The sequence below is a fragment of the Phaseolus vulgaris genome, chromosome 1, assembly GCF_000499845.2.
Source record: "Phaseolus vulgaris cultivar G19833 chromosome 1, P. vulgaris v2.0, whole genome shotgun sequence".
NCBI lineage: Eukaryota > Viridiplantae > Streptophyta > Magnoliopsida > Fabales > Fabaceae > Phaseolus > Phaseolus vulgaris.
In genome coordinates, this window is record NC_023759.2 from 5,750,334 (window position 1) to 5,821,825 (window position 71,492).

At 34.5% G+C, this 71,492-nt stretch overlaps 4 protein-coding genes, 1 long non-coding RNA gene and 2 pseudogenes across 31 annotated transcripts in view; 3 read left to right on the forward strand and 4 right to left on the reverse strand.

Moving 5' to 3' along the window:
- Positions 1-778: 778 nt before the first annotated feature.
- Positions 779-2,130, forward strand: LOC137813332 (uncharacterized). The gene is made up of 3 exons (XR_011081414.1): positions 779-1,373; positions 1,465-1,590; positions 1,671-2,130. It is a non-coding gene; the product is annotated as an uncharacterized lncRNA (long non-coding RNA).
- Positions 2,131-10,745: 8,615 nt separating this feature from the next.
- LOC137815371 (protein tesmin/TSO1-like CXC 2) lies at positions 10,746-15,337 on the forward strand (annotated as a pseudogene).
- A 3,362-nt stretch (positions 15,338-18,699) lies between these two features.
- Positions 18,700-19,080, reverse strand: LOC137815372 (uncharacterized). Its single transcript, XM_068618515.1, has one exon. It carries the CDS (start codon positions 19,078-19,080, stop codon positions 18,700-18,702), a length of 381 nt encoding a protein of 126 aa, XP_068474616.1.
- Positions 19,081-20,572: 1,492 nt separating this feature from the next.
- Positions 20,573-50,104, forward strand: LOC137813333 (kinesin-like protein KIN-7O). 12 transcript variants are annotated; one of them, XR_011081416.1, is made up of 34 exons: positions 20,573-20,767; positions 20,842-20,931; positions 21,017-21,135; positions 23,015-23,128; positions 23,228-23,309; positions 23,619-23,686; positions 23,768-23,842; positions 23,997-24,142; positions 24,222-24,324; positions 24,636-24,716; positions 25,014-25,082; positions 25,200-25,259; positions 25,336-25,497; positions 28,106-28,162; positions 33,140-33,382; positions 33,464-33,532; positions 33,614-33,796; positions 34,467-34,571; positions 38,765-38,851; positions 38,978-39,127; positions 39,305-39,418; positions 39,487-39,573; positions 39,673-39,876; positions 39,969-40,142; positions 40,542-40,748; positions 41,563-41,652; positions 41,758-41,898; positions 42,712-42,765; positions 44,990-45,087; positions 46,488-46,569; positions 46,649-46,789; positions 46,930-47,040; positions 47,500-47,571; positions 49,706-50,104. XR_011081416.1 is itself a non-coding variant. In XM_068615492.1 (33 exons), exons 1-33 carry the CDS (start codon positions 20,647-20,649, stop codon positions 49,910-49,912), a joined length of 3,912 nt encoding a protein of 1,303 aa, XP_068471593.1. In that variant the 5' UTR covers positions 20,573-20,646; the 3' UTR covers positions 49,913-50,104. The 12 variants fall into 12 exon arrangements, 8 of the variants coding, with proteins under 8 accessions (XP_068471593.1, XP_068471598.1, XP_068471597.1 ...); XR_011081418.1 differs by having other exon boundaries at positions 38,765-38,836; XR_011081417.1 differs by having other exon boundaries at positions 33,467-33,532; positions 46,649-46,765.
- LOC137813334 (large ribosomal subunit protein uL16-like) lies at positions 37,030-37,790 on the reverse strand (annotated as a pseudogene).
- A 2,843-nt stretch (positions 50,105-52,947) lies between the features above and the next one.
- On the reverse strand, positions 52,948-59,931 carry LOC137813335 (peptidyl-prolyl cis-trans isomerase CYP95-like). 10 transcript variants are annotated; one of them, XM_068615503.1, is made up of 16 exons: positions 59,777-59,917; positions 59,026-59,143; positions 58,896-58,950; positions 58,567-58,655; positions 58,389-58,437; positions 58,240-58,264; positions 58,072-58,120; positions 57,544-57,582; positions 57,308-57,425; positions 56,550-56,677; positions 56,006-56,360; positions 55,569-55,687; positions 55,142-55,346; positions 53,830-55,050; positions 53,663-53,734; positions 52,948-53,498 (listed from the first exon to the last, which is right to left on the reverse strand). In XM_068615503.1, exons 3-16 carry the CDS (start codon positions 58,901-58,903, stop codon positions 53,201-53,203), a joined length of 2,775 nt encoding a protein of 924 aa, XP_068471604.1. In that variant the 5' UTR covers positions 58,904-58,950; positions 59,026-59,143; positions 59,777-59,917; the 3' UTR covers positions 52,948-53,200. The 10 variants fall into 10 exon arrangements, with proteins under 10 accessions (XP_068471604.1, XP_068471607.1, XP_068471605.1 ...); XM_068615506.1 differs by having other exon boundaries at positions 58,229-58,264; positions 59,777-59,911; XM_068615504.1 differs by having other exon boundaries at positions 59,692-59,826.
- Positions 59,932-63,610: 3,679 nt separating this feature from the next.
- LOC137813337 (peptidyl-prolyl cis-trans isomerase CYP95-like) overlaps positions 63,611-71,492 on the reverse strand; it is an 8,253-nt gene continuing 371 nt past the window's right edge. The window contains exons 1-15 of one of the 7 annotated variants that reach the window (XM_068615514.1): positions 71,418-71,492; positions 71,072-71,199; positions 70,924-70,978; positions 70,636-70,724; positions 70,317-70,341; positions 70,152-70,200; positions 68,544-68,582; positions 68,309-68,426; positions 67,620-67,747; positions 67,028-67,382; positions 66,593-66,711; positions 65,692-65,893; positions 64,429-65,604; positions 64,260-64,331; positions 63,611-64,139 (exon numbers count right to left, since the gene is read on the reverse strand). The exon at positions 71,418-71,492 is cut by the window's right edge and continues 351 nt beyond it. In XM_068615514.1, the coding sequence (XP_068471615.1) occupies positions 63,848-64,139; positions 64,260-64,331; positions 64,429-65,604; positions 65,692-65,893; positions 66,593-66,711; positions 67,028-67,382; positions 67,620-67,747; positions 68,309-68,426; positions 68,544-68,582; positions 70,152-70,200; positions 70,317-70,319 (2,553 nt within the window). In that variant the 5' untranslated portion in view covers positions 70,320-70,341; positions 70,636-70,724; positions 70,924-70,978; positions 71,072-71,199; positions 71,418-71,492 and the 3' untranslated portion in view covers positions 63,611-63,847. Of the gene's footprint in view, positions 64,140-64,255; positions 64,332-64,428; positions 65,605-65,691; positions 65,894-66,592; positions 66,712-67,027; positions 67,386-67,619; positions 67,748-68,308; positions 68,427-68,543; positions 68,583-69,436; positions 69,587-70,151; positions 70,201-70,316; positions 70,342-70,635; positions 70,725-70,923; positions 70,979-71,071; positions 71,200-71,417 lie in introns of those variants that run through there. The other 6 variants (XM_068615513.1, XM_068615512.1, XM_068615510.1 and 3 more) reach the window with 6 other exon arrangements.

The following is a 71,492-nucleotide window of genomic DNA, read 5'->3' on the forward strand; positions in this document are numbered from 1 at the left end:
TCATTGGAACCCTTATAGTGTAAGTGGGGACCCATGTGTTAATAAGTGGAGACCCATGAATAACTTTCTGCATGGTCCCATTGTCTTAAATTTTCTTTTTGGATTCCTGGAACTAGAAGTGATTGTTGTATGTAGTTTGAACATAGTTGGATGGTATCAATGTTAATTAGGTGGGTTTTAGCATGATGTGGTGGTCATTGGAACCCTTATAATGTAAGTGGGGACCCATGTGTTAATAAGTGGAGACCCATGAATAACTTTCTGCATGGTTATTGTCTTCAATTTTGCTTTTGCATTCCTGTAAGTGGAACTGAATGTTGTGTGTAAGTGACACATAGTTGGACTGTATTAATGTTAATTGGATGGGTTTTAACATGATGTGGTGGTTATTGGAACCCTTATACTTTAAGCGGGGACCCAAGAATAACTTTTTGCATGGTCATTGTTTTCAAAAAAAAAATTGGATTTCTGTAAGTGGAACTGAATGTTGTGTGTAAGTGACACATAGTTGGACTGTATTAATGTTAATTGGGTGGGTTTTAACATGATGTGGTGGTCATTGGTTTTTTGAAGGTTTAGAAAATGGAAACTTCACAGTCCAAGAATTATGTCCCTCATGCAAAAGCTGATATGAAGGTACTAATTTTACATTTTGTTCATAATAGTTGAATATTTTGTGAATTGACATGGTTGAATAAATAAAGTTGTTGTTATTAGTTTATGTTCTGATGCTGCAGGTACAAGTTAGGCACAATGTGTTGACTCAATATATTGTTGATGTCATCCATAAACTTAGTAGGTTTCAACAAGAAAGGATTAAACAAACTCCATTTAAGTGGATGCTTGAAATGGACAAAGTGTTGGAGATTTCTAACAGCCTCATGAGAGAACTATTAAGTAGATGGGCAGCCGATAAGGAAACATTTAGGATTAGAAAAAGTATGGTTCCATTTTCAACTCTTGATGTGTGTTTTGCATTAGGATTGCCAGTTGTGGGGGAGGAGGTGAAAATTGAGAATGACGGGGTGGTGTTGTGAATACATTGTTTGATGAAGGGGAGGAAATGAATTTATCAACAATTTTTAAAAAGTTGGAGGATAAAAATTTGAACAGAAAAAAAAATGTTGATGATTTTGTTAGGTTATACATATTGCTAGGGTTATATGTATTTTATGTTCCTAGAACTTCTAAAACATTTACTTCTTTTGCTTTTAAGTGTTTAGACAATTTAGATGCATTACAATTATATAATTGGGGGGGGGGGTGCAGTGTATAATGTCTTAGTTACAAGTTTGACGAGGGCATCCCAAGTTTACTATGAAGAGAAGAATGCTAGTGAAATATATTTGGCAGGTTGTGTTGCTGTTTTGCAGGTTAGTTAAAATTTGTAAAATTATGTTGTCTTAAATTATTAGTGATTTTGTTTAATTGTTAATTAGTTGTGTATTATGTTTTTGGAAATAGGTGTGGGCGGTCCACCATGTGGGTGTTGGCGACCGTGCCCAGTGTATTGGTTTTCCACGATTTTTGCATTGGTCGAGTGTTAATAATCGTGGAAGAAGGTTACATGAAGTTTTTTTATCTGTTGAGGTATATTTGCGAATTGTTTAGTTTTTTGTGCATGTTATTGCAGAAAATTTATATTAACTCAAAAGTAATTGTTTTTTCAGATTGTATGGGATTGACCAGTAAGTGCTGAAGAGGAAGGAATCCAAATTTTGAAAGAAGCCTTAGTAGATTCTGATGAGGGTGTTGGGGAAGGTAGTGGTGGTAAAAGTGAGTGGGACGACTTACTTTACCAACACAAACTTTCTGAGAAGAAAGTTGCAGATAACGAATTAAAAATTGATCGTTTGGATAAGCAAATTAAAGAGGTCCGACAAATGCTTGTTAAAGAAAACGAGTGGTCAGTTGGATTTGTGCGTGGAACCAACCCAACCTCTCATGGAGCAACCAGTGCTGGTCCAAGCTCATGCAGTTTGGATATTTCAAAAATTTATAAAACATTTTTTGCATTCAAGTTTGACATGAAACGATAATTACATATAATTGTAGCCATTACTTCATTTGTTGTTATTGCTTGATTATTGAGTTGGTGTTAAATGTTGATGTAGTGTCATTGTGGATATACAAAACAACATGTTGACGAAGCTGGTTTGAAATCATTAAGGCCGCGGTCAAGAGTTGACAATATGGTAAAAATGTACATATTGTAGTAGTTGTTCTATTTACTTGTAATATTTACTTAGTTATGTTGAATGTGTTTGTAGGTTATGCTATTTGTAACCGGCTTCTTAAATATGAATCAAATTGTTCATTTTGGAGTGGTGAATCGCTTTTCATTCAATCCGTTTTTTGCGGTTAGTGTTGATTTAAATTGATTTTGATTTCTTTTAAGTTTTTGTTATTACTAATAATAGAGTTTGTTGTTGCAGACTCGTGTAATTGAGGAGATGATCAACAATGGAGGACAAAATTCATGGTCCAGGTTGGATTACATGTCATTTTATGAGAATGTTTTATTCCCATATCATGGAATATCTTATTGTGATTATGTAGGTTAATATTATTGATGTTTTCTATGAAATTTGTCAGTGTTTGTAACTTTGCAACGTTTTGTAGGTGTTTGTCCCAACCGTGTTCAAGGAGCACTGGTGGTTGTACGCACTCAATTGTCGAACCAGGCAATTGCATGTATTGGACTCCATTGGTCATGGAATTGAAGATCGATTCAAGATTGATAAAGCAATGGTAAATACCTAGATGTTCTTGAATACTTATGAATATATTTGGTTTGGATTTCTTTATCATTGTTGTTAAATTGCATGTTGTTGGTTGATCGTGTACAACACCTTTTTGAAATTCTTGACGAATTTTCTAAAAAGAGTGGGGCTCAAATTTCATTGGTAAAAGAAAATGTTCCCCTACAACCGAATAGGTTGGTATTGACAGTAATATTCATATTTATTTTGATTTGATATTTTCTCTAATTTGGTTTGGAGTTAATATTTTGAATTGTTCTTTAGTGTTAAATTTATTTTGGTTGATGCAGTTATGACTGTGGTATTTTAGTTGTGATATATATGGAGTTGTGGGATGGTTCACAGCACTTGGAAGGTCTTTGTTAATAAATTAATTGGAACCCTTATAGTGTAAGTGGGGACCCAAAAACAACTTTCTGCATAGTCATTGTTTTAAAATATTTTTTTGGATTCCTGTTAATGGAAGTGAATGTTGTGTGTAAGTGACACATAGTTGGACAGTATTAATGTTAATTGAGTGGGTTTTACCATGATGTGGTGGTCATTGGAACCCTTATACTGTAAGTGGGGACCCAAGAACAACTTTCTGCATGGTCATTGTTTTAAAATATTTTTTTGGATTTCTGTTAATGGAAGTGAATGTTGTGTGTAAGTGACACATAGTTGGACTCTATTAATGTTAATTGGGTGGGTTTTACCATGATGTGGTGGTCATTGGAACCCTTATACTGTAAGTGGGGACCCATGTGTTAATAAGTGGGGACTCAAGAATAACTTTCTGCATGGTCATTGTTTCCAAATATTTTTTTGGATTACTGTAAATGAAAGTTAATGTTGTGTGTAAGTGAGACATAGTTGCAGTGTATGAATGTTAATTGGGTGGGTTTTACCATGATGTGGTGGTCATAAAAACCCTTATACTGTAAGTGGGGACTCATTTGTTAATAAGTGGGGACCCAAGAACAACTTTGTGCATGGTCATTGTTTTGAAATATTTTTTTTGGATTCCTGTAAATGGAAGTGAATGTTGTGTGTAAGTGAGACATAGTTGCAGTGTATGAATGTTAATTGGGTGGGTTTTACCATGATGTGGTGGTCATAGAAACCCTTATACTGTAAGTGGGGACCCATGTGTTAATAAATGGGGACCCAAGAACAACTTTTGGTGTTTTTATGTAAGTGGGGACCCCTTTCCTTTTAACTGAGGACCTATGTTGTACTTTTTGCACAGTCATTTAATCTTGCAACTCAGTGATTAGTTTTGGGTTTTTTGGCTGCAAAGAGGGTTCAGATGGGAGTCCAGAGACCTCATTGGAGGTTCAGGTCATTCATTGGTGAAACACTACCTCAAATTCTGGTGTTTTAATGTAAGTGGGGACCCCTTTGATTTTAATTGGGGACCTATGTTCAACTTTTTGCACACTCATTTCGTCCTCAAAGTGAGTGATTAGTTTTGGGTTTTTTGGATCCAAACATGCTTCACATGGGAGTCTAGGGACCTCATTCGAGGTTCAGACTATTCATTCGTGAAAGACTACCTCAAATTCTGGTGTTTTAATGTAAGTGGTGACCCCTTTGATTTTAGCTGGGGACCTATGTTCAACTTCTTGCACTATCATTTGGTCCTGCAAGTGACAGATTACTATTGGGTTTTTTGGATGCAAAGAGGGTTCACATGGGAGTCCAAGGACCTCATTGGAGGTTCAGCCCATTCATTGGTGAAAGACTATATAATTTTTGGGTTTTTTGGATGCAAACAGGGTTGACAATATAATTGTCACCATTCAGTACAAAGTTGAATAATAAAAACAATACGACATAATTAATCAATAACAATACTATTAATGAATAACAAAATTAATCCACTTACACATTCAGAGTTTCCACAATAATTACTCCTGAACAAAACTATTGGTGCAATACTACAAATTACAATGGTTTCAACAATGTCAATAAAGCATAAATCCACTAACTTAAAAACAGAAAGCACCTAAAAACATATCCATTAATGAAGCATCAGTTTTTGGGTTTTTTTGGCTTCCTCCTTGAATATGTGGTCCAATGTGTTTTCAAAACAACACTCTTGAAACGTTTTTAATCTTTTTTTGTGGCAGTGGTGGTGCCTCAAAGAAAGGCCCTTGAGGATTGGGTAGTGAAGCATAATTCTACAAATGATTTTAAATCTTTATTTCAAAATCTGAAGGCACCAAAATACATTTTGGATGACCTCAAAAAGTCATTCACTTTTGTTAAGCTCTGTTTTCATTGTTGTTTTGCACTCAACAAGGACTAAAAAGTAGAATGTCTAATAATAGAAGGTTTTCCAAATCATAGGGATTAAATTTCTCAACCCAAATAATGTCAAGGACTGCCAACACCTTACTCCTAGTTAGTTTCAGTCGTGGTCTTATACTATATTTTGATCTTCCTGGGTAAATATGAACATTGTAAAATAGACACAGTTGAAGTCCCAATGTTAAAAAAATTAAAACAATAATATAAACATATATATATATATACATATGATACCCCAAACAAAACAATTCCTCCTTTAGGACTTTGCAAACAACACACAAAAATGACTATCATAATCCTAACTTTGGTTGATTTAAAATTAAGAAAAAATAATTTGTGTGAATGTTTCGTGTTCAGAACCAAACCAACATACACTTCTTCTAATAAAGTTTTCTCCATACAAAGAGGAATCATGTCTCTATTTCAATGTCGCTAGTAACAAATAATTTGTAAAAGATTGTTAGGAGGTTATTACAGAATGAATGTTATCAATTTTAAATCTTGGAAGAAGAGTTAAGGATCACAATTACTATACACTACAATTTAATTCCAAGCAATTAGTAAGCAGTATCATCAGAAAAAGTGACATCAATTGGCACTTGTCTTCAGCTCATCAAAGAGGGCAACATACACTTACAAATGGGAGCAATCAAGCCAATAAAAAAATTCCAATAGACAAGGTTTTGAGACACATATTATTGACACAGTTCATCTCTCAAAATAGAAATATTTTCTTAGGTTTTAATCTATCCTTTTAACCAGACTACCTTTCATTTTAGATGATGATATCTTAACACCAGATACACAACAAAACATATACTTCACACTCCAATAAACTAATATTTTAATCTTAATCATATTTAATTTTTTTTAATTTAAAATATTATTATATTATTATAATAATTTGTCAATGTATGGGTGTTTTAATTTTTTTTGTTAAAGAAATCTTTTCCTTATTGCAGACACAAATCATGGTTTGATAGCACTTTCTCATATCTTTCAAGACTAAACCATGCAACTTCTGAATTCTTATAAGCTGTAATCCTCATTTTTCACCTTGAAAACAATGTCAACTCGTTTTTCATTAAAATTATACTCATATACTCTGTGTTTACTCTTAACTAAATATACCTTTGACTCCAAAGCATATGTCGTTCACAAAGCATCTAGTTGCTTACTTAATCTTAGATGTACTAAATAAAGTATGTCCGACACTAAGGGCATGACTCAAACTTGGACTTTGATACAAACCAGTTATTGCTCTCATTGTGTTTTGCCATTAATTTATCATAACGGTACAATTTGGCGTGTGTTTTGTCCACACTCTACCATTTTACAAATGAAACATAAACTTCTAAACCAATCCCAAATTCTCATACCACAAAACAATGAAATCCAAATGCATTCAAACTTCAAAACTCAAAAACCACACACCAAACAAACAAACGAAATTACACTGCACTCAATGCTAAAAAACGGAAAGCAAAGCAATAAACAAATAACCCCGTACCAAAGCCCTAAGCGAAAAGCAAAATACATACCTCAAAATGGAAATCACACTCTTAAACGAAAGCCCTAAACACCTCAACATGGCAACACACCTCTCTTATGCTTCCTTCTCCCTTCAAAAACCGCCGCAATCGAAAATGCCCCAATCGAAAACCCTAATCCTTCCAAATCTCGCTTTTGCTTTCGTTAAACGGCACACATAAAATCGCACGTCTTTGTTCGCAACCAACAACCCTCAAACGCAAATGGTCTCCCTTTAAAATGCACCTTCCGAATCCTCCTTTTGAAATGCACCTTTCAAAGGTTCTTCATTTACGAAATGCACTCTTCAAATGGCGGCCTCTCGTCCGCAGACGCCACAATCCACCGCGTCAAGCATTATTCCGCTGCTGCACCAATCCCAGTTTCTCCACGATCAAGCTTTCCTCCAACGCCGATTACAGATGATATTTGAAGGTGCCAGAGAGAGGTGGATGTATGCAATTTACTGGGTGTACTCCCCTGCCGATTCCCTTCTCTGTTGGGGTGACGGCTATTACAACGGCAATGGCAAACCCCAAAAAACGACGTGGCCCACAGAGCAGGCCCAGCGCAAGAGCGTTCTTAAGTTACTTAATAGCTTAATTTCAGGCCCCTCGGCCACCCATGACGACTGCGACGAAGACGTCACTGATCCAGAGTGGTTATTTTTGCTCTCCACGACTTACACCTTTGTCAACGGCAGCGGCGTACTGGGCCAGGCTTTCTTGAATTAGAACCCGGTTTGGCTCACCGGGTCAGCCCAGTTATCTGAATCGGCCTGCCAACGGGCCTGGCAGTTGCAGCAGTTTGGGCTTCAGACGATGGTTTGCATACCGTGTCCAAACGGCGTCGTTGAACTGGCCTCCTCTGAAGTGCTTCTGCCCAACCCTGTTCTCGTGATTAAAGTCCTAGCATTGATCAACCTCAACGGCCCAGTCGCGGACCTCACCTCTGCCGAAATCATACGACCACGGTAACTCCAGATCTTATACTATAACGCTGATTTTAAAATGCTAATTTAATCACTAAAATTATTAAAACATTTTTTTATAAATACTACGTTGCACAAATAATCGTTATATTTTATTAAAAGTTCTACGAAAAAACTGATAAAAATACATAACTATTTCTTTAAAATTACGATAGTGAACCTTGAAATATTAAATGCATATAGTAACTGAGCACATGAATTAATAAAAATCCATAAATATATATCCATATTTAAACAAATTTAGTTAAATAAATGCATTAAAGTTTAAGCTTAAATTTAGAATGACATGATTGAAAAAGAGGAGACCTTTGTTTAATGAAGAGCTTGAGTTAAATATATAGCGTGATGGGTCCAGAACCATTTTTGGTTTTATATTTAATCTACGAACACATGATGACAGGGAAGATAAAAGGTTGTATGAAAGAGGAAGTATGGAGATGCAACAAAATCATGAAAACGGGAACTTGTCTAAGCAATCTCGAGGGAAAGAAAAGGAAAGTGATTCAAAATGCTCATGGTCCTTGTTATCAGGAACTTCCGATGGAGGCTCTGAAAGCACATATTCACATTCGAACGACTATTCTGGCCCCTCGCGAATTTACCATGTATTATTTTCATTGATGAAAGCTTTTAACTTCATCAATGAGGAAGCACAAAATTATCTTAATATTGTTGGGAATATGAAGACAAGAAACTCAGTAAACTAGAGTCTACTCTATGTTTCATTGACACAATATCTTCTATGTTCTAGAATTGTTTATGTTTTCGAACGAGTGTTGGAATCTAGAGAACGATTGTTCTTCTACTCTCTTCGGTCGGTCACAGTCACTGTATATGTAGAAGGGACTTCAACACTCAAGTCAGTCAGCGTGTTGACACTAGGGTGTTAGAGTACTGCGTACCTGATTCTTGGAATCTGCACTATTTATATTATCTTAATGGACATTCGTAGATGGACCAGATTAGGAGGTTGGTTCATGTTTAGGGTTGTGTTAAACAACCTTTAATTGTGGATTAACTCTGCGACTTGGTCAACTCATGACTCAGTTGGTCGCGTGTCATCACGTGACCTTCTCATTGTGGTCGATTAGTTGAGTGGTCGAGTTCCTGAATGAATCACTGAATGAATCGGTCGTCCCATTACCATGTATGCTTATTCAAAAAAAATTACTCATCTGTCTAATTTTTTTAATGAGATAGAAAATTTCATTCAAATAGTGGAACTGGACTTTAGGTTAGACAAATTCCTAACCAACATCAAAGCTTAAACAAAGACAGCAAGACCCATGTTCCTCCAAAGGACAACACTCTCCAACAAATAAAGAATAAGAGCACACTTTTTGTTAAAATCAAACATAACTTCGAAATCTCATACTTGATGGACTCCAAATCTCAAAGCGCCTCAAAAATAATCCAAAAGCATTGCCTCCTAAGTTGTTGAAATAGTTGTTAGAACAGTTTGGGAGAGACATGGCCTCCTTAAAAATTTCATCACTTCTCCAAGTGACACCTAACTCAATTAATTGTAGATGTTGGTTCTCTCTTATGCATTCTCACGCTTTCTTTCTTGTACAACCCAATTAGGCACATTAATCCACACATCGCCTTCCAGGAATACCAATATTGCACCACCTTCAGTTTTATTGACTTCTTTTATTCTTTATATTTGCCTTGCCTCATCATCATTGTTCATGTATAATTTCTTTTGAACCCTATAGAACTAACTATATTAGAGAAAATACAACACACTAAATATTTTAAATATTTTGATTATGTGTTAAAACAAACCTAAAGTTATTGTCAAGTCCTTCACTCAATTTATAATAACTTAAATTTAAATTTAAAAATAATAAATTTTTTAAAAATTGTATCAATATTATATGTGGAAATCAGAATGTAATGAACAAGGAACAAAGTACAAATAAATTAATTACAATATTAGAAAGAGGAAAAATCCCACCTTCTAAAATGAATTCTAAAATAGTTTCTAAACAAACAAATAGTCAAATTTATAAACACATACATAATTTTTTGTTTTGTAAGAAATTAACTGAAATAGATCATTCCGAAAATATTTCAAAACTGATACGATATTAATCTGTTTTTTTACTGATTAACTCAAATTCAAACTGAAAACATTCTGTCTAGAATTAAAACCATAAAAAAGATTACATTTCCACAAAATATTGAACCTTCTCACAACACAAATCACAATCCTATCATTCAGAGAATAAATACTATCTGTTTTAGTCATTATATCATTTTAATCTATTTTAGTTCTTATTCATTTTATTTTTAATCTCGCTTCTGATAAGATTACAAGAAATTAAAAACAACAATGATAAATTTTAAGTAAAAAAAAAAACCCTTATATATTGTCTTTAGTCCTAGTAAAATAAATGGTTTTGATTTTACTTCCTGAATTTGTTTCCTTTAAAATAAAAAATTACTACTTTTTATTTTTAGTATTGTGTAATACTGGTTAAAGATTATTTTTATTATGTGATTATAAAAACACTAAACAAATTGACCCGAATAAATGAGAAACCCGACCCGACCCGACCCGAAAAAACAAGATAGCGATTTCCCGCTCCCATTTAAAACCTCGCCGTGGCAACCACCTCATCTGCTTGCCGCTTTTCTCTCCTATCATTCGCTTCACTCAACCGATAACAGCCTTGTATATTTATTATTAATTATTAAAAACATAAAAAATTAAGAAATTAAGCAAAATCTTTATATAGTGTAGGGTTAATCCCACTCTGCAGAACAGAAGAAGAAGAAGAAGAAGTAGAAATTTAATTGTTTTCATAAAGATGGATTCTCCAGAACCTTTCAAGAACAACAACAATTCACCGGATTCCCCTCAAGAAGTAGACTCACTTAGTTCAACATTCACACCCACACACACAAACACCATTGATTAAAAAAATTCGCTTTTCCTTTTCTTTTTTCGGTGGTCAATTTTGTTAGGGCTTTGGAAGCCTTAAGAATTTTGGCTGTTTAGTGTTTGTTTATTTTTCTTGGTTATGTTGAGAGGATAACTGAATGGAAGAGGGTTTGAGAGAATTTCGAATTGTTTTGGGTTTAGGAGTTGTTTTACTGCTTACTATTATGAATGAAACCTTGTTTGGTTTTGTCTTTCTTTCGTTTCTTGTTTGCTGATCATGGCATTGGATGCTAACGTTGGGTTTGGAAATCTTGGAATACGTGAATTACTCAAAGAAGCTTGCTTGGGAAGGTGTTTGTTTTAGAATTTGGATGGACCTCACTCGTTTACAAGTTTAAGGCTTTGTGAATCATACAAGTTTAAGGTCACAGCGACTAAAATTCAATGGCTTTGACTCGGTTTCCTAAATTTGCTTTAGTGTTGGTGTTCTACCATCTAAAAGTTTTGAAGCCACATGACATATTAATGTGTAAAGTGAATTATGCAGAGAAAGAAAAGAGCACCTATTATGTGTATATATATGTGTGTGTATATATATATATATAGAGAGAGAGAGAGAACCTTGAGGATTTTTGAATGTGTGTTGTATGGATTGTGTTTTACATGTTGAAAAAATATGATTTTTTAATTTTAACCCTCTTTGATGTGCAGAGAGATGTTTAGAGCATTGGCTCACTTTAGTAGTTTCAGACTGTTTTATCTGATTTCAATTGCAGTATCAAATAATGAATAATAAATAAATGAACACGTGTGAACCTTTTAATTTCAGGAATCCCCTTTTTGTAGATATGTAAGCTCTTTATCTCCAATAAACATCAAGGCTTCTCATAGCACACGAAGTTTTGTAGGGCTCAGTTCTCCACCCCTTGTATTCAAGTCTCCACGTATTAGTCACCGTGCAACACAGTTCATGCAAAGGTTTGTTTGTGACTTCAATTGTGTGTGTCTGTTTGGTTATTGACAATGCACTGGCTGTTTGCTTCCTAAATTTGTCCATACCAGGTCACAAGGTAATGAGTCAGTCTCGGAAGTGCGATCTCAAAGTGAAAATGGAGGCAACATTCTTGGTGAAGCTTTTGGGTATTACTTGAAATCAGATTCTCATCAGCCACTGCCAGAGAGGTTTATAACTGACACTCAAAAGGTTTTTGACCCCAAGAATGATGCAAATATGCAACACTACGGTGGACATTTCTCTATTTATAAATATTTGGCTGATCCCGGGGATATTGATCAAATGTATTCAGCTGACCAAGATGTGGAACAACAATCTACAGATGCAGCTGAAACATCACTTAGTTACCCAACTCAGTCAAATATATTAAATATTGGCAGGAAAGAGGGTCTTGGTGATAAAGCAGAAGAATCTTTGCCTCTGTCAGAGGATTCTAACAAGGTTCATCAACAGATGCCAGTATCCGGTGAAGAACCTAAAAGGATGGAACGGGAGCAAAGTGATGTTAAGAATCGATACAGTCATGATCCACTTCTTCCCCAGGTAAACTGTAGGTTTCTGCTGTCGGTATATATAATTTTAATGTAGGCCAGTCAGTATTGATACAATCACATCACTTGATGATCAGTGTGAGACATAGATGTTTCTCATTCCTTTGAATTTATATACTTTTTAAGGCTATAGCTTGTGGAAAATTATTGATTGGATCATGAAAATTGCACACCTCGGTGGATGCCTGATCCTCTGCAGGATGTGAAGTCTTTTACAATGAGATGCTGCTAACCTCAAATATAACTGCAGAGCATATATTTCTTTGTAGTCCTTTGGAGTTGGGTTAACATTTACTTGGATTTTGTTGTGCATTCATACTTTTATTCCTTTGCAAGTGTTTCATTGTGTTTGTCTGGGTTTTTCCCTATACTTTTTAGCAGAACAATTTCTTTCTAGGTCAGTGATTATATTCTTAAATGTCCTTCTATTGTTTTTACTTGGCACCTATTATCGTTGTCTGTCCGTGTGTTTCCTATACTTTTAATCTGAATAGATTCTTTCAAGGTCAATGATTATAGACGTAAATAAAATATACTTTACTGTTTGTCACCTATTGTCACCAACTAGGATTTAAGAGAAGATGACAGTATTATGTACTTTATTGACAGAGTCGATACTTATAATCTAATGCTTTTGATGATATAGTTTAAAGAAATTAGCAGCAATGTGTATACTCCCTCCTTATCTCTGGTGCAGATGGGTAATTGTAATTGGACATCTCTAGTTAAAATGTTTCCTCCACTTTTCTGCTTATTAAATTTTCTTCGGTTGTGGATTTAATGCTTTATAAGGCATCTCCTTGTGTAAGGAAATTTTCATTTATGAGTATCTTTGGCCTCTAAACTGAGGCTGTGGGCTATAACTTGCTCGCTAAAAGGTTTTAGTCCCGTGGGATGAAACTAGGGTGTTTCTAGTAGCTTAATCTGCTTGGCAAATGACTAATCTACCAGATATTTTTCGTAGGAGAAAGAGTTGTTGTCAGATTGTCTTGTCTGGAATTTACATTTTCTTCGAGTCTATGAAGATTTTCCAGCGATATATAATAATTACTACAATCCCTGTAGGCTACTCTAAAGTCCAATGATGTTGGAAGACGCCGCCTACAGTTTGAGGAAGGAGCTTCCAGTGCTCTTGAAAGTAACAAGTCTCGTGAGAAACTGAATGCAACTTCCTCCTTGTATCCTCAGCAAGGTTGTGGAAACTTACCTTTGCCAGGTTCCAAGCCATCAGGTATTGGGTTGCATTTAAATAGCATCGTAAATGCTATGCCAACTAATGAGGCTGCAACTACGGGTGTGAGATTACCAGATACTTCACCAAGGATGAAATCCACATCCTCAGAAAGGTTGCAAAGAAGGGAGATAATAAAGGGATCCATGCTTTCGTGCAATGTCAATGCGGAATCATCAGTTGATACTAGAACTGAGAGCCATGAAATTGATGCTACAGATGCTGGAAACTCCGAGGAATTCAACAAATCTCCTAGCCCCTGCAAGAAAAAGTCAGTTTGTTTGATCTTATCATTCATGATTTCTACTCTTTATATGCTAAGTTGCATTACCAAATATTGCATTGCTCTTCAGGAAGAAAACATCAGTCGCTGGTAGTCAAGATGGCTGTAAAGGGTGCCGCTGTAAGAAGAGTAAATGTATAAAACTGTAAGTGAATCTATGTATGTTTTGGTATCTCACTTCATATGATATACACAGTATCTGTCTTTTTGATTTGAGCTCTTTGCAGTTACTGTGAGTGTTTTAATGCCGGAGTCTACTGCAATGGCCCTTGTGGTTGCCAAGACTGCTTAAACAGACCAGAATATAAAGACACGGTTATGGAGTCTAGACAACAAATTGAATCCCGCAATACGGTATCTCAATCATATTTTCTTTAATTTTTTCTTTACCAAAGATGAACTGATAGATTTATCCTATATATCAGGAAAATTCGGCAAGGCTCAAAAGAGGTTGCAATTGCAAAAGATCTACATGTCTGAAAAAATATTGCGAATGTTATCAGGTTGTGTGCATATCTCAATTTCCTCATGCTCTAAACATTTCACCCGTTTAACCTCCTGAACTAATAGCACCATTTTCTTTCTAATATTTGAAAAAGGCTAAAGTTGGATGCTCTAGTGGATGTGGATGTCAGGGATGCAAGAATTCATATGGCAAGATAGAAGGCAAGAGTTTATATTATGGATGGCTATTGTAAATTCTTGCAACAAAATTTTATTTACTTTTCTGATGAGAGTGATATGAAATAATGTTGGAAGGTTTTGCTGCTACTCATCCTTGTAAGGGAAAATGTTGACACATTTTTTTGAATTCAGATTATGTGGCGGTTCAACATACCTGGAATATAGAAACGATGAGTGGAAATAATCAGGAAATGGTGGCAAGCGAGACAGATTATGATCTACGGCGACTCTCACCTATAACACCATCATTGCAATGCTATGAGTAAGATTGTTTTCACTGTAAATTCTCCAACATCAATATCTCTATACTAATATATACTCATGTACTAATATATAGAGATAGCTCTTACAGAAATGCGAACAAACGGTCGTTTCCAATGGTTTGATATAAAGAAATTATGGCAATGGCAATTTACCTATCTCCATTTGTGCAGCCAAGGCAAGGAGGCTGCAAAATCCAGAGTTGTTAACATGTTTGCATCTTGTTCAAACAACACTCAATCTTCTGAAGGTGACGAGACTGTGGTAACAGAGATGCTACGAAATGATCCTTATGATTCGGGAATTGAATGCAACAATGATATGTTACTTCAGGACACTCTTCCATCCAATCCTCCATTTTCATATGCAGCTAATCGGTGGAAAACTGTTTCTCCATCCCCATTCTCACGCGAACCTATTCGATCAGATTGCACGGTCTTTAACATGATAGTACATGAAATGCATGAAGCTTCAACTCTCATGACGTCTGTGGAAGTAAATTCCCCAAGTCAAAAACGAGTTTCTCCTCCCCAGAGTGGTCTTGTCTCTGGAGGATTGAGAGGAGGCAGGAGAATTATATTGCAATCTGTTCCTTCTTTCCCTCCATTGTCTTCTTGCGTTGATTCCAAAAGCAATAACAACGAAGATCTGGGTAACAGTCAGAGCAAGGATCCACATTCTCCGAGCAGATGAATGCCCTCAACGTCAGTGTTTATACAAACAATGTTTTAGAATATTACTATTTTAGCGGCACTTTCTTCATTGTGCTAACAGGTTCCGAAATGGCTTATTTTGCGAACAATTAATGCTAATTGAAGTTATGGCCGCCATATTTTCGTTCTCTTGTATATCATTCGTCTTCTCCTCTTCAGTTCTATTTCTTATTTCTCTCTCTCTCTTTTATCTCTCCGTATCTTGTTTTTCATCTCTCGCATGATTCTCTTATCCATCTTTCTTTCCTCGTAAAAAGTGCTAGATTTTTGAATTATCGAATATCATATAATGTTTTATGATTATGGAATAGTTAAAAATGAACAAATCATTCAGTTTTATAAAATAAATTTATAGACATGGTAAAATAAAATTTTAAACATGGGCGATAACGGTCCAGTTTAGTTTTTTAAACAAAAATACTAACTTTTTTTTCTTAATATAATATATAGTTAAGTTGAATCCAAATAAAACGTAATATATTCATTGTTTAATATTGCGTTCTTCACATGTTAAAAGGGATAAATTTTGATTTAGTTACAGAATATAATGGAAAGTAAAATGTAATATTAAAAGGGATAAATTTTGATTTAAATATAATGGAAAGTAAAATGTAAGATAAACTGAGTGTTCTCGATCTATCCTTCCCAAAACATAATTTTTATTCATTTTTAATTTTCTTTTACTCAAAACAGAATGTAAGATAAAGTATATCGTCTAATATTCTGTTTAACACCAAGAATAGAGTTGTAAAGCCATGAATAAAATAGAAAGGAAACTTGCTTTTAAACGAAAAATGCAACACAAAATAAAATTTGTAAACGAAACAACTAAGTACAATTGTTAAACACTTTGGTTAGTAATCACTAAGTATAATGTCTAACCGTTCAAGATAGAACGAAAAATTGCGAGAATTATTACGAAGTGGACTTTAAGCCTAATTCAACCCCATAAAACCGGCTCAATGGGGTGAGGTTTGCACCCACTTATATACAATGAAAGGCTCTAATCTCTAGTCGATGGAGCGGCCTGATAGTGGGTGGCCTGATAAGGCCAACAAATACTTCGTAACATGGTACTAGAGCCACTTCAAGCCTATCCTAGCGAGTATTTATTGGGCTTATCAGGCCACCCGCTATCGGGCCGCTATCGGACCACCCATAATATATAGTCCAACGCACGAGCTTCTATCTATCACTCTCGGCGTGGGGGGGTGTGTTGGAGATCCCACATCGACTAGAGATTAGAGCCTTTCATTGTATATAAGTGGGTGCAAACCTCAATCCTATGAGCCAGTTTTATGGGGTTGAGTTAGGCTTAAAGTCCACTTCGTAATAAGAATGATAAATGGTTGTAAAATAAATTATAGAAACACATAAAACATGACGTCGTGAAAATATATGTAAATGACATTGAATTAAAAGGTAATTGAAAAAAAATAACTTCTAAACTAAAATTATAAAGTGAAGAAATGTAAACAAGCAAGAATTAAAATAATTCAAACAAGAAAAATGAAATTCATAATTTGAACGAAAAACAAAGAACAAAAACCATGGTTAGTTTCATCTTTAATTCGCTAGAGACCAAAATCAAAATTTTAATCCTAAATCTTAAACTCTAAACCCTAATATATTTAAAAACGATTTAATTTAATAAAATTAAAGTTTGTGTTTGTTAAATTACAATTTAAACAAAAGAAAAATATATAAGTAAAGTAGTAATAAGAAAGAAATTACTTTAAAAATCATAATAAACTTTATAATCATTAAATGTGAATGAGTAGTTATTTAATAAATAAAAAATTAAAAGAGAGATGAGTATGGAACTCATCCTTATTTATATACCTAATATAAAATTTTAAATATTATTCACATTCATATCTTTATTCATTAAGTACGAGATTATAGAAAAAAAATAATAATATTTTAAATATTTTTATCAATGTATTAGTTTATTTGATGTGACTATTACCTATTACATGTATACTAATATACATTTTTTATCAGCAATGAATTAATTAAATTTAAAAGGGACACTTCAGCGATGTCACAACCCTTATACAAAAGAACTAGTTTAGAAAAACATCAGACAATACCATCATCTTGAGCTAAAAAACATGAAAAGATAAATGTGAATTTTCCAACCAACACTAAACCAGATCTGCTGGAGCTAGGCCTTCCAGTTTTTCACTCCAAATTCCTCCTATGCCCCAATATCTGTATGGAGCACTCACATGGCTACTGCCACATTTGAGTTACCATATAAATACTCAAACCCTAATACCAAACCATACATTTCCATGTGGTTGCCATTACTAATCTCACACCTGCAAAGACCAGAGGCTGTACTAAATGCCTATCACCCCCTATTGTACCAGGACAACAACCCCATATTGAAGCAAGAATCAACCGAATACAAAACAAACATATTCAGAACATGCCAACTCTCCTCCAATTACCATCATGACAAGGCTATGCAAACAGAATCTGTTAAGCCTAACTAAACTTTGGAACATCCATTTCTTCAGAGTGAGACACAGGTGCACCATAACTTCCACGCATACCTATTGGGAACCTACTAGACTTCATAACTTCTTAGCTTCAAGTTACGTGAAGGAACCTGCACCAAGATAGCCACAAACTAGCACCTTTCAAACTAGCCACAAACCAGCGCATTTCCCTTCTGCACAAATACAACTATATACTGCCCAACCTTCGTGACAAAATTCCAGCATATCCAAGAAGACAAAAATAAACCTATTACCCTGCATACTGGACGTCAAGCTTTCCCATAAGCACCAGGATATTCTCAGCGCACACATAAAATACACTGGATAGGATTTAAAAGCCAATCCGTGAAAGAGTAAGAGAAAGAACCTTCCCTATGTTTGAGCCAGGACCATGATAGAAGTTGAGTTGCTTGAAGAATTTCCTCAGGATCAGGAATGCCTTGTTTGAAGATCACATTATTTCTATGCTCCCATATGCATCGTGTAATCGCTGCCCATACTCCCTTCCATACCAAATTTTGTTTCTCGGATAAGTTAGGTAAGTGGAAATTCAGAAAATGATTACAAATATCCTTGTTCTGTGCACCCAAAACACCTATCCATCTGTAGTAAAGCATCCAAACACGATAAGCATAACCACAATCCAAGAATAAATGCTGGGTGGATTCCACTAACTGGTTACAAAAAACACAAAGAGGGGAGTTCACCACGATTCCTCGTGTCACGAGATTCTGGCTTGTCGGGATTCTATCCAAAAGAATTCTCCAGGCTGTGCATAGGACTTTTGGTAGGGCTTTGACCTTCCACAACATACTAAAAACAACATTACCTGAGTCGGACCCTTGGTTGGTTAAGAAGCCATATGCTGATTTCACATGAAAAAAAAACCCCTCAGGATCCCCTCTCCAAGTAATGAAATCCTTGGAGTCCTTATTCAAAACTTCCCTAGATAAGGTTGTTAATAATTCTGCTTCCAAAACTGACTCTCAGTTGAATCTCTCCCTCCTCCATTTTAGGTGCCAATGCCATCCGTAGTCATCCCAAAAGCCAGCCTCACCCACCGTCATCCCTTGATTCAAGGATAAAGAGAATAATCTAGGATATAACTCCTTAATATTACTGTTATTAATCCAAGGATCCTCCCATAAGTGTACAGAGTCCCCAGATCTGACATTCCATGCAACAGCTTGTTGGAACCAACCTACACCATCACCCTCCCTACATATGTTTTCTAAGTCTCTCCACCACCAGGATTGACAACAAGACCGAACATGGTTAACACCAGATAACACCGTATATTTAGACTCCAAGATATCTTTCCATTTCCCCTTTGCTTCGCTCATTAACCTCAATTTCCATTTCGCCATAAGGGCATAGTTGAACTTCCTGATATCTTTAATTCCTAACCCACCTTCCTTTAGAGGTTTACAAATGTTTCCCCAGCTTACCCAAGGTATGGATCTGTTATCTCTGCCCCAACCCCACAAGAATCTCCTTTGTATGCTCGTAATTCTATTACATACCAATATCGGGGCTTTAAAGAAGGATAAGTAAAAGAGAGGAATGGATGTAAAGACCGATTTGATTAAGCAAATTCTACCTGTCATAGATAAGCATCTCCCTTTCCAAGTACTAAGTTAGCACTGATCTTGTTGACGACAGGCTCCCAGAACAATACCTTCCTTGGATTACCTCCTACAACCCCAAGTACTTGAAAGGCATCCGCATAATGTTGCAATTTAAAGTCTTGGCATAGGTTTCTAAAGTGAACCTATCCACATTTATCCCTGCCAATTTCGATTTGTGAAAATTAATCTTCAATCTGGAAACTAGTTCAAAGCATCTTAGAATCATCTTTACCGTAAACACATTTGAGAAAGAGTCCTCAATTGTGAATAGGGTGTCGTCTGCAAATTGGAGCATACTGCATACTATTTCCTTCCTTCCCACCTTCACACCTGTAAGCATGTTTTGCTTAGTCGCTTGTCTCACTAATCCAGCCAAACCCTCAACAACCACCAGGAATAGAAATGGAGCCATAGGGTCACCCTGTCTCAGCCCCATTGATGGTTTGAATTCCTCTGTTGGGCTTCCATTAATCAGCACAGAAATGGAGGACGATTCCAAGCAGCCTGTAACCCACCTTACCCATTTGCTATGAAAGCCTAACCTTTGTAACATATCAAGTAAAAAGTCGCACCTTACCAAATCATATGCCTTTTTGTAGTCCACCTTAAAACAAAGTGCACTCCTCCAATTCCTCCTAACCTCCTCACCACCTCGTTTGCTATAAACACACTATCCAACATGCTTTTGTTCCTCAGAAAAGCAGATTGATCTTCGTGAATGACCAAAGAGAGAACATCCTTCATTCGACCTGCTAATACCTTAGTAACAATCTTATAGAAGACTCCTATAAGGGAGATGGGCCTGAATTGGTCGAGAAAAAGGGGATCATTCACTTTAGGTACCCAAGCAATAAAAGAGGCATTGCACCCTTTTAGTATCATCCAGATTTCATGGAAAACCTGCAAAGCCTCCATAATGTCAGTTTTAAAGACGTCCCAACAATTCATGATAAAAGTGCTACTAATATATATATATATATATATATATATATATTATTTTACATGTATACTAATGGAAATATACAAGTGCTACTATTTCCAATTTTAAATAATAAAAACAACAAAAGTATTTAAAAATTTAATATAACTATTATTACAATAAAAAAAATCCAAAAATATAAAAAATAGAATTATATATAATATATATAAAAAAGAATTATAAAAACATTCTAATTTTTATTAATTATTGTAATTATATTATCAACCGGACTTGCCCTAATTCGTCACATAAGGCGGGAAAACAAATTGAAATTAAATTTGAGGTGTTGCAGAGAGGAAGGTGTTGCCATTTGGACTGTGATCGGAATGGAGAGGATTCACGTCAGCGTCCGAGCAAAGCCTCTCTCCCAAGATGATGCCAAAACAACTCCCTGGAGAATCTTCGGCAACTCCATCGCCATTCCCAACCTCTCCAAATTTGATTTTGGTACTCTTCTCTTACTTTCTCTTCACTTTCTTCTTCTTGCAAATTTACTTCTCAACCTGAGTCATGTTTCGCAGACCAAATATTCAGCGATAGTTCTGCAACCGCGCAAGTCTACGAAGCTCGCACCAAGGATATCGTGGAGGCCGCAGTTCGGGGATTCAACGGTTTGCATGCTTTGCTACTTCAGTTTGCTGTTGGTAATTACTTGGATTGGTTAACTTAGGGTTTGTGATGTTATGTTAATTGAAGGCACTGTCTTCGCTTACGGCCAGACGAATAGTGGGAAGACTTTCACGATGCGAGGCTCGAAAGCTGAACCTGGAGTCATTCCTCTCGCTGTTAACGATTTGTTTCGAATCATTCAACAAGTAACCACTCCGTACTTTCGTTTTTTTGGTCACAAAACCAATACATAATACTTGAAACGTTGAAACTGATTTCTAATTGATAAAAACAATGTTTGGATACACTTCTTATACACACTTATAGGGGTAAGAAAATAAGTGACTTGTGCTTTTCCATAAGGTAGAATCAACTTATGTACTTAGGTCTGTTTAGACACAGTACAACCTCGAAGAGTTTTTGGGGCTTCTCTGTTCTGAACAAACTGTTAAGGTTTTGGAGAAGTTAAACCGGATAGCTTTCATTAAAGTTAAGTTCAGAAGTTCAATTCACTCATTTTTTTGTCTTGTATAAATACTTATGTAGAAGTTTGTTTAAACTGGGCCAAAAAAATAGAACTCTAGACCTTAGAGGCTCTGGTATTATATATATGTATATCATGTTGAAAAGTTCAGGTGTTGGGTGAAAAGTAGATGAATAGTTTTATATCTGACATTTTTACATATCTTCTTCATAGGTTTTTGTTGCTGAATTTGTTTTACAGATAAGGATAACAGTTATCAGATTCATCCTTTTGTGTCTCCACTTTAGTCGTCATAGGGACAAATAAACATGGAATTTTAGAATTTTGAACTTTGGAGAACTAAATTCTTTGAAGGATTAATGCTGTGATACTGTAATTTGAATTGAGAGGCTGAAAACGTGAGGTGCGCCTAAATTGCTAAAACGTTGGATATTGTTATTTAATTTATACTTCATGGGGTCTTTAATAATTAAAGACAATCTTTGTTCTTGTGGGCGTCTCCTTGCAATTAAAGGTATTAGAGTTGGCGGGGAGTGCATCTGAATTCGCAACTAGTAGTTGTAAGAAGTGCTGGTTGTTATAACTCTGCTCTTAATGAAGCTTCATCATTTGGTAATCTAGAAATGATCCTGAAGTCTATCCTTCTAAACTGTTCTATTATTGCTACAATATATAATATTAAGATCTGGGAGTTTGGTTGCCCTTGAATTGGGTACGAGTGTAATTAGTAGATATAATGGTGGGTGAAAAATCAGAAAAGGAAGAGAAAAGAGAACTATTATCAAATATATCCCTGAGTCAATCACCCAAGGGTCCAAGGAGGGTGTGTGTGAGATGCAAACAATAGATTTACCCATGTGTGTGCAGCCGAAACTGTAGCACAAGAGTTCGAGTGGCCCTCTAACCTCTGGAGAAAATCTCATAGGCAGCAAGAATATTGGAAACAAGAGGGAGCTCTGTCTTGGAATGTGAAGAGGGTGTGGCGACAATTGTAGCTTGCAAACAAAAGAAACAAAACAGGAGAGAGAAGAGGAGTCCCGGAAGGCCAAGGTACACTGTTCTGTGTAACTAAATCACTGTTGTCAGAAAATTGCAGCAAAAGTTGTTGGAAAGTGAAACATCAGCGGAGAAAAGTGGCAGGGGGCCAACAGAGAGGGCGATTCAGACATATACGCAGTTGTCAAAAGGGTATCTTCTGGACAGTGGGTCCACTGGGTTGATACAGTATTCAAAGAATCTCTTTTTGGGCTCTCCATACCATGTTTACACGAGATAAATTAGAGGCACATTGAGCATAAAATCACGTGTTAGAATACACACAAATGCACAAGTATATAAGCTTATTGCATTCATTGCACATGATTAGAGGACATTTTGATTCCCCTAATGAGATATTCATATCTATAAATAAATTTATTACAAAAAAATTCAAAATATTACGATTTGATTATCAATTGAGACTATTGTGCTTGTGTAGACTACATTAACTGATCTACACCAACAATTATGATAATATTGTTAACTTTTATTATTTTTGCATTATCTCCTTTTGATATTGATCTCATACTGAATGGAATACTATTTCTTAATATTTATTTTAGGACGTTGATCGAGAATTTCTTCTTAGAATGTCATACATGGAGATTTATAATGAAGAGATAAATGATTTGTTGGCTCCTGAACATCGAAAGCTGCAGATTCATGAAAATCTAGAGGTTGTTTACAGATATATTTTTCAAGCTTGTCCATATCTGGTCACTGGTGTTATATTTGTATTCCTTAATGCTTTACATACTTTTTCTTTGAAATCACAGCGTGGGATATATGTTGCGGGGTTGCGAGAAGAAATTGTTGCCTCTCCTGAGCAAGTCCTTAATCTCATGGAGTTTGGAGAATGTAATTTATCTGTTGCATTTTACTTATGTTTTGCATTTTAGCTCTCATCATACTGAGATTGAAACGGAAGGGAACCTCTATTTCAATTTTGATTTCTGTGGTTCCTTTGTTTGCTAGCATTTTTGTGTGATTATGCATGCTTTTGGTTAACTTTGCAGTATGTTTATATTTGTGAAGTATCTTTTAGACTATTGCTTCATCTCCCTCAAGCAAACACCATATTTTATATCCATTGTACTTTTTAGCATATTTTATGCTATCTGTAATGGTTAACTAATTTTTTTTGTATGTTATTTACAATTGTATCAGCTCATAGACATATTGGAGAGACAAATATGAATTTGTACAGTAGTAGGTCCCATACTATTTTCCGCATGGTAATAAGTGCTATTTGAGATGGTAATTTTTTTTTCTCTCGTTTTATTAGATACTTCTAATTAATACCTTGTGTTTAATAGATAATTGAGAGTAGGGACAGAAGCGAAGATGAAGATAGTGGCAGCTCTTGTGATGCTGTCCGTGTATCAGTGTTGGTATGTTAATGTCACATTTTTAACTAACAATCTCTTGGGGGAAAAGTTTTTCCTTTTGTTAATTGTTATTTACATGCATTTATCTTTTCTGTTATTTAAGTGACTATTTTTGGGTAATTTTTCATATTGGTAATAGTTATCTTCTTACGTCTAGAATTTAGTGGATCTTGCTGGGTCAGAGCGTGCTGCAAAAACTGGTGCTGAAGGCGTCCGACTCAAAGAAGGCTCTCACATAAACAAAAGCTTAATGACTTTGGGAACCGTGATTAAAAAATTGAGTGAAGGTGCTGAGAGTCAAGGGTAAGTTTAAATGATTATATTTAACTTTCTTATTTAAATTTTTGAATAAGGAAAGAAGAACATATAATATCTTATGCAGGGGCCATGTTCCATACCGAGATAGCAAGCTCACTCGAATTTTGCAACCTTCTTTAGGAGGAAATGCTAAAACCGCTATAATATGTAATATTACCCTTGCGCAGGTAAGGTATTCCTGTGTTTCACACTCTTAAATCAAATATCCTTGAGTTTAACACCTACCACGTTTTACTATGCAATAACTGGCTTGGAGGTATAATATTGCGAGGTGTTTTGTATATCACTTGATTAATGCCCATCTAATCTAAGAATTAAATTTCCTAGCTATCACTGGTCAGACAGATCAATATCCTGTATTCTTTTCTATGCACACCCCACGATTACATTTCATATTTTTATGAAGGAGCATAAAAATTATCCTTTAATATTCTTTCAGTCTAGTTGTTTTATAACATTTGTTATTGTTACATGACAGATACATACAGATGAAACTAAAAGCAGTCTTCAATTTGCAAGTAGAGCATTGCGTGTCACAAATTGTGCTCAAGTGAATGAGGTTTTGTCTAACCCATTTCCCTTGTTTGTAGGGCTATTTTATTTTGATTTTTTTTTTATTGCTAGCCATTTCAAAGTAGTTTTTTCTGTTACTTTCTCTTTTCTCTAATGAAGTTATTCTGCATAGCAAGTATATTTTCATTGCATCATCTCTTGTCATGTTCCTTTATTAATATATAGATGTTCTTACAGTTTACTTTTGCAGTGCAGTTCTGCCTTCTGTCTTATTTTGTATCATTTGGTTCTGCAGTGATGTGCATCTTTCACAGTAATTTTCTCATTTTGTTTTTGCTCACAGATTTTGACCGATGCTGCTTTATTAAAGCGCCAAAAGAAGGAGATTGAAGATCTTCGTGCCAAATTGATGGTGGGCCTATTTTTCAGTTGCTATTTTATATTTGATGAGCTTATTGTTTGAGAGAAAGTAAACAAAAAAGTTAGTTCCTGAAGTGTTGGCATAATTATGCTTTTATCTTTTCTTTAGGGTTCTCATTCAGGGCATTTGGAAAAGGAGATTCTGAGCCTTCGAAATACATTATTACAGGTGTATGAATTTTCCTTTGGGGTTAATTATAATTTGTTTTTGTGTATTCTGCATCTTACAATGTTTATCTTGTCAGACTGAACTGGAAAGGGAACGCATAGCTTTGGAATTGGAGGAGGAAAAGAAAGCTCAAGCTGAATGGGAAAAAAGAGTAAAGGAACAAGCCAAGAAAATTGAAAATTTGAGTTCAATGGTTCTGTTTTCAAATAGGGATGAAAGTCGTGAGCATATTAAAAGGGTATTATTAAGCATGCCATGTTTTCCTTTTAAATTTCTTTCCTGGTCATTAAAGCTAATTTCAGTATGTTTTGGATACATCCTACAAATAAAGCATGAAATGCTGTGCTGTTGGGGGGATTTTGTTACTTGTCTTAAATATAAATATTACATTAAAGTGTATTCCTTGTTGAGATATTTTAGGAAGTTTCAGATTTTATTCTTAATTTTAATTCTGTATATTTTGCTGTATCTTGTTTTTATTACTAGCATAACAGTCCCACACTCTAAGGGATTCTTTTTTATTAGAATAGGTGTTCTTTATTTCCGAAAATATCCAACTCATCTATGTATATATATCCAATGTATGTAATGAGAAATATAAGAGAGAATTTATTCTCTTTCAAACTTGAGACTCCTTATTCAATGACTGAAAAAAGTAAACAAAATAAAACAAGTAATAATGAATATTTTATATATTTCAAATAGAATAAATAAAATCCTTGATGCATGGAGCAAAGCACACTGCTTACCTTTAATTCCCCCACCCCCTTCAAGTTGGTGCACTGACATCTGTCATGCCCAACTTGCTTATCAAACTCTAAAGCATGAATCTTGCTATTGGTCAAAGATGCCAGCTGTTTATCGGAAGGCACAACTGGCAAGCAGATAATTCCAGCATCCAATTTCTCTTATATAAAGTGGTGAGCAATCTCAATGTGATTTGTTCTACATGCTGGATGGGATTATTAGTTGTGCTTACTGTACCCTTGTTGTCACAGTGCAACTTCAGCGACTAGTCCTTCACAAATGTTTTGGACAATTGCTCTAAATTTGGTTTCTAGCAACTACTTGTTTCTTGCTTTTCCAAATTACTGTTTCTTTTAAAAGCAAACATTTGCCTATATTGCTCATCTAAGTGCCCCAAAGTTCAGTAATCTGCCTCAAGGTTTTCTTCACTAGGAGAGTGCACAAACTGACTTAACAATTTGAAAAAGCAATGTCAGTCTGGATATGAGACTAGTAAATTAGTTTACCAACTAACCTTTGGTATCTTCCAACATCAATGGGAACATTTCCTTCTTCACAATGTTTTACATTGTTGGTCTACACCCAATCATTTCCATTCTCTCCTAGAGTCATGGAATATAGTTCCATTAGGAAAAAACAATTCCTTTTTTTAAGCGAGCAACCTTCATCATAATGTGGACGGAGTTGTCAAAATAGTCTGTTAGTGCAATACCTTTCCCTAGCACTTGAATTCTATTAGGGCAAAATCGTTGTTTAATCCTGTTAGGAACTTGTAGATCTTGTCCTTCTCCTCGTAGAGTTTGAGTAGGTCAGCATTTTCATTACATTTTGCTTCAAAGTGCTCATAATGGTCCAACTCTGGCCACAAATTTCGTATTTCATGGGTGTACTCACTGACCAAGTAATTCCCTTGTGTTGTATTGGAGATTCTCATCTTAATCTCATAGATTTGGGCAGCAACACCAATTTTGGAATAATTTTCTTAACTATTCTATACCTCCTTAGTTGTCTTTAGAAACATGTAAGCATCACTCATCTCTAGTGTCATGGCATTTCACAACCATGACAGTACAACCACATTTGCCTTGTCTATGCTACCAAATTTGGGATCTAAAGACTTCAGAGGGTTGTCAGTGAGATGACTTAATTTGCCCTTCCCTTCTAAGAAGGTTTGGACAAAGTGAGAACCTTTTAGGTATTTTTGCCATTAAGCCTAAGGCTTGGTTGAATATTCTACGGTTCAACTTACCCAAATTGACTGATTGGTTAAGGGTTTTCTGAGATAGGACATTTTTGAGGTTTGAAGTATGGTAATGTAGGCCTAAAAGGACTATAGAGGGAGAAAGAAAGGGGTGTGGTGTTGCAGCAGTGCAGGTCGCACAGGTGAATACATGGGAAGAAAGAAACGGGTGTGGTTTAGGAATGCAGGCTCCCAAGGATTTTAGAGTGCTTATACCATGTCAGAAAAACTGTTATTGATGATATTCATAGCGGAGCAATTGCTCTAAAATAGAATACAAAAACCTTAATGACAGAAAATCCTAATTTATGATAGATACAATCTATCCCTATAATTCAGGATCAATGATCCTGTACAATAAATATAAAATATATTGTAAGCCTATCAGTCCTCCTAATTATGGAATGTAATAAAATCTCTTAATTATGTAATTAAAACTATACAAGGAAATATTATCTAGAGCATAAATCAAGGGATTTTGACAAAGCCTATTAACATATGCATACAATAATTGATAAATATGACTCTGAGCCTGAACCTGGATGCGGCCCATTTCATCTAAATCTAAAATACTAATCACAATTATAGAGGATGCCATAAGAACTAACAACATGCTTCTAAAGCAATAATCACGAATTTAGCCTACGCAAGAATTGTAGTGAATAAAACTTTGCTCCAGCAACTGATTATCCTAATCTCCTCTTTAATACTGTTATTTCCATTTCTCTTCATGCAATTGCTTAATTTTCTTAAGATCAACCTATGCAACTTTTACACTTTTGCATGATTTTGTTTTCCTTGTTTCTTATTCTGCTCTCACTACCATTAGTGATTAGGTTTTCATGCATATGCTCTGCAGGACAAGAGGCGGGATACATGGTGTTTTGGAAAACTTTCACAGGAGCATCCAGGAAATGTAATATTTCACCTTCTTGCTGGATTGTTAGTTTTGATGGGTCTTATTTTTTATGAATTGTGATATGAATCTGTCTCTTGCTGATTAAATTGATTGTTTTGTTCCTATCCTTTACTTAGGCAAAATTTAGTAATTTCTATGCTACAGTTTTATGCTGTAGCAACAGATACAAATTTAGAATTGCTAAGAAACATTTCCTTGTTTATAAAAAATTCTTAGGCAGATGGTTTACTAGTTGTTCTGGTCCAGTCAATATCTGAATTGTCTATACTTAACCTGGATTACTAAGAGTGCACTACATTCATGGAGCAAAAATAGAGTTGGCCTATAGCTGCTATTGTGACACTGCGGGGTTGTAGTTTATTATTATGGTTCTTTTGGCTACCTTTGGCCACAAATTCCAATGCCCTTGTCTTCATTCTGACAGGTTTAGACATTTTTGTTTTATGATTCATGATTATTTACACCATTTTCGTTCACTATTATTTGGTTTGTTTTCTGTCTTTTGTCAACCCATGATCTTTTTTAATTAGATTTGCTGTCTCTTTGGTTCAAATTATACATTATAAGATTAGAGACATAAGACTAGCCCCGTGGCTTTCCCAGATATATGTTCCGAGTCTTGCAGCTAGCCTAGAGAAACTAGTTTGGTCCTATATTTCCCAAAGACATCAATCTACTTTTTCAACTTTCTAGCAACATTATATGCCTAGTCTCATGGCTTTATTAGAAGTATTAGCTGGCCTTGCAATCTAGTTCCTTCATTCCAATCTCAGATTAGGTTGATTATTTTTAGAAGGCTTTATTTGAGACAAGCTAATAGAAATAAAAAAGGATAGACAATAGGTTTTGTAAATGTATTATTTTTATTCATTCTGATGAGTGATACAGAGAATACCCATTATATAGGTCGAGATATCTAACCAACTACGTAACTAACTAACAAATTGACAAATGTCATATAGTTTATACTAACAAACTCCGAGTACTTACAAAACAACTAAATAATTCAATTGTTAGAGATCCTATGTTGACTAGGAATAAGACCAAATTTTAATATATAAGTGAGTCGTAATCCTCATCTTACAAGTCGATTTTGTGAGGTTGAGTTAGACATAAACCCACTTACTAAGATGCAAGGTTATCAGACTCGTAGAAGGTCTATAAACTCAACTCGTAAACCTCTACGAGTCTACTTTATATAAAAATTCAATACAAAAAATTCATATACTAATTCCATAATATTGAATGTCTCTATTAAATGTTTTTAAGCATAATTACATTTCACTTTGACCAGTTTCACAATTTGAGTAGTAATTCCACAATTTTACTGTACTAAAACACCCAAATTAAAACAATAAAAAATAATTTTATCCCAATTTTATTTTAGAAAAAAAAATATGCCCAATGACTTAAAAATCACTTTCATGATAACCCCTAATTTGTCCCAATCAACAAACCTTGAAATTAAAATTTCCTAATCCCTCAAACCCACAACTGCATCGCCACGGTACAACCCAATGGCAGAGCCTACCTGAACGAGGTTGCGAAGGCGAGGCATGATAAGGTGCGGCGAGGTGCAACGATGTGATCTGAGGAGATTTGAGATTGCGACGTTCAACAGCGAAGCGATGACGACGAGGCAAACAATGAAGCGAAATGCGAAAACACAAGACGAGGCAACGAGTTTTGTTTTCTTTCAGAACTTGTTGACTCGGCCTCCAACTCGTGAGGTTTGGACCAAGTTTAGCGAGTCTGTCCGAGTCCACTCTGAGTGGGCCAAAAAACTGGTCTACTCACGAGTTAACTCGTGAGTCACCACTAGACTCTTAAACTCGAACGGGTTTAAGAGTGAACCTGTGAGTTTGATAGCCTTGCAGAGATGGTATTTGAACAATTTAAAACCTATCCCAATCAAGTTCTTTGGGAATATTATGCCATCGCTATCGGACACCTCTTGGACTTAAGATTTTCATTCCTCGGCGTGAGGGGATGCATTGGAGATACCACATCGATGAGGAATAAGACTGAATTATAATATATGAATGAGGTGCAATCCTCACCTTACAAACTGGGTTTGTGAAGTTGAGTTAGATATAAACCCATTTCCTAAGAACAACGTATTGATACTATCTTTTAACATTGGCATGAACGATGTAAGGAAATAAAAACTTATTTTATTGATAAGAATTACACATTACATTCTCGAAACCTCTTTTTGTAACAAACTCTCTAAAATAAGGAAATAAAAATATATGTTGAAATGAGTAGGAAGATTTTAAAGATATTTGTTGTGAATCGATATGGAAATATTGAAGATATTTTTATCCTAATAATCTGCTATTTATAATACTATCCCTCAAGTTAGTAAATGAATATTAATCCTTTCCAATTTGTTAACAAGATCTTGGAATTTGTCATGAGGAAGCTTCTTAGTGAAAATGTCCGCAATCTGAAGTCTTGTGGAGACATGGTTTGTGAATGTGAGAACTCTTTCAAAATTGTTGAATGTAACGGGCTTAGCCCATAGTTTCTATTATGTTATTATTTCCATATCTATAAATAAACTACCCTATGTGTGTATTTTACATAAGGATGTTAATCCTATATTTATTTTCTTTATTCTTAATATCGTATCTAGAGCATAGGGTTAGAGTTCAATTTTTTTCGTGTAAACCCACTGTTCATCGGTGTTTTACAGAGTCCGTCCCAGCTGCCAACTCTCCGCCCGCTGCCCTCTTGCCCTGCTATCGCGTTGTCGCCAATTGGGTTATCCTTGTCTTGGTGAACCCATTGCTCATCGATTTTTTTGTTGTTGTTGCCAATATCTCTCTGTCGACTCCGTAGATGTGTTGTCGCATCGACGAGATCGCCTTGTCATCCATGTTATGGATCTGGCCTTGTCTTGTTGATCAAAGCTCATTTGATTTTTAGGTTTTTTTGTTGTCTGATCTTTATCTATGGCCTCTTCTTCTACTCCCTCGCAAACATCTAATGTGGGACCTACTTCACCTAGTACTCCCTTATTTGATACCTTAGGACAACTTGCTATTTTCAATGAATTTCTTAAATGGTATGAGGATTGTCAGATCTCTAGTTGTACTCATTCTCTTGCACTCTGAGGTACATCTTTTCCTGGCCTCACTCACTCTACTTCCTTGGCATTGGATTCTACACTCAGATGTCACAGATCACATTATTGGTAATAAATCTCTTTTCTCTTTCCTGTCTACTACGAGTTATTTACCTCCGATTACCATGTCCAAGGGATCTAAGGTCTCATCGTACGGTGTTGGTACCATTAATCTTTTCCTTCTTTATCTATTGATAATGTTCTGTGTAAGTTGAAAGAAATAGATGAAATGTATTTTTGAGATGTGTTTACAAAGTGATTACAGTCTCAATTTATAGACTATTTACAACCTAATTAAGGAAAGAAATAATAGGTAATTAAAGCTATACAAATCAAATCACTAAAATATATCTAATCTGTCCTAATAAATAGAGAATGAAATCTGCACTTAATTATGGAATAATTATTTCCTAATTATGCAACATGTCCTTGGGTCTTCACTTAAGTTATTATCCATTAGTCGTCTCTCTCATTCCCTTGATTGTGTTATTTTTTTTACCAAAGATTCTATTTATTTACAAGACCGAAGTTCGGGGCAAATGATTGACACCGAATGTGAGTCTTTTGGTCTTTATCACCTATAAACCTCTGCACATGTTGGCACGATTATGGATTCTCCATCTCTCATTCATGCTTGGTTGGGTCATCTTAGCCTTACCAAGATGCAACAACTTGTTCCAAGTTTGTCAAATTTATCAAGTTCATCGTGTCAGTTGTCTTAGTCAAGGAAACACATTCGTAGTTCTTTTGGGACAAGGATTGATGCTATGTCGTAACACTAGCTGAAGAAGCTTTAACTTTGATTTCTATTTTATTTTACTTAAAAAAATACAAAAGAATAGAGAATGAATGAGAGAGTGAATTTGCCTCTCTTAAGATCTCATATTTATAATAACTTTGGAGATATTGGATACAATGAGTGAGAGGGAAGATAATATAATAGAATAGGGAAATACATATCTAGGAACTAGGTACAAGCACACAACAACTTTTTAATAAATTCTATTTAAGACAACTTATTCGAATAAGTTTTTAGGAGTGTGTATATAGGAAAATATCTTATTAGAAACTATTCTTTTTTATTACTTTCCTTATTTCCTTGCCATCTCTTAGGGTTAGTTATTGTGGGAGATCTATATTGACTAGAGATATGACCAAACTATAGTATATAAGTGACTATACACATTACCTTGCAAGCTATAGTATATAAGTGACTATACACACGATTATGGATTCTCCATCTCTCATTCATGCTTGGTTTTGTGAGGTTAAGTTAGACTTAAAGTGTACTTTCTCAGATGGTGTCAAAGCCCATTTCAACATAGTTTGTTGGGCCTATTGTGTTACCGTTATTAGACCACTCACAAATGTCTAGTTCCTTGCTTGAAAAGTTCAACCCTTTGTGTAAGTATGTTGGAGATCCTATGTTGATTAAAGATATGACTAAATTATAATATATAAGTGGGTGCAAACCTCACCTTACAAGTCAGTTTCATGAGGTTGCCTATTTACTAAGGACTACAATACAAGTATAAATAAAGATTAGTACTCTAGGATTTATGAGCACATCAACATATGTACACGATTTAAGCACATTATAATACATAAGTAAATATCAATTAGTGTTTGATTCTCTTTTATCTGCCTTCCTTCTTTGATTCTTCAAACCCATAATATCAATGGTGTATTTATTTTTCTTATATATGTTTCTAGAAAAATAAAATGTTAGAAATTAAAATTATTACTACCATTATATGTGCATAATTTATTTTGGACTATGATAATTAACTTGTTGCTTTTATCTTATTTTTGGAATCCTGATTCATTTTGTTTTATGCACCTAGGTATACCCTATCATCCCACCTAGTGCTTCTACTGTAAAACCCATAAGACCTAATCGATACATGGGACCACTTCTTCCTTTCGAGGAACTTGTAAATGAAGCTGTTCATGTGGATGAGCCCTTTAAGCAAGATGACAATAATAAAGATGATGCTAACAAGGACTGTAATCTACCAAACCCTTGTGCTTTATTGCATGTGACAAACAGGAAAAAGGCACCATCACGGAAGAAAAGCTTGCCAATGGTTTGTTATATTAGATTTCTCATTCATATTTTCATTTCTTTAATTTTTAGTAATTTGTATTCTAATATTGAGCAAATATAGCAGGAGGACCACAAATTTCTAGAATTGCAGGCAGAATATGAGAGTTTGTTTCTAAAATTTGAAACTCAGGTTTTCCCCCTTAATTCTTGATTCACTTCCAGCACCAGAATTTGCTAGACTCAATATATGCCCACATGTTTCTTGTTGCAGAGAACTGTAAGTGATATACAGCTGGAATCATTGAGAAAACAGCTAATTGATTCAATTTCTCTCCATCCTAAGGAATCTGTTGAATCTTTAAGTTATGCCTATAATGGTAGCTTGAATGTTGAGAAAAATGCCAATTTTAGAGAATCAGATGCTATTCTTGTTATCAAGAGACTTCAAGAGCAGGTTTTGTTTTCTTTTCCTTTTTCACATTTTTTTTTATCAATTATTCCCTCTCTCTTTAACTTTTGGAGTTTTAAAAAAATTTGTTTTTACTTAATTATCATTTACAAAGTTCAAGACAATATTAATTACTCTTTTTGTCAAGTAGACCCCTTACTCTTCACTTAATATTTAGTTAGTTTACACATTGCATTTAATGTAATGTAAAAATGAAAAAGGGTAAAATAGAAAATCTCATACCTGCTTTGTTAAAATCAAGATAATTTATTACATTTGTTTGTCTCTCCAAAAGAACCATACACTTATAAAAGAAACAGAGGGAGTACTGAATTACTTCCAAAGTTTATATATTATTGAAAAACAAACTGGAGAATGGTTTTCTGAGATTTGTTCTAGTTATGAGCTTAGTCATCTAACTGACTGGATCAGTTATGAAAACCTGACAGTGACAACTGTAACAAACTACTCTAACTGAATATAGAATATAATGATGGCTATAACTAAATAACTATATGTCTGATGAAGGAAGTTATACCCTCACATGATTAAAATGTTTTTATAACCAGTTTTCTACTTTATGCTGCATTAGAATGTAGGCCCCCCCCCCCACACACACACTCATGCTGTCATTTCTAGTTGTGTCTTGCTTATATTTTTACCTTGCATCTTGAAGATCAAGGTTTTGGAAATAGAAAACTTATCAGGCCAACAAAGATTGGATAAAGTTGTTGATCTGGCAACAGAGCAGAATATATGTGCTAGTGAGAAATACAAAGAGGTAATCACCGTTTAAGTCAACAATGTTTCTTTCTCTATGCCTTCTAATCTGATTATGTGATGCTAATTTCTAGATTTGATAGAACACCTGGAACTAGCTGTAATATTTATTGAAATACAGAAAACACAAACTACAGAAATGATATTGCTGTCCCAACAAATCTCATCTAAAGAAAGTTACAAGTACAACACCATAAATATCCACTTAAAGTGTAAACTCGAGAAAGCATAACTATCATGCTCCATTCACTAGAAAAGCATAACAGTTGATCCTAAATTGGGATCTAATTGCAACAAGGTCTGTGACTTGAGTCCCACTGAAAGTATGGGACTCTCGTGTGGGATTTGTAAATGCTTGGGCTTTCCAACTACAATAGTTAGACTTTTGTGTTTGTGGTTTTCAGGGTTCTAATCAATTGGTATCAGATCAGTGCTTTCCACCATGTCTCTTAGCATGCTTACCCAAGACTAGTCAAAGGGCTAGTGCACAGTCAGCTTGTTTGAGCTTAGCGGCTGTGAAGAATAGTGGGTGTTGGGTTTATAAGATCTTTGATCCCTAACCTAGCTTTTGCGGTGTGATTCTCCCAAGGTTCCTATCATTATGTGAGGCATAGCTTTCATTCATTACCAATTCATCAGTTATCCCTATTCTTAGCCTGTCTTAACCATTGTCTGAGTTGTTTACATTCATAACTTCTTTTTGTTACACAGTTGTAACTTTCTTTTGCTGCAACTTCCTTTTGTTATTTTTGTTACATTTTTCCTTTGCATATAAACCATTCATCTTCACATAATAAAGGAAAGGAGCCATTATTGATCATTCAACTATTTTGTTTTCTGTGATTTGCATACCTATGTTTTCTTTCTTGATAATGTATGGTATCTGAGCTCTTCAACATAAGAGCTCTGTTGTGCACTCTTCTCACGTGTATCTTCAATATTAGTGAAGAATTAGAACAAATACCTAGTGTTCATAGCCATTTGTATCTCCATGCTAGTGAAAATCCAACAACTACTATTGTATCACCTTTTCTTGATTCTACTCACTACCATTCTTGCAGTCGATCTATTTCAATTGCTTGTAGTGCAAAGAACATAATTGAATTTGTTAATGGAAGTGCTCCATGACCACCAGAATTGGATAAAATGTATTTGTTATAGTGTCAATACAACAATATGGTCGTTTAATGGATTGTTCATTCTGTATCATCTCTCTTGATCAGACAAAGTATTCTCTGAATGGACAAGGCTGATGAAATTTGGAAAGATTTGAAATTTCCCTACTCATTTACAACTAGAAGCATATTTGATAGAACAAGGTGATCTCACCATAATTGAATTTTTCGCTAACTTGTTATTAGTGTTATCACTTATCGGCCATGGCAGATTTCGGTGGCGGAATTCCTGACCACCGCCACAACAAGGCGGTGACGAATCAGATTTCTCATGGCGGCCGCTATTGGCATGTCGGAGTGCTAACGGATTTCAGATATATCGAAAAAAGCGGAGAAAAGACGGGAGTTGTGGCGGGGTTGCACTTAAGGAAGAAGGGCTTGCGGCGGCGCTACAAGTGAGGAAGACGGAGCCGCGACGGTGCTGAACGTAAGGAAGATGGAACCGGCGGCGCATGACCTAACCCTAATTTTGAAGAAACTTAAGTTTGGGCCTAAGGCCCATTTCAACTTTAACCTAATAAAATTTAAATATTTAAATGCTCTGCAACAGTGTGCCGCTGAAACCCTAATAAAAAATCACAAAATACTTAAATTAGGCTTTTTGGGCCTATTTAAGTTTTTGGGCCAAAGGCCCATTTCAACTTTAACCTAAAAAAACCCTAATAAAATTAAATATAATTTAAATATTGAATGCTTTGCAGCAATGTGCCGCTGAAACCCTAATAAAAAATCACAAATTACTTAAATTAGGTCTTTTTGTCCTATTTTTGGGCCCATTTAAAACATTATAATTACACACCACATTTTTTATCTATGTGACAGCCACTACACTTTCATTATTTTTGTATTTTTTTGAAGTTATTTATATATATTTATATTATATTTTTTTTAACCGTAATGCTTCCGCCATAACCCGTTATGTTGTTCGTTATAACTCTGTAAAGGGTTTTTGGGGTCTTCGATATGAACTGTTATCCGATATTGATAACACTGCTTGTTATATGGAATTATTAAGAAGTGAACTTTAAGCCTAACTCAACCCCATAAAACCGGCTCATGAGGTTGAGGTTTGCACCCACTTATATACAATGAATTATCCTCATCTCTAGTCGATGTGGGATCTCCAACACACCCCCTTCACGCCGACAGTGACAGCAGCTCGTGTGTGGGATAACATATTATGGGTGGTGGCCTGATAAACCCAACAAATACTCGCTAGGATGAGATCAAAATGGCTCTGATACCATATTAAGAAGTGGACTTTAAGCCTAACTCAACCTAGTTTAATGGAATATAGTGATAAAATAACAGATTAAATCTTTCAAATCCACTAAAATTCAATCTCTAACACTTGATATAACAGACACAGACTTAAGCAGTAGCACTCTCAAGGAAAGCTCTTCCATGCTGGTGGTTGGCCAATGGTCCATGGTTCCCAAGAATCTTTGCATTTACACCATCTGCAACAATTCTGTTGTCTGACTTGAACTTCAGATAATCAGAACGGCTAAACTTAGTGAAGCCCCATTTCTTGCTAACAATAATCTTTTGACGACCAGGGAATTTGAACTTGGCACGGCGAAGAGCCTCCTGTGCATGATGAAAGGAGGACCTGCCCGATAGCCACTCTAGCACAAGTACCCTGTGGCTTTCCAAAAGCACCTCTCATTCCAGTTTGGAGCCTATTAGCTCCAGCACATGAAAGCATCTTGTTCATCCTAAGAACGTGGAATGGGTGCACCCTAACTCTCAAGTGGAAAACATCCTTTCCAGCAAACTTTGCCATGTACTTGTTGCAAGCAATGCGGGCAACTTCCAATGCCTCACTCGACACATTTTCCTTCTCCTAACTAACCAGATGGACACATAAAGGAAACTCATCCACACCTTTCTTCTTCATGCCAACATCGTAAATTCTGATCTAGGGATCAGGAACACGACAGAAATGGGACTTGGGGTATGGCTTATTTTTAATTTGCCTATAACACCTTGCAGGTCTTCTCCCCATGGCTGCGTCTCTCTCTGCTCCAAACGCGTTAGGGTTGACGCTCTATAAAACCGGCTCATAAGGTTGAGGTTTGCACCCACTTATATACAATGAATTATCCTCATTTCTAGTCGATGTGAGATCTCCAACAGGAATGAACTTGAGAATTTCAGATCTGATCCAGTAAGTTCTTGTACTAAGAAATGCTCGTGCAATGTTTTACCCATTATTGGTCAATGTAAATTAGAAGATCAAGCAATACAAGTTGTACATATGTAATAGGTAATTAAAACTATACAAATCAAATCAAATCACCAAAAGATATCAAATTTGTCCTAATAAATAAAAAACAGAACCTGCACTAATTATGGAATAATTATCTCCTAATTACACAACACCATCCACTATAGTAATATCAAACGATGGTTAAGACTTGTTGAATTTTGAGTGAGAAAGTTGTATTTTATGTTAAACTTCAATTGTCATGGACCTAATATGAGCAAGAGATTTGCTGAGGTCATTTGGACTTCCAGATTTGTAAATTGTCTGATCTACCTTCTGAACTCTGGTCAAGTTGGTCTACCCGTAAACCTCAGTCTAATCCTGAGATAAACTTTCTTTATTCTACTGTCTTCTTTAAACTTGTTGATGCTGAAACTACTTCAAGATATCAAGGATAATTTCAATGACACAACAACCTCATCTCTGTATCTTGCTACTTTCTCACTCTGTAGCTGGAATAAAGGAAAAAACAGAGGATACTAAATATTACCTGCCTGTGTATAAGTTGTATTTATGTTTATCTTTTAACATATTTATGGTATTTTCCTTTTTTCGTTGACAAAATATGGTAGCAAGGATGGGTCACACTCCAAGGGTCAGGGCAACCATATAAATTGGACACACACGAGCATTTGTCTAATATATTTTTTTTTTGCAAACTTTAGATATGAAGCTTACTGGAGATATAAATCCGTGTCATCGTATTCCTAATTAAGATTATAATTCCTATATTTTGTTTCATCTGCTTAGATCTATGAAGAGCTTATAAACGCACAACAGGCAGCTCGACTGGCTAATGAACAACTTACTTCCACTAAAACTGTGAGCAACATTAATGTATGAAATTGATGATTCTTGCTTTCTTGTAATGTTTTTCTAATTAAGTATCAATTTACAATTTTATATGGCTTTGGTTCACACTATATCTTATCCTTTAAAGCTGATTCTTGAAGCTTTATGTAGGATGCAAATTTTGACTTTCTGATCAGTGTTTCCATGGAAATTGAAGAAATTTCATCTGAAATTCAAAAATCAAAAGATGCTGTTCAAAGTGTTATGTTTATGGTGGATGATTCTATTAAAAGTTTCTCTGCTCTCAGTGATACTCTCCTTGTAAGTGTATTGATAGAGCCATTGAGGCACTATAGGATCAATAGTTGCAAGTAAAATGAAATTGCAGAACATTTACTTCTTGTGATGCCTTTAGCGGTTATCATTTGTTTTCTAACTAATGCCTAAAATTGTGTATGCTTTTAGTTGAAGGGCTTAATATTTTATGGTTTGATACAGGTTTTCAAAACCTCAGTATCTGAGGATTCTGCAGACCACATTTTAATCTTGAATAATTCTCTGAATTTGAATTCTTGCCTCAGAAAGAAAATATTTGAGCTTGAGAGTGAGAAGGTAAAGCTTCCTTTCTATTATGAAATATTTCTAGAGATGTCTTAGTTGGTCTAATATTTGTGCGGCAGATTCTTCTGGACAACCAGGTAGCTGATCTTCAGAAGCATCTTCAGGAATCAAAATTAGATGCTCAGAATTCCCAAAATTCTTTGATGGTTGGCCTTTATTTTAGAAATGTTTTCTATCCCATCTGTTAATTTCTTTGAATGTGCAGTGCAGCAAACATGGACACTAACTGTTTATTATTGTTACAGGAAAATTTAGAACAACAGAAATTTGAAAATGTAGAGTTGATTTCTTATATTCAAACTCTTGAAAAGGATTTATCTTGTTTGACATCATCTACAGTGGCCAAGGAAAGAGAAACTATAAGAAAAGATCTGGAGAAGGCTAAAACCAAGTTTAAAGAAACTGAGTCTAAGCTTAAGATTGCCATACAAGAGAAAACAAAAATTGAGGTTGTTTTCTTGCCACATCCGATGATTTCTTGGTTTCATCGTAAGCTATTTACTTTTCAAATTTATGCTCTAACATATTAGGTGTACCTTAGGGTGAGAAAGCCTATGGTGAGCGAGAGATTAAACGATTGCAAGGTCAAATCTCTCTTCTTGAACGTGATTCACTTGCGGCTAGAAGACGTGATTCAATTGTTGAAATGGGTTCAAAGATGTCTTATCCTAAAAGACCGAAGGGTTTAGCATTTTCTCTGGAACAGACAGTACAGGTTGACTTTGGGACTTGATGTTTTATGCTTGCTGAAACTTCTTGATTGACATTCATTTGAATTTGCTGTAACCATTGTTCTTTCTCTTATTTGTATGTGTACACATGTGTTTAAACTTTAATTCCCTTTCCTAATTCATGCTTTTGGTCACAATAGGTTATGTTCAGTTATTCTAAATGACAGTACCCGTAAAGAATTGTAGATAAGATGTTACAAATTCTCTATGATGTTTTTATGCCATTCCTGAGCTCTCACCTTGGCATTCCTTCCTTTTGCCATTATAATGAAGTTATGATTATGATTGGATTACTTTTTATACATTCTTTGTGTTTATATATATATAATTTAAGTTGAATAATTGGTTATTTTCATATATATGTATATATTGGCATGCATCAGGAAGAGCAGAAAAAGCTGGAAGTTATGGCATTTGAATCAGAAACAAGAATTGCTTCATTGGAAGAAAAAATAACAGCTACGTTAAAGGAGAAAGAAGAGGTGATGTCTATTAATGAAGGTTTGATGTTAGAACTTGAAGGCTTGAATGAAACACTGAACACATCAAGCACTGAACTGCATCATTTGAAGGAGGAAATTTATGCTCTTGTAAGTTTTTTTTGTAAATTTTCCTAGTTTTTCCCTTTTAACTCAGTTGTCAGATGGCTGATAGAATTAAAGGGTGGAGGGAAAAATGATAGAAAGTAAAATATAGTTGAGATAGTTAGAGAATCTGAAGTTATTAACATCATTTTCAAATGATCTCTGTTGAGATCTGTTGCAAACATATAAAATTGGGAGACATGTTAGAAATATAATATTTTAAAAAATAAAAATTATAAAACCATTCATGTAATCACCTGGTCCTAATACCTAAAGCTTTTGGCATAGTTGGTTTTTGACATAGTATCATTAAATTCTCTATAGCCAAGTGGTATAGAGTTCATTACTGAGCCCATTCTTCTAATAAAATGCTGAATTTAAGCACAAGGTAGTTGGCTACCACATTGTGCATGCCCAAAAAGCTGTTAATCAAAGAAGGTAGATTATACACATGAGTATTCTTTTATATGACGAAGAGATACAATCATAAAGAACAAAATCAATACCTAATAATGGGAAATATTTGGAAGATATGTCCCTGTCAAATATTTCTCCCTATTTAGTGAGACCAAATTATATCTAACAATATTTAATGTGATTTGCTAGTGGTCTTTGTTGAGATGCATGCTAATTGAGGTATTTTTATTACTGTGGAATGGACTAATCAACAGTTGTCAGTTGAGCCAGAAATTGACTACTCTAACTTGCAGATTACAAACCACCATAAGTAGCGATTTACTGTAACAATGACAATATTTAATAGCCAGGTATTCTTTCTCATTCAAACCATAAATTTGGCATCTTATTTTTTTCATCCCAGAAACAAAGATTGGAAGAATCTGATATCAACCAAGAAAGTTTGAAAAGCTCTATCAAAGTACTAATGGAAGAAAAGGAAGAGTTGGCTATGGTAGTGCAGCTGCAGTTATTCTTTTCTTCTACTTTATTGTCAGTCTTCCCTTTTTAGGACATTTCTCTTGTTAAGGCGTTTCATTATATCTTCTTGATCTTGCAGCAACTCACTGATTCACTTTTGGAAATAGAGGAGGAAAGGGCTATATGGTCTGCCAAAGAAAAGGCAGCACTTCTAGCTATAGAAGAACAGTCAAAGTCAAACAATGTGCAAATTACATCATTATCAACAAAATTATCGGAAGTAAGGTTTACAACTCCACTATTTAGGAAACCTTTATTAGTACCCTTTATTTTTTTTTGTAATTTTCTTTCATTCATCGGTTGATTGAAGCTGCAGTATTTGTTTAGATTGTAACTTATCTATTGCATTTATGTGCCACTCATTCATCATTTTTTTCCAGTTATAAACAGGACATGAATGCCTGTAGTTATAGAACACATAAATCATATTGACTAAACTTGTTACATAAAAGTCAATTCTACGACCCTACAATGGCTTGGTGAAGATATTTGCCAACTGATCATTGGAATTAACAAAATGAGTGGTTACATCTTCAAATAAAATCATTTCTTGGAGTAAGCGCCAATTTATTTTGATATGTTGGGTTCTTTCATAAAATACTAGATTTGATGAAATATGAAAGGTAGCTTGGTTATAACTGTTGCATAATCAGGAGAATTAAGTTATAATTAAGTGCAGATTCCATTCTATATTTATTAGGACAAATTTGTTAGTGATTTGATTTGTACAACTTTAAACACCAATTATTTCTGGCTTTCATTACCTATTATTTCTTTCCTTAATTAGGTTGTAAAACAGTCTATAAATAGAAACTGTAATCACATTTGTAAAATACATCAGAATTACATTTCATCTATTTCTTTCTATTCCTTTTAACTATAACAAATGGGAGTCACTAGTGTAACTTCCTCAAATTTAAGGTCTTTAAGCAACTGTTCGAGCCAAATAAGCTCACAAGAGGTAGAAGCCATCACTCTGTTCTTTGCTTTTGCACTTCATCTTGTGACTACATTCTACTTTTTGCTTCTCTAGGAGATCAAGTTACCAATGCATACGTGACATCTAAAAGTGGATCTAATATAGTAGGTGAGCTTGTCCAATTTGCATCTGAGTATCCTACAACTTTTGTATGATCATTGTGTCCATATCACAAGCCTTTTCATAGGGTCATTTAATATACTTTCAAATGCGAATGATTATATTTGACGATAACCTTTAGTTACCAAACAAGCTTTGAGTATATCAACTGTGCCATCAAGGCCAAGTGTGACAATGAAGATCCATCCACAACCAACAACTGGCTTTGCAAGAGTTAAGGGCACAACATCCCAAGTACTATTGTTTGAAGAGTACTAAAATAAAGGAAAAGGAAAAATAGGATAAATCCCTTTTGTAAGATACACACATAGTATTGTTTATTTATAGATGGTGTTTAGCAATCTAACAAACATCACAATAAAAAGATTCAATAAACACATTTCTAAATAAAACAAGAAATAAGGACTTTAGGGTACTAAATGGAGGATGACTGTGTTGAAGCCATATCTGAGAGGATGACCAAGATTTAGGGTCTGGCTGAAATTAGAAGTGAGTGCTTGCAGTCTGACACACTCTTTATTTTCTTGTTGTAAGTAGTATAACCTACTCTTTAGCAATTTCAATCGTCTTTCCCCGTGGCAAGATCCTAGAAAATGCAACGGGAATGAAAATATCTCGCTGCACAATTTAAATCTTGGGTAACCTTAAGAACAAACAAAAGATTATTAGATAGTTTGGGAACATGCAACACATTTTTTAAAGGAAAGGAAGGTGGAAGGTGGATGTTACCACAATCAGTAACGAGGGTATTCAAAACCATTAGCAACAATAATATGTTGGTTACTAGATAAAGCAGTGTAGGATGAAAAATAAGAGGAATGAGGTGTCATATGGTCAATAGTACTAGATTCTGTAATCTATATATTCTTAGTATTAAAAGCATTAAAGGATAAGAAGCTAGAACTCCTACCGCTCATGGATAAGGAACAAGAGCTAGATGTCTTGCTAAGGAAGTCCATGAGAGCTCAAGACCGACTGAGCTTTGTAGATCGGCAAAATCCAGTTCACAACACTCGCTGGATAATTATTCCGGTGGTGGCAGAAGGCGGTCAATGGCGGTGCGATCAACAGAAAAAAAAAAAAAGGTTGCAGCAATGAAGGCTGCCCAGAAAGAAGAAATGCCAAAGCAGAAAGAAAAAAAAAAGGTTGTAGCAATGAATGATGCATGGAAAAAATGCAGAAGCAGAGTCCCTTGGATCAGAAGCAGAGTCCCTTGGATCGGGAGCTCTGATACCAAGTTGAGAGCAAAATGTGTAATTTATTTTTAAATGTATTTGCAAATGTGATTACAACATGAACTTATAGACTATTTAACACTTAATTAAGGAAATAAATAATAGGTAATTAAAGTAATACAAATAAAAATTCCAAATGATACCAAATTTGTCTTAATAAATTGAAAACGGAATGTGCAATAATTATGGAATAATCTGTACTAATTGTGGAATAATCTACACTAATTATGGAATAATTATCTTCTGCTAATATTATGCAATAGAGGCAAAGCTCGTTTATTAAGACTATTAAGAAATGAGTTTAAGTCTAACTCATTCTCACAAAACCGGCTTGTAAGGTGATAATTGCCCCTAATTATATATTGTGAATTAGTCTTATCTTTAGTTAATGTGGGATCTCCAACACACTCCTCTCACTTTGAGGCATAAACATCTCAATACGTCAAACTAGATATTTGTGGATGGTTTCATACCGGTCCAATAGCGGGTGACACAATAGACCAAAAAACCTCGCTAGGATAGGCTATGATACCATATTAGGAAGTGAGTTTAAGTCTAACTCATTCTCATAAAACTGATTTGTAAGATGAGGATTGCCTCCACTTATATACTGTGAATTAGCCTTATCTCTAGTCGATGTGAGATTTTCAACAAAGACTACCAAGAAAAGAGTGATAAAGATGTTTTCCTAAATGACATGACTCACAATCCGATGTAGACAAATGTTTTTAAATTTAGAATGTCCTAATTGAGCAAGAATCATCATAGGAGATTGATGCACATATTGACTACGATCCATAACCTACAGTATGATACACATTGTTGTGAGACATGAAAAGTAATAAAGTAGTGAAGTAAATAGTAGATAAAACTGTGCGGTTTTGGGTTATTGGTGTTTTGATGTTTGATAGATAGATTTATTTCCTATTTTCATGGTTCCATCTGCTTAAATTACTCAAATTTGTCTATAATATTAGGTAAGGAATGAATTAGAATCTTGTAGAGAAGAATGCAAAATCCTACCGGAAAGATTGACTACTATAGATGAACATTCTCATATCAAGGAAAATTTCAGGTTTGTTTAGTGTTAATTAAATTATTTCTCTCTTATCCTTTCCTGTTACTACTTTCTTATTTTAAATGTTTGGTTTATCATTGAGCTTTATTACATCTGGTGAGATAAATAGCTTAGTTGGAGATTAACCTTTTTTAAAAAATATATATATCCACATCTACAAGCCAAGATCATAAAGTATACTATTGCATATTGTATTGTATAATTTAGGGAACGCCATTTCTTATTTTAAATGTTTAGTTTATCATTGCACTTTATTACATATGGTGAGATAAATAACTTAGTTAGAGATGAACCTTTTTGAAAAAATATATATCCGCATTTACAAGCCAAGATCATAAAGTATACTATTGCATATTGTATTGTATAATTTAGGGAACGTCATGTCATGAGCAACATCAGTCATGAATTTTTTAAATAGCATGTATGGAAATTATATAATTATAAACAAAAGGAAATGGGATAACAATCACATTATGTTTAGAATGAGAAGCAATGATAAAGGAATTGATTAAAAGTTTATTCTTAACTACTAGACATCTATCTATGGGATAAGTTGTACCACTTACAAAAATTTAGTTTCGCTTCTATTCCTTATATTTTTTAGTTGAACTAACCACCATAGATTTCTGAAGAGCCATAAACTACCCCTATTTTCCCTTATTTTATCATTGTAACATGACCGGATGAAATCAAATCATTCAAATTTACTTAAAACTGGAAATTATCCAATAAAATCAAAGCCATCTAGAAAGAGGACTTAGCATAATATCACACAAATATACTCTTCTATAATATACCAAATCATCCCATCACATTAATTTAGTATAAGACTCTGCAACTGTGAAGTTGTTCTAGTCCAAAACTTTTAAACAGGTACTACTTTATCTATTGCAAAATCATACAAGAGTTGATCCCATTTTTTTTGTTAAAGTTAAGCTCATCAATTTTATAAATAAGAAAATATTTCATCCATGGAGGGAGGTTTGCTATTTTTTTCCGATTTGAGCATATTTTCTGTATCTTTGACTGGATGCTTGATGGTAGAGTGGCACAGAAACATACAAAAGATATGCATCCTACAATTTATGTTTTGGATGTTCATTTACACTGGATTTTTATGAAGGCCTGAAACTGTTAATGCAGCTACAATTTATTCCCTTTGTCTTTTCGTATCTAAGTTTACCTGCGACACTTCTCAGCTTGTGTTAGTTTTTGCTTTTGGACCATTCTCATATTTGACTTGATTGGTTTCTATTTTTTACTTCCTGATTAGAAATGCTTGAGTACTGTATTCAGTCACCATGTCTGCTACTCCCTGTCTTTTTTTTCCTGAGATGGCTTGCCGGCTTTAACTGTCAAACAAATTAAATCACTATTCCTGTCATGTTATTTTATAGCTACAACGATAAGGTTTCAGAGTGGGATCAACTGGAAAATCACCTCGAAACAACCAATGCTGAAAGCAAACAATCTCTAGAAGTAAGGAATATTTATTGTTAACAATTTTGTGGTTTGAGTTCTGACCTACTGCAAGGCATAATATTAGCACGCATTTTAGATGTCAAAAGCCAATTCAGAAATGCAACCTTTGGAGAATGAGCTGAATGACTGTCCTGCGGAAGAAAAAGAAAATGAAATTCAGAAGGAACTGCATGTTCTTGATAAAGAAGATAATGTATCAAACTCGAACGTGTTTCAGGTTTCTCATTCATTGTTACTAGAAGATTTGTCCATGCGAATATCTATATTTATAATTAAAGGATTGGGATTACAGAATAAAGATCTATCTGAGACTCCACGTAGTATAAGTTTTACTGATCATGCCAGGTTACTTGACAGAATCTCAAGTCCAAACTTTCTGATGCGGCAAAAGAAAAAGACATAATGACGATTAAGATGGAAGATCAACAGACAGAATTGGAATTTCTGCGAAAGAATTTCCAGGATGAGGTAAAAGGAAAATGTTACATTTTTAAAGTTTCTAAGGGTGTGTTTGACTTACTATCATAAAAACTATTTTGAAGTTAGACCTCAATAAGTTTTAAAAATAAAGTAGAACACTGTTTGACAAGTTTTATTTCTTTAATAGCTAAAAAGAGATAATCTGAGAGAACTAAGAGGATGGGGAGAGAGAGGAGACAGATGGCAAAGAGTGATTAGGGACGAGAAAGCAAGGAGAGAGAAGTTTTTATTTTATTCTAGAATCTCCTTCACCAATCCTTTATAAACTGAAGGCCTAAAAATGTTGTTCAGTTTGAGTTTTTCAAAAGACGTGTTTAGATCAGTTTCTCTTTTTTTCAAAAGAAGCCTAAAAGGCCAGATACTTACTAATTTTATTAATTATATTATGGAATATTCTTTATGTTATCTTGATTTCAGTAATCACATTATGCATATTCTTTATATCAGTTATCAAAGGGAAAGCTCCAGGTTGAAGAACTAAGTCAGAAACTTTCCAGTATGGAAGTCAAAATGCATGCGGTAAGTACCTTATTGGGGTTATCAGTTCAAATATGGCTAGTATTAATCACATATACCAATTGCCTGTCAGAATTTCTTTCTTAGATGATTTCATTGATTCTGCTCGTCTATAAATAATACATATCCATTTACAGTAATTAAGACGCAACAATTCTATTTCTGAATTTATGAATCAAAAACAGGAAAGCTAATATTCTATATTGAATAAGTACATATTTATTCATAATATATACAACATATATCAGGAAACAAAATAATATTAGAATCCCTTGTTGACATCTTCAAAATGATGTTGCTGATCAAGAAACTAATGTTGAGGTACAGCCTTGGTAAAGATGACTGCATGCTAAAGTTGAGATGTGACATGAAGAAGAGAGATAACATGAGCCTCCACCTCTGTTTTTGTGCACTCATGCAAAACCAGATTAGCATCAAATTGGATGAACTAGTGTTGCCATCATAAAGAGGTGTGGCAGCATTTTAGGGAAACCTAGCTCAACCAAGAGTCCGCAGAGCCATATGGTACGACTTTGATACACTATTGCTTTTCACTCTTCAAAGAGATGAGGGTAGGACCAAGAAACATGCATCAACCAGTGATAGATCGTGGGTATCAAGGCAGCCAGTCCAATCTGCATCACTTTAGTCAACCAAACTAATAAGCTTCCCAATAGAAAAGTCTCAAATTTAGAAAGAATGATATTTCTTCTGTCTTTCAATAATGAGGTCATTGGACCTATAAATACACGAGCGTGTTGCTTATTTTAGGATATATAGAGAGCTAATTCTAAAGAAAAAAATCCCTGTAATTATGGGATTGTTTTTAAATACATAATCCCAGTATTAATAACAAGATGCACTTGTAATAAAGAATAAAATTTTATCAAGGATAAAATAAAAACTTCCTAAAATACATAATGAGTGGCATAGTTTTGTCACTCTCCGTCAAGTAAATAGCTTCTACATTCTTTTCTTTTCTCCTTCAAGTCACTAGGTTTCCACACAGGAAGGTATAGTCTCCAATAGTTGATCTCTTATCCACAACTGACCTCGCATAGTCTGCATATGTACATGCTTCAAGACTTGCACTCTTCTTTCGTTTAAATAGAATCCCTCTTTTTGGAGTTCCTTTTAAATATTGAACAATTCTAAAAGCAAATGAGCCTCCTTTGGTTGGTGCATAAATTGACTTACTAGACTCACAGTAAAAGCAATGTCTGACCTACTGTGAGATAAGTAAATAAGTTTGTTAACAAGTCTTTGATACATTTCCTTGTCCACTACAATATCGTCCTTTGCACTTTCCAACTTTATGTTTGGACCAATTGGAGTACTAGCTGGTTCGCAGGCTATCTTCCCTGTTTCTTTAAGCAAGTCAGAAATATACTTTTCTTGAGGTATGACAATTCTTCTTTGCAATGAACCACTTCAATTCCCAAAAAATATTTTAAGTCTTCCTAATGTCTTAATCTCAAATTCCGTGGCAAGGCATTGACTTAACATTTACTGCTCCCTTTTGTCATCTTTAGTTACTAAAATATCATCAACATACACCATCAATATTGTTATTCTCCCTGAAACCGAATATTTGATTAATAGAGTGTGATCCCTTGACTTTGTTTGTGACCCAAACTTGTCATAACCTTAGTGAATCTACCAAATCATGCTCTTGGGGATTGTTTTGGCCCATATATGAGACTTCTCAACATCTCGCCTCCCTTCATATCTGTCTGCCAAACCAAGAAAGTCGACAATTATCGAGATGAGTTATAGGCTCTAACAGCATGTGAGAATTTCTCTCTTTGATGATTTCATTGATTCTCCTCATGCCTATAAATAATACATACCCATTATAGTAATTAAGAATTAAGACACAATAATTATATTTAACTTATTTAATCAAAATCAGAAAAGTAAATATTCTACAATGAATAAGTAGATATGTATTCCTAATATATACGACAATATCTGGAAACAAATACTTAATCCCTTATTGATATTACCAAGCGAATAATAACTCTAAGAATAATTTAGCTGCAGTAGTTATTTAGATTGTTTGTGTTTGGATGAACAAGTATTGTCGAACCCCTAAATAGGCATAGTTGACACCAGTAAAAGCATTTTTTTATGACAGGATGGTGTAACAAACAACAAAGAAATGGCTAAGCTCAGAATGAGACTCCGTGGAACACAAGCAAAACTAGATGCTTTCCGTTGTAGATTCAGGGAAGCAATCGATGAATCAATTCAAACAAATAAGAAGTATAAACAGCAGTTGGCTTCAAAAGGAGTAGAAGTGCTTAACCTAATGAAAGAGTTAGCAGCAGTCAAAGGGCATTAGGAAATTTGCATGGTATGTTAAAGGATGTAATCTCGCGTCCTGGCTCACCTTATTCTTTGTTTATTAAAATTACAGATGACCCATCATTCCAAAAAGGGTCCCACTAATTTGTAATCTCACGCCAGTAGTGAAATTAAAAGTAATTTAAATGTAAATTTTTAAGATTTCTGAAGCTAAGTTTATTTTCTTGAATGTATCTCTTTTATGATATAGGATCTTTATTATATTTATTAAAGATAAGTGAATAGTATCTAAAAATTAGTGACAATTGAGCCTTTGGAGATTATGTAAATAATATTGGTCTTGAGGCCTCAGATGTCTTCATAGTGTTAATAAATATTTTGAATCATATAATTATGAAAATCAAAATTGCTTGTTGAATCATTAATTCTAGAAGAGTTTAATCAAATCTCTTGTTTTGAAAAAGTGGATTAAAAAATGTTTATATTATGAAAGAGTTCATCCGGAAATACAGTTGTGATGGAAATTTTGTTGCCTATATAGGAAATTTTGATGGGGTTTCATGATGCTTAATCGATCCTTTGATAGTATTTCATTAAGGTAAGGGGTGTGATAAAAATAATTAGTACTTTTTAACTGAAATATTTCATCGTAATCGAAGGATTTTAATTAATTTTAATAATAAATTATAATTATAATTCTATATCTTTATCAATTAAATTTGTTATGTATGTACTTTAAGAATCAATTTTGTTTTCATTTATTAAAATTTATCATATTTTTAAGCTTTTGCAGATATTTTTTTATAATCAAGAGTATTAAAATTTTATTTTTAGTTGAAATAATTTTTTTACAATTTATAAATATTAAAATTCTATTTTAATTGAAACAAAATATTAACAATTTTTTATGTTTTAACAATTTCATACAATTCTTATTTTTTTAAGTTCTTAGTAAAATATATTGAAAACAATGTTTTATTAATAAAAACTAAAATGTACTAGTAAAGAACTCAAATTTATTTTTTTATTATTTTTAAATATAAGAGCAAAATTATAATTTTATTTTTTATTAATTAAAAAAATTGTAATTATAATAACATTATTATATCATTCACAAACTTTTATAAATTTTTCACGTTTATTTATTTTAATTCAAACAACTATTTTTTTCAATTTTATATCAAATCATTCATCAAACCATCCCAAATAGAATCTCTTCCTAGAATTATCCATAGCTAGCATTCATTGTCCTTAACTACACATTAAATAGTCTGATTGGATTACGTATTTTGTATTTAATGCCGATACCAATACAAATACAAAACAAATACAATGTATCTGAAGAAGTATTTGAAGATGGTCTTTCAGCTTTCAATTACGTGTATAGTCAATACACGTGGCATTGGGTAATTGGTGGCATGCAGAGGGGCAACGCAAAGGAATCGGTGCAAAATAATAGGTATGAGGACTTCTTTTTGTTAATAAGAAATGCTCAAACATACTTTTTCTGACTTTTCTGATTGTACCTCTTTTTTCTGTTTCTCTTCCTTTTTGTTTTGCTTCTCCAAATTCTTTATGTCCATGTCCCTCACTTTCCCAACCATAGAGCCCTCCTTTTATGCTTCTGCCCTCAGTTTACAAGACAATCCCCTTATCACTGTGAGACCAGAGGGTGAGACTTACATAGTATAATTTTCTATTTTTTATTAATAAATCATATTTAGTGTAAATAAAATTTTTATTTCAAATTACAAATATGATTTATTATACATTTATTATTATTTTTTCAAATTAAATAAAAACGTATTTTTATTATAAAAATACATTTTTTCTATTTTTTTCATTTTACTTTTTCTAATATGTTTTAGTATCTTTTTAAATTTTATAACTTTTTGGTTTTTTTTTTAAATCAATTTACTTTATTTTGTTCAATATTTGTAATTATTTAAGCGGAATTGGTTGTTGACATTTATGAAAAAAGAAAAGACTAAACTTTTCAATAAATAAATAACAGGCATAAATTATATCCAAAATTTTATTAACAGTGTTATAAAATCAAATTAAATTTATGATAAGCCAAACTAATTTATGAAAAAACCTCTCACTTTTTCCGAAACATACGCCAAAGTTAAACTCTAGTTGAATCTAGTGCTCAAAAGCACTGTTTGCTTTTGGGGTGATGGAGATTGAAGGTGGAGGTGAATGATTATCACCCTTATTTGCTTTTATGAGAGGGGGAGGTTGAGGGTGAGAGTGAATGAAAAATTGAGAGTATTTAAGATCCTCTCATAATTCAAGAGAAAGGAAAGTGGAATGAGATGAAAAGACCATGGTACCCTTCATACAATAATATTAATAATAGAAATTATTATTAATAATAATTATATATATATATATATAACATAACATAATTTAAAAAATCATAAATAATATTAAAATTATCTAAATAAATTAACTTAAGTAACAAAATTAATAAAATGAAAAATAATAAAATTATACTTACATTTAAAATTATATTTAATTATTTATTTGAATTTTATTTATTTTTTCTTTATTTATAAATGAAACTTTAAATTATTTTAATTAGCTAAAATATGCACAAAATTAATAATTATTTATTCTTTTTTTATATATAAGAGTAAACTTAATCATACAATTTACGCTATTTAAAATACTCTTATAATCATCACATTACTCACGTATCTCAATAAACTTTCTTTACATATCAACTCTAACTTACCATAAACCAAACACACTTTTTTCACACTTTCTTCTCACACTCTCACTCTCTCAACTTTCCACTTCCCAATCCAAACAAAGCCTAAGTGTATCATCCAATACCACAACTCGTCCATTACCAGTCTAGCTGGATCCATTAAACACGATTACTTAACTTGGGATAATTGCTGATTAAGAACAAGTTTAACTGGAAAAGCATTATAGCCATGTGCTGTTCAGAGTAAACTTTTGTTTAAGGTAAAATTTTGATTATATGATATCAGTAGTCTAAAAATAATATGCTCCATTTAACAAAGACAATAGATAACAAAATACCTGAAATGCCCAAATATATAAATGGAAATACTAATCAATTACTGACTACGAAACAAGTTCATAGGTAACACGTCCCAGCCATTTTGGATACACCGAAACAATACAAGTATATTCTAATACTAGTTAGCAAGGCATTCCAATTTAATTAAAGAAAATATCAAAACAATGGTTCATAAAGAAAAAATAAGAGATGTTTGCCAATTCCAGCAAGCAAACAAAGCAAGAGCAAAATTAAACCCTCGGGTGTCTAACTTAACCTAGAATTTTTACCTTAGCTTGAATCTGGAGAACCATCTCCGTAAGATACAAGGCCTTTCTTTCCATCTAAGCTTTGGGACCTTGACCTGCTCTTCTTTCCTGGAGATTGTGACTCCACTGAATTCCTGGATCCTGATGGACTCCTGCTCCGGGACAAAGACCTGCTACTACGGGACAAAGATCTGCTCCTCTCAACACGAGGTCGATATGTGCCCACAGGTGAACGCCGAACAGGGCTTCGACTGTATCGTCGACCTCTATAACGTGGGCTCCGTGATACAGATGGTGTCCTGCTCCTCCTACTCCGGAACCTACATACACATTTTCAATAAATGACCCAGAAAAACATTTCGCATCAGAAAATAAATTCATACAAATAAAACAAATCAGATGAGAAATAATTCATTCCGAAAAAAAAATGGAGAAATGTAGATGCTTTAGGAGGATGGAATAAATAAATAAATAAAAGAAAAACCTTGATGGGGTTCTTCTGCGTGGTGGTGGGCTCCTGTTACGCCTAGGGGAGTACCTTCTGTAACCTGAATATCTGAGAGCAGAAAGTGTAAGAAATTAATTTAACTCTCAACATACCACCTTTTAGTACGATGACTAATTAGAGTATAAACAATTTTATCAATTTACCTGTCACGGTCATTTCTTCCATTATAACGGTATGATCTCACAGGAGATCGAGAGGGAGTCCTATACCTTCTAGCATAAGAGTATCGTTCACTGAAACCTCTTCCCCTTCTGATTAGTTTCGGGGAAACATCAGGTGACCGACTTCTAGACAAGCTCCTACCACGAGGACTCCTAGAATAACTGCGGTGATTGACTCTGCTTGGCCCTCTAACTGGACTCCGGCTATGGCTTCTTAAAGGGACTCTGCCAGAGCTTCTGCTCAAGCTTCTGGCAGACGATCGAACAGGACTCCTGCTTAAACTCCTTCTTGACACTCTTACTGGGCTTCTACTGATCAATCTTCGTGATGATGCTCTGGGTGAACTCCTTCGCCGGTCCGATGAAAGCAATCTAACAGGGCTAGCACTCACACTTCTGTGACCACGAGATCGCAAGGGGCTTCTACTTATACTTCTACGATTGTCAGTTTTCACAGGGCTTCTACTGATTGATCTTTGTGAAGGTGCTCTGGGTGAACTCCTACGACCGCTTCGAGAAAGGGATCTTACAGGGCTTGCACTGCTAGTTCTATTACCACGAGATCTCAAGGTGCCTTTATTGACACTTTTATAGTTGCGAGTTCCGACAGGGCTTCTGCTGATTGATCTTCTAGATTTTGCTCTAGGTGATTTCCTATGGCTTGGAGAAAGGGATCTTACAGGGCTTACACTGTCCCTTCTACGACCGTGAGATCTTACAGAGCTTCTACTGACACTTCTATGATGGTGATTTCTCACTGGGCTTCTGCTGATTGATCTTCGTGATGGTGAACTCCTCCTTTGGCTACGAGAAGGGGATCTTCCTGGGCTTGCACTGACACTTCTTTGACCAGGAGATATCGTAGGGCTTCTGCTGATCGATCTTCGTAATGATGTTCTTGGTGAAGTCTTTTGGTAGCTCCGAGAAAGGGGTCTTACAGGGCTTGTGCTGACACTTCGATGTCCATGAGATCTCACAGAGCTTCTGCTGATACTTCTACCCTTCCTACCTCTCATTGGGTTTCTGCTGATGCTTCTTCTGTTTGGACTCCTCCTTGTGCTTCTAACAGGACTCTGGCTCAAACTCCTCTGTAATGGAGAATGAGGACTTCTACTGCCACTTGGACTTCTGTTCAGCCTCCTTTTTGGACTAATGCTTAGGCTTTTGCTCTTGCGCCTGGGACTAATACTCGTGCTTTGACTCCTGTTCATCAACTTCTAATAAAATACCAAATCTTGAAGAAATGGTAAGCATAAGAAATAACTGAGGTGTGTGACAAGAATGGAAAGTAGACCTAGATTTGTCTGGTTGATCATCCATCACATCAGGCTGCCTCCCTTCACTTCTTTCAGATCTATAGTTGGCTCCAGTGCCATTGCTACGCCGCTCTCCATTTTCCTTTGGTAATTCTTCCTCTTCTTGAATATCCAGTTTCTCCCTCTTATTAGGGTGCATCGGTGGTAGTTCTTTCCCGACAACTGAGGAAGACTGACCTTCAGCTGCAACCAAATAAAAAGAATTAAGATATGATATCACACACTGGCCAAAAAATGAAAACTGAGATTAAAGAATTAGAATCCCTTCATGTAGGTACTCGACCCCAGTTTGTCTTTATCTTCAGGTAGTAACTATATACAACACACAACCAAAAAGTAGGCCAGTAGAACCACAACAATTCACTATTATACAAAATTCTAAAAAATGAATAACTAAAGAACTACCATGTCTTTGAGAATGGTCTTCATGATTCTGATCATTCACTTCAGCACCAGAACTTTCACTATCAGAGAAGTTGTTGCTCTTACTCTCACTATCTGAATCAGTATGACTGGGCAATTCCCTATCACCAAACACAATCTCAGTGGCAGCAAAAGTTTTGAAATCGTGTAGGAGTAGCACTTATCATATAAAAAAAGCATTTATAACTCCTTCAGTGCATATATATGTTTATGTCAAGAGCAACAAAGGAAGCTTCATGTAGTAAGACAATGGCTATGATATTCAAAAACTAAAAAACACACATTATGCTTATAGAATAGAATAAATAAAACAAAACCACATGAAACCACAAGATCTATAAGTTCTTCACAAGTAATTATCTATAAGTGGAATGTGGAATCTATGAAATCATAACCAAATATTTAATCAGAATCAATACCTTCTTGATCTACGCTTTGATCTTTTATCTTGTTTCCTTCGTCTCTTTTCTCTGTGTTTATCTCTTCTTTTTCCACGCCTATGTTTATCTTTCCTAGACCTCTTTCTCTTTCTCCGTCTATCATCGCTAGAGGAACTTGTGTAAGATGATGAAGATATATCAGAGTCAGAATCACTGTCACTTTCTGAAGATTTTGTGTCTGAATCTGAGGAACTATCAGATTCTGAAGAGTAGTACTTTCTCCTTTTCCTTTTGTCACCTGAAGATTTTCGGTGCTTTCCCTTAGGAAGTTCATGACTATTGGTTTCAGAAGATCCATCTCTTCCCTTTTTTGATTTATTTATCTTCTTTTCATCTACAAAGGTATAGACTCAAATATAAAGATCAAATATAATTGAAAATTACTTAACCAACTGGGATATAGCACATTCACATCAAATGAACAATACATTATACTTAAACATTACAACAGTGGAACACGAAATTTAATTTTCATATTAAGGGTAGAACTTAGATTTCTCCATAACGGGCAGTGAATTCTCACCCTCATTATGTTCACCACAATTAATTATTTTAACAGTTACGCTTGGAAGTCCTTCTTTATCACCCACATCTTCAATTTTCTTCAATATGTCATGTCCTAGTACAAGCTTGCCAAAGACTACATGTTTCCTGCAAATTTAACTCAGAAGTAAACAAAATAAGCAAGTTGATTATTTAGCTCCACTCAGAAGTAATGACTAAACATAAGGCAATTAACCCTTTCCTACACAATAATAAGAATGAGATAGAGAGACCCATTCAGAAAAACAGTACTAAAAACATGGCCTTTAATTGAGAAAACCCTGCAACAAAAGGTCCAATGCTCCAATGTCTCAAGGGCATTCTAAATTAAGCCAAATCACATTTCAATGTGTTTCGAGAAACACTAAAGCAAAAATAAAATCATGACAACACAACAACAAAGCCTTGTCCCACTAGGTGAATTTTGACAATACATTACGGTTTATTTAATAAAATCAATTAGTTGTCTAAAATTAGCTACCACTTAAACTGATTTTACCTTTCACAAAGGCATGTGTTCATTAGGAATAACTTTTAGTTTAGAAAAATAAACCAAAAACAACTTATATGGGATTCAAGAGCTATTTTAATTCATTTAATCTAAAGAGTGTACTAAAATACTTCACAATCGCCTATTGCAGTAGATAAGTTCAAATAAGCTGTAAATAAAATTATCCAAATATCTAAATGGGACCTAAGTGCTAAATGCCATTATAGAAAAGAACCCAATAAGCAAACCTATCAAGATGGGGATCAGCTTTAAAAGTGATCATAAAATGAGAACCAAGAGTGTCACGATCAGCAACTGGCATTGAAAGAAGGCCTGGAGCATCATGCTTTAGCCTAGGTGATTCATCTAAAATAAATCACAAGTAGAATCTGTAAGAACTCTATAAACTGAGATGTAAACAAAATAGTTCCAAATCCACCATGCTGTAAATTATGAGCTCAGGACCACAACTTAGCATTCTCACCTGGGAACTTGGAACCATATATGCTTTCTCCGCCAGTCCCTGCAAAACACAGACAAAATGTGATGTGAGTATAGCATAATGTAGTACAGTGCTGCGTTTGGGATGGCATACAAAGAATAAGAGATGACTGTCAATGAGGTTTAATAGATTTAAATACAAGCCTACTATTCAGCCACATAATACACGAGATTGCTACATGTGATTATTACAAACTCCTTTTGCTTTGTATTGGTTCAAGATCATTTGTTAAAACAAAAAAAAATAACAACCAAAGCATAGCACATTGTAACAGATACAACTAATTAAAGGAAGAAAACAAATGAAGAAGTTATGCAACAGATAAAAGCAAGCAATAGTATGGCTATAATTTCAAAATTACCACATTCCACATCATGGTAAAATAAAATAAAAAATAACTGAAATAAGATAATTACATCCCTTTCATACTCGCCACTGACTAACAAGCCAATCTACATACATTCACAGGTGCTTTGTTAATTTCCTAATTGACTTAGTAAAGGAATTTACCATGGTCACAGCAAACATGAAAATGGAACATGGCTTGCAACTCGGACAACTGAATGATCAAATGATAAAACACAAAGAAAAGTGACCATGTATACTATATTAAATGCAATCTTCAAGAACTGGAGAAATAATTCATAATAGGAGGCAATGTAACTACCTAATACGTACCATTTCGATTGACAAAATCACCACCCTGCAAAAAGAAAACCAACCATTAACACACGATTACAAGATAGCTATACATACAAATTCTGTTGGTCATCACAAGGCTTATTAGAATTATGAGGGTGAATAACATATAACTTAGTAAGTACAACCTTAAAACTATATCACAAGAAAGGAAGTCGTGACCATCAGCCCTGTATCCTACAGAATAAACAACGGTAATTGGCTAAAAGATGGACCACTACTAAGCCATTTTTAACCACAAAAATGCGAAGACAAAATAAACTACCAATGTACAGTCTAAATGCAAGAAAAACTATAAACACACACCCGGGCAATGGAGCCTTTCACAATTCGATGGAAGAAAGAACCCTTGTAGTGCAGTGATTTTCCAGTATTTGGACCAACTCCCCTTTCTCCTGAACATATAATGCCATATTTCAGAAGAAAAAAAATAGTAGAGGGTAATCAGTCAATCATTGATTAGGAATTCCAATTTCCCATGCACAATTCATGGTAGCAAAATGCAATTGGATATCCAAGACTAGCTCGGATGCCAGAAGATAAATGATAATGATTTTATGTGCAATTTAATGTAAGGGTACGATAAACAAATTGTCAACATTCAACAATTTTTTTCTGCAAGGTGAATTTATTACCTGTACATAATGCACGGAAATTTTCAGCAGTCTTCGGAGCAACATCATAGAAAAGCTGAGATGGAAGAACAACCAGGAATTAGAGCAAATACTGCATAAATAATGACAAGTCATAAAGACAAAAAAGTACCTCAAAAACCATCCTTTCAACAGGATCCCCATCTATGGACACATCCATAAACACCAGAGAATTCTTCTTTTTCGCCATCACCCCGCCACTTAAACTTAATCCGTCTTAACAAACTGATCTGAAGTGACAAAACAAAACACAAACACCAATTAGCCACTGATATTAAGCAATAACCCATCACTAAGCAAACAAACACCACTCCTAGTAACACATCAAACTACCCTGCTGCACTTCCAAGCTTTCACAGTACAGTTTCCCAAATTCTACCCAATTCACTTTTAACAGTTACAAATTACAGTCGTGGACACGGTTATGTCGCAACATATAAGGATTGTCGAAAATTGCTAACAAATGAAGCAAATGTGGTCCCAATTGCGGTGACCATGCGGTGCAGGTAACAAATCGCAGTGGCAACTGTATTCTAAAACCCAAAGAACACTAAAATAGCTCAACTAAACAAAAAAGGAGAGAAAGCGAGCAACATAGAGATCACATAAAACTCTTAGCAAAGAATTTCGCACTTGGTAGCATCAAAACAATAACCGTGCACAGAGAATTGAAGAAACGCAGATCGAGGAGAGCGCAAAGCAAGCATTAACTGTAAAATGAATGAGATTGGAATAAACGGCGTGAAACCTAAAACCCTAGCTAGAGTTCCGAACGTACGGAATTAATCAGACAGAGAGAATAGTGTTGTTGGAAGTAATCTGACAGAGATGTAAGGAAAGCGGAAGTACAGGGTGGAACTCACCTCATCTGATACAGAAATGGAAAATGAAAATCTAGGTCTGCATAAACAATGCTTAAAAAAGGTTTTCGTAGAAGAACCTATGCGTCCCTGCTTGCAACAACACACTACAATGCTGTTGCTTTTCTTATTATCGTTAAACTTGGTTTGCTGGTGTTGTTCTTATTATTATTATTAGATATCGTCTTTTATTTTTTATTTAATTAGTATACTCAATTATTTTAAGCAGTTAAATTAAAATGATTTGAATGTAGATAATCAAAGATAGTGTTAAATAATCTAAACACTGAAAAAATGATGGTATAATTTTGGTGATATGACCTTAAGTTGTTTTTAAATATATCTAATTAAAATAGTATCAAAAACTTATCTATAATCAAAATAATTAGAAGTAAAAATAGAGTAGGATTAAGTTTGTTGAGAAAAAATAAAGTATATGATCAAAGTTAGAAAAAAAAATATTTCAACTCTCAATTTCTTTTAATAATGAATTATTTATTAGTTATAAATGTATTATTCATTCAATTATCTAAACATAATTGAATTAATAAAAAATGTCAACCAAACATAATCAAGTCTAATTAATTAAACTAGTAAAACATGGATCCACTAATTTATTTAGTACTTTATAAATTAGTACTTTACTGATCTTGATCTTCATGTGTCTACTCATAAGGTGTTTAATCTTTTACCTTTATTATGTGTCCAAGAAATTCTTTATAAAACTAAACTAAGAGAGTTTAATTAAAGACGTAAATGAATTATCAACATGTGTTCAAAAATAACAATTAAACTAAGAAAAAAGACCACCATTTTAGCACAGTCAAATATTGAAGAACAAAAGTCTACTGTTTTGTTTTCCGAATGTTGCAGTAAAGCTTCTTTCTTCCTAAAGCTTGCATCTTCTTTACTCCAAAGATTTTAGAATAATATTTTGGTTCAGATATTGTTCCAACTTTCCCGAATTCTCATATTGTGTTTCCAATTTTATCATGAACTCGGTCTCTTTGTAATTTGCAGAAGATTTGCTTCCAATTCTGTTGATCAGATATTGTATATTTTATTCTCTAACTCCCTCCTCATATTTTGTTTCCACTTTTGATTCAAATAAACAACTTAGACTTTCATGTATTCAGCACACTCGTAAAGGTAGATACTTCCTTCAAACTAAATATAAAAAACTCCTTTCACATCGGGTTTTAATTTCCAACCTTAGTACTTTTTCTGCTTCTCTACTCTTATCATGGTGAGTTTCGAGAACTCATGCCATTCCACCCCTAATTTTGTTCTTTTTTGCATTATAATTTTTTTTCTGATTTTAATTTCCTACTATAATTTTTGTCTTTTTTTCTACTAATTTTAATGTTTTTTCTTTTTTAATTATTTTTTCTAAAGTGTTATTTTTCTATTTCATGTTTAGTTTCATAAATTTTACTATGTTTAGAAGTAGGATTGGTTCAAATTCTTCTGATCCTAAATCCTTACTTCCTAGACCTAGAAATAAACATATTGTATGAAATAAGACTCAGGTTAGATGGAGACATGGAGTAGATGTTTTGGGCAACGAAAAAAATTAAATATAATTATTGCTCAAAGATAGTCACTGGAGAAATTTTTATATTCAAGCATCATCTTATTGGTACTAGATACGATTTTAACTTGTCCTTAGTGCTAAAAGAAGTTAAGTTGTAATGATGAAAGCTTTGGTAGAGGCTAAAGAAGTCTTAATGAAGAAAAGAAAGTTGAATAACATTGACGAGTTTGATGTTGAGCAAAGTGAATAATTATATACCACTCAAAGTAGTAGTATGGTGTTCAAAAATAAAGGAAAAAAATTATTCATGGTGTTCAAGCTACTTTGAATCAATTGTATGAAAACAAAGATAAAGAAAATGTTGACACTCAAGTTACTAATTTTTTTTCTAAAAAAAATGTCATTCCATTCAATGTTATTTTGAATTTCAACTTTAAAAAAAATCTGAGATGATTATGAAATATGGTGTTAACTGTAAACTTCCATCATGATGTGAGAGAAAAACTTTTGAAATAAACCCTGCAAAAAATTGATCTAATCCTTGAAGAGTATAAGGAAGAGTGAAAGAGAACAAGTTGCACAATTATGTTAATGGGTGGGCAGATAAAAAAAATACATTCAATTTGTAAATTTTTGGTGAATAACTTTAAAGAGACCGTGTTTCTTTACTCATTGGATACCTCAAACATCTTAAAAGCCATAGATAAAGTGTTGGATGATGTTTCAAAATTTGTTGAAAAGGAGAATGTGGTACAAGTGTTTAATGATAATTCTGGAAATTTCAAGGTAGCTAAAGATTATTGATGCAAAAACAAGAGCATTTATATTAGACTTCATGTCATTAATTTGATCTTTGAGGATTTTGATAAGCTTTTGAAGGTTTATCAACTTAATATTATGAAAGGAAGAAGGATCACCACCTACATTTATGGTAGGGCAATGCTAAATATTATGTTGAAGAAGTTCGCAAAATGAAGAGACTTTATAAGGCTTGTTATGACTACAATTGTCACAACTTATTTGACTCTAGCATATTTTAAAAAAGCATCGTTGAGGAGCTTGTTTAGCTTAGAAGAATGAAATATAAGCAAGTTTGAAACTTTGGTAAAGAGAGAAAATTTAAGAATGTAACCACTTGCCTCAAAGTTGTTGCCCCTATAATGTGATCCTTTAACTAGTAGATTCAAATCTAAAATATGCAATAGGTTTCATATATGAGAAGATTGATTGTCCATAAGAGAATATCATATTTAACTTTAATAATGTATATAAACCTTCTCTCTATATGGGAAATAAGTAATGAAAGTTACGATAGTTAACTTCATAAGCATTTGCATGCATATGTATATTACCTTAACCCCTACTTGCACTATAAACACTTAATTTAAAAAATTACTATTTTAAAGTAAAAGAAAAATTGTATATGTGCATGAAAAGATTAGTCAAGGATATTGCACAAAGAAAAAAAAATTGCAACTTATTGACCTTCATTATAATAGATACATTTTTCTTTGAAAAATGCAAGAAAAATTATATTTTTTAAAACTCTAGAATTGAAGAGATTTACCATTCGAGATTTCAACTTGACTTACAATTCTCGTGTATGAGTATAATTGGAATTCATTTAAAATAGTAATTTAAGTTTGACAAATTATTTATAATTTTTATTTGGTTTATATAGTTTTTAAAATTTCACATTTATTCGCATGTTCATACAAAAAGAAGGAATCATTTGTGTAAGAACAATACAAATGACTTTATTTATGTCATGTATAGCTTGAAGCTAAAAAGTAAACAAATTAAAAAAATTATTATTTTCCCATTTGATAATATTAAATTAAATGATGACTAGATAATAGAAAATAGAAATAATGTTGACCTTGAACAAGTTCAAAGTTAAGGTGATGACATAAAGTTCAACTAACCCAGCTCTAATGTATTTAATATTAAATCTTAATAATATAATTTTTAAAACCAATATTGATGATGCACGCTTGTCATCTAAGAAAAAGCTTAATAATGATAAAGATGATAATAGTCATAAAGATGGTATAATTAGAAGATTGAAGAGAGAAACTTCAAGATATTTCTCTACTTTTATTATGACCTTAAGAATTTATGTTGTGATGGTATTTGTTTACTATCTTGATTAATTATAGTGTTAAAATTTTGAATTAGAATCATACTATATTTTATTTATTGTTTTCGTATTTTGTTGACTCCAAGGAGTATGCTAGTGAGGTCTGCGAAACTATCTGAACCATGGTTTCAATACATACAAAAAAGAATACTAAACAAGAGTATTTTTAGAGGCCAAAATTTGTTCATTCAACTCAGATGGAATTACTGACTACGAAATAACTAGTGAAACAACATACAGTTTTGGCATATTCTAATACTATTATATCTCTCAGTAAGCATTTTCAATTTAATAGAAGAAAAATCTAAACCTGGTTTATAAATTAAAAACATGAGATGTTAAGCGAATTTGAGAAAGCAAACAAAACATTGAAGGTGACGATTTCACAAGTATTTCACCATTAACCTGAGTCTGGAGAACCATCTCCGTAAGATACAAGGCCTTTCTTTCCATCTGAGCTTTGGGACCTTGACCTGCTCTTCTTTCGTGGAGATTGTGATTCCAATGAATTCCTGGAGCGTGATGGACTCCTGCTCCGGGACAAAGACCTGCTCCTCTCAACACGAGGTCGATATGTGCCCACAGGTGAACGACTGCGAACAGGGCTACGGCTTGGACTTCGACTGTATCGTCGACCCTTATGGCGTGGGCTCCGTGATACAGATGGTGTCCTGCTCCTCCTACTCCGGTATCTACATACACATTTTCAATAAATGAACCAGAAAAACACTTCGCATCAGAAAACAAATTCAAACAAATAAATCAAATCAGATGAGAAATAATTCATTCCGAAAAAAAAAAAATGGAGATACCTTGATGGGGTTCTTCTGCGTGGTGGTGGGCTCCTGTTACGCCTAGGGGAGTACCTTCTGTAACCTGAATATCTGATAGCAGAAAGTGTAAGAAATTTATTTAACTCTCAACATACCACCTTTTAGTACGATGACTAATTAGAGAGTATAAACAACTTTATCAATTTACCTGCCACGGTCATTTCTTCCATTATAGCGGTATGATCTCACAGGAGATCGAGAGGGAGTCCTATATCTTCTAGCATAAGAGTATCGTTCACTGAAACCTCTTCCCCTTCTGATACGTTTCGGGGAAACATCAGGTGACCGACTTCTAGACAAGCTCCTACCACGTGGACTCCTAGAATAATTGCGGTTATTGACTCTGCTTGGCCTCCTAACTGGACTCCGGCTATGGCTTCTCAAAGGGGCTCTTCCAGAGCTTCTGGCAGGTGATCTAACTGGACTCCTGCTACTCTTTCTTGACACTTTTACTGGGCTTCTGCTTATTGATCTTCGTGAAGGTTCTCTAGATGAACTCCTCTGGCGGCCCCGAGAAAGTGATCTGACAGGGCTTGCACTCACACTTCTATGACCATGAGATCTCACAGGGCTTCTACTTACACTTCTATGATTGTCAGTTCTCACAGGGCTTCTACTGATTGATCTCCGTGATTGTGCTTTTGGTGAAGTCCTCTGACGGCTCTGAGAAAGAGATCTTATAGGGCTTTCACTGACACTTCTATGACTACGACCACGAGATCTCAGAGGGCTTCTATTGACACCTCTATGATTGAGTGTTCTCACAGGGCTTTTGCCGATTGATCTTCGTGATGATGCTCTGGGTGAACTCTGGTGGCTCCGAGAAAGGGATCTTACCGGACTTGCACTCACACTTCTCCGACCACGAGATCTCGGGCTTCGACTGATACTTCTTTGATTGTGATTTCTCACAGGACTTCTGCTGATTGATGTTCGCGATGGTACTCTGTGTGAACTCCTCCCGCGACCCTGAGAAAGGGATCTTCCAGGACTTCTGCTGATTGATCTGCGTGATGCTGCTCTGGGTGAAGTCCTCTGGTGGTTCTGAGAAAGGGATCTTACAGGGCTTGCACTAACACTTCTATGTTCGCGAGATCCCACAGGGCTTCTACTGAAACTTCTCCCCTTCCTACCTCTCACGGGGCTTCTACTTATGTTTCTTCTGTTTGGACTTTTGCTTGTGCTTCTAACAGGACTCTGACTCAAGCTCCTCTGTGATGGAACACGAGGGCTTCCATTGCCACTTGGACTTCTTCTCAACCTCCTTTTTGGACAACTAGGGCTTTTCCTCTCGCTCCGGGGACTAATACTCATGCTTGGACTCCTGCTTATCAACTTTTAATAAAATACCAAATCTTGAAGAAGTGGTAAGCATAAGAAATAACTGGTGTGACAAGAATGGAATGTAGACCTAGATTTGCCTGGTTGATCATCCATCACGTCAGGCTGCCTCCCTTGACTTCGGTCAGATCTATAGTTGGCTCTAGTGCCATAGCTACTTTGCTCTTCATTCTTCTTTGGGAATTCTTCTTCCTCTAGCATATCCAGTTTCTCCTTGTTAAGGTGCATGGGAGGCAATTCTTTCTCCACAACTAAGGAATAGTGACCTTCAGCTGCAACAAAATAAGGATGATAAAAGACCACATGATATTGCACATTAGCCAAAAATTGAAAACTAAGAAAATTAAAAAAAAAATAGAATCTATACAACACCCTTTTACACAGGCAACGAGTTTATTAACTTACATGACAGACATGACAAAAAGTACAATAGTAATTGCTTTAAACTGCAAATTCTAAGGAAAACTTTACATTTTGTTCCTAGCTTACAGTTACTGATCAATTGATGTAAGGCAAGAAACAAAAGTATTCACAAATACGGTATGAACAAGATAATAGTACAAGTTTAGGAAAATCAAAGTCCCCATACCCTCGAAGTAGGTACTAGACTGTCTTTATCTTCAGGCAACAACTCTATGTACAGTGCAACCAAAATCATATTGATGTAAGGCAAGAAACAAAAGTATTCACAAATACGGCATGAACAAGATAATAGTACAAGTTTAGGAAAATCAAAGCAGTCCCCTTACCCTCAAAGTAGGTACTAGACTGTCTTCATCTTTCAGGCAACAACTCTATGTACAGTGCAACCAAAATCTAGACCAGTAGTACATTAAATTCTCCATTTTACAAAATTGTAGCTAATATTTCAGGATTTTGTTGTTTTCAGAGACATCATAAAAGTATATCCAAACTATAAACTATATTTCATGTACAGAATAAACTAAAGCATGAATGACTAAAAAGGTTACCATGTCTCTGAGATTGTTCTTTAAGCTTCTGATCTTTCGGTTGAGCACCACAACTATCACCATCGGAGCTGTTGCCACTCTTACTTTCACTGTCTGAATCAGTATGACTGGCCAATTCCCTGACACCAAAAACAATCTCAGTAGCAGCCAAATATTTGAAACTGAGAAGGACTCAATACATTAAAAGAAATCATAATCCCTTCAATGCATACAAATGTTCATGTCAATGCCAAGAATGAAGGGCTTCATGTAGTAAAGTAACACAACATCAATGATACTTATACAACTAAACAACATGCAATATGCTTATAGAATAAAATAAATAAACCACAAGACCTACACTATACAGCCATTATAAGTTCTTAACAAGCAACCATCTATAATTGGAATGCGGGACCTAGAAATCATAATTAAGTATTTAATCAGAATCAATACCTTCTTGATCTACGCTTTGATTTTTTGTCTTGTTTCCTTCGTCTCTTCTCTCGATGTTTGTCTCTTCTTTTTCCACGTCTATGCCTGTCTTTCCTGGATCTTTTCCTCTTTCTCTGCCTGTCATCACTGGAGGAACTTGTGTAAGATGATGAAGATAAATCTGATTCAGAATCACAACCACTTTTGGAAGATTTCGTGTCTGAATCTGAGGAACTATCAGATTCTGATGTGTAATACTTTCTCCTTTTCCTTTTGTCCCCTGAAGATTTTCTGTTCTTCCCCCTATGCAGTTCATGATTATTGGTTTCGCAAAACCCATTTCTTCCCTTTTTTGATTTCTTCAACTTCTTTCCATCTACTAGGCGAGGTAAAGATTCAAATCATCAACAGACTAAAAATAATTGAATATGACATTACCAGCTGGCATATGGCACATTCACCTCAAATAAAAAATACATAATGTTATGCTTCAGCATTTCAATAGTTGAACATGAAATTTTCAACAGATGATTAATAAGTTAATTATCCATATAACATAGTTCATATTGAGGGTAGAACTTAGGATTCTCCATGAATGGCAGAGGAATCTCACCCTCATTATGTTCGCCACAATTAATTATTTTAACAGTTACACTTGGAAGTCCTTCTTCATCACCCACATCTTCAATTTTCTTCAATATATTATGCCCTTGCACAAGCTTTCCAAAGATCACATGTTTCCTGAAAAAATACATCAGAATTGAACAAGATAAGCGAGTTGATCATTTAGTTCCGCTCAGAAATAATGACTAAAAACATAGGGAATTCACCCGCTCCCACTCAATAATGATAGAAAGACCCAATTCAGAAAATAAGCACCATAAACATGTACTTAAAATTGAGAAAATTCTGCATCGTAAGGTTCACTGCTCCATTGTCTCAAGTGCATTCTAAATTAAGCCAAATGGCCTTTGAATATATTTGAGGAAACACTAAAGCAAAAATAGAATTTTGACAATACAATACAGTTAAATTAATCAAATTAAGAAATTGTTTAAGAAAAGCTACAATTTAAACTGATTTTAACTTTCACAATGGCCTGTGTTTGATAGCTTTTAGCTTATAAAAATAAGCTAAAAACAGCTTATGGGTTTCAAGAGCTGTTTTTGACAAGTTCATTTAATCAAACCAGTACTAAAACACTTTGATGCTTATTGCAGAAGATAACTTAAAATAAGCTGTAGATAAAATCACTCAGGGTACCTAAGTGCTAAATGGCACAGAAAAGACAGATAAGCAAACCTATCAAGATGGGGATCAGCTTTAAAAGTGATGATAAAATGAGAACCAAGAGTGTCGCGAACAGCAACAGGCATAGATAGAAGGCCGGGAGCATCATGCTTTAGCCTAGGTGATTCATCTGAAATGAATCACAAGTACAATTTGTAAGAACTACATAAACTTATAGACATAACCATAACTGTTCCAGATCCACACTGTGGATTATGAGATCAAGGCCACAACTTAGCATTCTCACCTGGGAACTTGGAACCATATATGCTTTCTCCACCAGTGCCTGCAAAATACACAGGAAAATAGTATTTACATAGAATAATGTAAATAGTATGTAACATGGTGCTGCATTTGGGATGAGATACAAAGAATAAGAGACGACTGTCAATGAGGTTTAATAGGTTTAAAGACAAGCCTGCCGATCAGCCACATAACTAACTATAAAGTACAAGAGAAGGCTACAAGTGAGCAAGGTTATTGATGCAGACTATGTAAATTCATCTCATAAGCTAGACTCAAACTCGTTAGAGTTTATTGAATATAAAAATAATATTAAAATACTTAAAAATAACATATATTAATAAAATATAAGGCTACTAATACAATAATCAACCAATATTTCAACTCCATAATAAAGAAAGTAGCAAACTACAATAATAAAGCAGCAGAGTAACTCAATGGGATACCATTGAGGTTAGACACCCTACACTCATAACATTGTGGAACCCCAACGGCGGGGAACCCGTGTTCAATCCCACCATGTGAAAATACTCATCAAGCCGTCAACAGTGACAATAGCATGAGTGAGACAAGTCTTTGATCCAATGAGTTGGAGGAGACTTGTTACAGCAAAATAAAGTCAAATTACACTCAAATCATACATAGACATAATATCATATAAATATAAAATTACAAAATATGATTTCATATAATGTAAAAATAATATAAGTATATCACTAATATAATTAATGTCATAAAAATATTTTAGATATCCCTAATATAATGTCATGAAAATATAATCATCACACAAAAAATGAGCCTGGAAGTCAGGTTGCAAAGATCAAATATTCACTTAATGACAAAATCACAATAGACACAAATGACAAAAAATTGCAAAAATTAGAGACTTGAACTTGCATTGAACTAGGAAGAAGGATGGGTGTTGCTAGTCATTGCTGTATATTGCCTTCAACGGGTGTTGCTGAACAAAGTTGTCTTCGAAAGGATGAAAATTGGGAGACTATAAATCAAGTTTGATTGCAAGAACGGAAGAGATGCCCCCAAACACTGTTTTGCAAGGAAAAAAAAAATTCAAAATGGCCCAACAGATCACCACAGTGGACAAAAATATTTCACCCAATGGAAATCGCTAACTCATTCATGAATTAAAGAGTTTGGCCTAGTCTACAGGATTTTGCTTGAGTTTGCCCGATGATACTCAAAAGCAAGTCTCCTTGCAAGTTAAACAGGTTGGGGCATGTAAACTCTAGGTTTTTACAAGTTGACATGCGATTTAATAACCATACACGTGGTTATTCAAAGACTCCTTTTGGTTGCAATTGTTCAAAATCCTTTGGTATAAGAAGAATATAACAACCACAGCATAGCATGTTCGTAACAAATATACACTATGAAAAAGAAGATAACAGATGAAGAATTTATGCAGCAGACAAAAGCATATGATAGTATGCCTACAATTTCCAAATTACCACATGCCACATCACGGTAATATCCAAAAACTAACCAAAATAAGAATAAAATTCCTCTCATAATCCCCACTCAAATACAAGCCAATTTATATAAATGCAAAGGAGTTTTGTTAGTTTCCTAATTGACTTAGAAAAGAAATTACCATGGTCACAGGAAATATGAAAATGGAACAAGGCTTGCAACTCGGACAACTGAATAATCAAATGATAAAAAAAAGAAAGTGACTACTTATACTGTATTAAATGCAATCTCAATAAAACTGGTGAAATAATTCATAATAAGAGGCATGTATCAACATAATACATACCATTTCGATTCACAAAATCTCCACCCTGCAAAAAGAAAACCAACCATTAACACACAATGACATGATAACAATTCATACAAACTGTGTTTCGTCATGACAAGGCTTTTTAGAATGACTTGGTAATAATGTATAACTTAGTAAGCACAACCTTAAAACTATATCACAAGAAACGCAGTCGTGACTATCAGTGTATCCTACAGAATAAACAGCAGTAACTGGCTAAAAGAGGGAGTACTAAGCCATTTTTCACCACAAAAATGTGAAGACGTAGAAAACTACTTAAGTACAATCTACATGACAAAAAAATTAAACCACATACCCGGGCGATAGATCCTTTTACAACTCGATGGAAGAAAGACCCCTTGTAGTGCAGTGATTTTCCAGTATTTGGACTAACACCGCTTTCTCCTGCACACACAATGACATTTCAGAATAAAAATAAAAGTGGGAAGGGGAATCAGTTATTCATTTATTAGGAAGACAATTTATAAAGTTCCAATTTTCAATGCACAATTCATGCATGCAAAATGCAATTTCATATCAAGAACTTGTTCAATAAGCAAATGTCAACATTGAATGAATTTTTCATGCAAGTCAAATTTATTACCTGTGCATAATGCACGGAAATTTTCAGCAGTTTTTGGAGCAACATCATAGAAGAGCTGAGGGAAGCACAACCAAAAATTAGATCAAATACTGCAAAACATTACCGCATACATCATTAAAAATAACAATTCATAAAGACAAAAAAGTACCTCAAAAACCATCCTTTCAACAGGATCCCCATCTATGGACACATCCATAAACACCAGAGAATTCTTCTTCTTTGCCATCACCCCCCCGCCCCTTACTTATCCAAACTTAATCCGTCTTATCAACTGATCTGAAGTAACAAAGCAGCATTACACAAACATCAATTATCCATTGATGACAAGCAATAAGTCATGACCAAGCAAACAACAGCAGCACTACCTGCTGCTGCACGTCCAACAACATACTTTTCCAAATTCTACCTAATTCACTAACATAGCTCAACTCATCCCTAAAACTAAATCAAAAGAAGAGAAAGTGAGCAACATAGAGATCACATAAAACTCTTACCAGAGAACTTCGCAGTTCGTAACACCAAAACAATAACCGATTCATGCAAAAACAAGCTGGAAACCAGAACAAGTT

What these genes read in the sequence shown, in the direction of transcription:
- LOC137813333 (XM_068615492.1), top strand. Translation starts at nt 20,647, where the DNA reads ATGGAGAGGATTCACGTCAGCGTCCGAGCAAAGCCTCTCTCCCAAGAT. An exon ending in CGCAGTTCGGGGATTCAACG is followed by an intron (nt 20,932 to 21,016) that starts GTTTGCATGCTT and finishes TGTTAATTGAAG; the next exon opens with GCACTGTCTTCGCTTACGGC. An exon ending in TTGAGCTTGAGAGTGAGAAG is followed by an intron (nt 39,419 to 39,486) that starts GTAAAGCTTCCT and finishes TTTGTGCGGCAG; the next exon opens with ATTCTTCTGGACAACCAGGT.
- LOC137815372 (XM_068618515.1), bottom strand. Translation starts at nt 19,080, where the DNA reads ATGGCGAAATGGAAATTGAGGTTAATGAGCGAAGCAAAGGGGAAATGG.
- LOC137813335 (XM_068615500.1), bottom strand. Translation starts at nt 59,103, where the DNA reads ATGGCGAAAAAGAAGAATTCTCTGGTGTTTATGGATGTGTCCATAGAT. An exon ending in TTGTGGTGAACATAATGAGG is followed by an intron (nt 56,361 to 56,549) that starts GTGAGAATTCAC and finishes ATACCTTTGTAG; the next exon opens with ATGAAAAGAAGATAAATAAA. An exon ending in AGACCATTCTCAAAGACATG is followed by an intron (nt 55,347 to 55,568) that starts GTAGTTCTTTAG and finishes ATTTGGTTGCAG; the next exon opens with CTGAAGGTCAGTCTTCCTCA.